This window comes from Glandiceps talaboti, chromosome 8, assembly GCF_964340395.1.
Source record: "Glandiceps talaboti chromosome 8, keGlaTala1.1, whole genome shotgun sequence".
In the NCBI taxonomy this organism is placed as follows: Eukaryota; Metazoa; Hemichordata; class Enteropneusta; family Spengelidae; genus Glandiceps; species Glandiceps talaboti.
Window position 1 is genome coordinate 17,425,093 of NC_135556.1, and position 72,089 is coordinate 17,497,181.

General features: G+C 35.0%; 3 protein-coding genes across 3 annotated transcripts in view; 2 read left to right on the top strand and 1 right to left on the bottom strand.

The window, feature by feature from the left end:
* Window positions 1–779: 779 nt before the first annotated feature.
* Window positions 780–30,182, bottom strand: LOC144439279 (prokineticin receptor 1-like). Its single transcript, XM_078128556.1, has 2 exons — window positions 29,824–30,182; window positions 780–1,515 (listed from the first exon to the last, which is right to left on the bottom strand). The coding sequence occupies exons 1-2, from the start codon at window positions 30,180–30,182 to the stop codon at window positions 780–782; spliced, it is 1,095 nt and encodes a 364-aa protein (XP_077984682.1).
* A 17,564-nt stretch (window positions 30,183–47,746) lies between these two features.
* On the top strand, window positions 47,747–57,966 carry LOC144439280 (prokineticin receptor 1-like). Its single transcript, XM_078128557.1, has 2 exons — window positions 47,747–48,180; window positions 57,282–57,966. Exons 1-2 carry the CDS (start codon window positions 47,747–47,749, stop codon window positions 57,964–57,966), a joined length of 1,119 nt encoding a protein of 372 aa, XP_077984683.1.
* Window positions 57,967–62,635: 4,669 nt separating this feature from the next.
* LOC144439011 (uncharacterized) overlaps window positions 62,636–72,089 on the top strand; it is an 11,135-nt gene continuing 1,681 nt past the window's right edge. The window contains exons 1-2 of the mRNA XM_078128250.1: window positions 62,636–63,342; window positions 64,681–64,784. Of these exons, the coding sequence (XP_077984376.1) occupies window positions 62,877–63,342; window positions 64,681–64,784 (570 nt within the window). The 5' untranslated portion in view covers window positions 62,636–62,876. The remainder of the gene's footprint in view (window positions 63,343–64,680; window positions 64,785–72,089) is intronic.

Genomic DNA, 72,089 nt, shown 5'->3' on the forward strand with positions numbered 1-72,089 from the left:
GAAATCTTTGAAACAATATTTAATAGTCTAAAAACAGTACAAGTGATTAAATTGTAAACGTAGAGAGGTATAGACTTTTCGTTTGTTGTGTATACTTTTCATGTATTAAAAAAAAGACTTTAATTTTGTGTGTACATTTATTTTCTAGTTATGCATGTATTTCCGTCTCATCGATGACCGCGAACCCTCTCTTTGGTACCATTCACAATGTACAATGCCAGGGGTCAGGCTAGGCTAGCTGTAGGGTATTTCTTGACTCCCCATTTACCCTTCTCTCTTTTGTTTTTTTTGGTCCCATTATTTTGTAATCATTTATACATACCTGCACCCTAAATGGCTGTAATTTTGATATATTTGTTTTTCAATGTTTACCTGTCCATGATCTCATGATGAGCACAGTTAATCGTCTACGCACATTTGCCGTTCTGAGGTTGGATTTCTGATGTTTTCCACATGACATGAACCATACAACTCAAGTTCAAATTCAATGGAAATTGCAGTGACCACATACACGCACGTATGCGTGATATAACAAAAGTAGGATGTTTTGGTGAAAAATTAATGTGGCATATCTGGTGAACTCATGATTGGGGACAGGTGACGTATAAGATAAAAATAGTAATGCAAACTGTTTCATAGAAATACAAAAGAAGGTAAAGAAAAATACCACATGAAAAGTATATTATCATAATTATTAACAAACACTCTTTTGTGATGAGTAACATCTCGGCATCAAAAAACATGTTGAAAACCAGGATATTGGATATCTTCACTACGGACTATACGTTTGCTTTAACACTTGTCGCCATCATAGGATATTTCTCCACGATAGTCTTATCTCTTTGTGACACAACCTTAGATGGTAAGGACTGTCGACGACTACTTCGGACCAGTCGGCTTCTCCTGCTCCGTATTTCTCTTGACAATCCTCGCAGTCTGCGAAGGACATTTTTGTTCATAATTATATAGATGGTGGTGTTCACCATGCTATTTCCATTAGCCAGAGCTTCAACTATGTAGAATATATTGAAAGTTTGCCTGTATTCATTGTGGAGAAGGGGAAAGAAATCTCTAAAGATTGCATATGAGTAAAAAGGTACCCAACAAACAGCGAAAAGTATGACGATGGTCACGAGTATACGAATGGATTTCTTTTTAGAATCGCCGTGTTTCTTTTTATATTGTGATTGCCGTGGCGCTCCAGGTACTTTGTGCTTCCAAAGCTTCAAAGAAATACCAGCGTAACAGAACGCCATTATCGCCAATGGTATGATAAATTCAACAACAAGTATAAACATGTCATATACTTTCAGTGCTGTGATCTCACGGTGTGGCCAAAATTCTCCACAGAAGTGGAATGTTTTACCATTCTCGTAGAACGGACGGACTTCAGTGAAAAGGGCCGTAGGTGTTACCACAACTGATGAAATGATCCAGATCAAAACAATTGCTGTAGCTGCCGTAATAGCTCTTGTACGTGGGGCCAACTTAACCATGGTAACAATAACGACGTATCTGAAAATTAAAAAAAAAATTATACACACAAATTAATTATAGACTAGACGTGTGTCAATGTACATGCGACTTATAACATGTGGTATTTATATTTGAAATGACTGGGTGGTTTTATCAAAGAAAAGAATTACGTGTAACCACAAATATCCTCGATACCAACAATATTCAACTTGGTGGGTGTCCTTCAATGTTTTTGTCATCCATTGTTAAAATGAACATTCACGAGCAAGTGGTTGATGTGAGTTTACAAACAGGATATATAGTATGAACATAAAGTAGAACTCATTCGTATTGCAATTGCACGCCGCAAGAGTTCACTTGGTTTTAGTGTTTTGGAAATCATGTAAATCTTTGCTATGAGACAAAGCTTCCCCCCCCCCAAGTGACCACTGCCTTCATGATTATATATAAAGCTAATTCAACACAATAGTGGGACCGTTTTCTCATGCAAAATAGCTTTACAAGTCTGAGATCTGGGCAGGGCTGGGTTTTCAGAAACCATGAACTTGGACATCAATAAAACTTCCTACTGTCGGAGTAAAAGAACGCTGGCAATCAATATCACTGCAAAGTATCTATCTACATGTATTACAGTTCTTCAGCTGTTGAGTACATAGCCGATTTTTACGACAAATATGACCGTTCAAATGTAAAAGTATAGTAAAACTAATGATGACGCATATGCCCTGTGTGATATGTCACCTCGGTACCAAGGTTGAATGAATATGGTCTGTTCTTGCCAGACATACAGGTACAAACTGACGCACGGAATGTAGGGTGTATTCCGAATTCAATATGACCTTGTCAGATGATAGATACAAGTTTATCGAGTACGGAAAATAACGACTTTGAGTAATGACAAGAATTGAAGAAAAGTCCATTGTAGCACGAATGCGTTCATGATTGCAGTAATGTTTTATTGTGTTTGTTTCTTATATATCCATCTGTCCCCAGGGTACCATTTCATTTCCATCTCATGATTGTACCCCTAAGTAGATAGAGTCAGATTTGAAGCTACATGAGGTATCCAATTTTCTCAGGATGTATTGTATTGTATTGTATTGTATTGTATTGTATTGTATTGTATTGTATTGTATTGTATTGTATTGTATTGTATTGTATTGTAAATCTCATGTACACTTCTCATTAAGTTTAACCTAGGAAGTTGTTTTCTCAGATAATAAAGCTTACACTACTTATATAAGTAGCTAGGAGAAGAATCATTACAGCCTCCAAGACACGCAAGTTGTTTTCAACGTATCGATATCCATCATGCCGGGCAAAACATGACCTGCTGAGCGTCTTCGATTTTTAGAGTAAACATGTTACATGTTTTCAATGCTCACTAGCACGAATATGTTGAGTGTATACAAATGATATTTATAGAACGGTACACGCATGAGTACTTTTTATCAAGTTAAATAGGTGACAGGATATTTTATTACCCAGAGTTCAACAAAATTGTAGCAACACGGGCGAAAAGATGACTTTTACGATGTTCTATTATTGTATAGTTTGTTCCAACGCCTTCATATTGTACGATGGCAAATGTTCGTAATCTTCCTCAGAAACAACCAACATGACAATCTTACTTGCTAAGTATTATAGAGACAACTCAATGACCTTTCTCCCAGCAGGCATTCATGTATGCTATTTTTATGTGAAAATACTAATAGCAATTATATTAACAATTTTAATATAAATGATGGGTAGAGTGAACCTGTGTTGTTTGTTTTTATTTATTTACGTGTCCTATGTGAGCTTACCAAGTGAACATTTCGTTCAATACAAATACATGTATCGTATAAATTAAAGAGTTGCCACGTCCAGCCCACTGGGCTTATAAGACACAAATACATGTACCATATAAATTAAGGAGTTGCCACATCCTGCCCACTGGGCTTAGAAGACACAAAGACATGTACCGTATAAATTAAAGAGTTACCACATCCAGCCCACTGGGCTTAGAAGACACAAATACATGTACCGTATAAATTAAAGAGTTACCACATCCTGCCCACTGGGCTTATAAGACACAAATACATGTACCATATAAATTAAGGAGTTGCCACATCCAGCCCACTGGGCTTAGAAGACACAAATACATGTACCGTATAAATTAAAGAGTTACCACATCCAGCCCACTGGGCTTAGAAGACACAAATACATGTACCGTATAAATTAAAGAGTTGCCACATCCAGCCCACTGGGCTTATAAGACACAAAATAACAGTATAAATATACATATTGAAAATAAAAACTGGAGAAAATTAATCACACAGTGTGCTTTTTCTCTCTCCAAAAGCCTTATAAATAAAGTCAGTAGAAAACTTCCAGAACTTAGTCATGAGTAAAGAGTTTATCTTGTATACTTAAATTGTTAAAGTTTGGTACAAGTGCTTGCATTTTATTCAGAAATGTGTCATTGTATAAAAATTACAAAGCCTATCCTCGACCGAGTATTAGAGAACCTGCCAGTTTCTATAAGAGGTAGTATGCCAAGACGAAATTGAGCCAACAGTGAACGTTTTGCACGAGAAATACTGCCAAGTAGATAATCTTCCTTACCATAAACTTTTTTGAAAGTAATGTATGTTCTCAATTTTGGTTTCTGAGCTACTTCTAGTTCCCATTTGACGATTTGTTAGCTAAAAAGTTTCCGAATCTTTCATGTACATCATGTATATCTGCACACTCACGGTTCACAAACTTATTCTGTAAACCTGAGTAAGTTGAGTTAGCTCATGGCTCCAGAAAGGTTTATGAGATTTAAATTTCTTTTGAACAAACTGGGGTATCTGAGTACTTCAACTGTGAATCCATTTCTGTAAAGATACAGTTACAAAATTTTTCTTAAACACTGCACCATATTCATGATTCATTAAATACAGCCTGATGGACGATTTCAGTAACCTTTCTTTCATGATCAGTTGGAGTAATTTCAATTGGATTTACTCTGTTACGCTCATGACTGTTTACTGATTATGGTAATGATTGAGCAAAGATCAGGGTATATAGTATGATCGTATTTCTATAATCAGATGTATACTGAATGCCTTTCGTAAGGGCAAACCCTAGATTTTTGTTCCACACACTGTGACTGTTGAAATGTTAAACTTTGAGCTAAAGCTATCATGCATGAAAAAATACTTCATTGACAAATCAATTGAATCAAATTATATGAAATTTGAAGTTTGCATTCTTTAACTATGTATCAAACTAATTTATTCTCATCAATTAGTATCGAAGTACTAAATTATATGGGCTTTGAAGTGTGGATTCTGAAGATATAGCCTAATTACTAAAAATCACTAAATATGCAAATGCTAAATAATGTTAAAAGCTAAGTGAACAAGCTCGATAGGACATGCATGCTCTTAACATCAATGTATTTAACAAATATTTCTTATATACAGAGAACCATAGGTATGGCATAATTACCGAATGTCGTTATTTATGCAAATTCATTATTCATATCAAAGAACTGTTTACCAAAACGTAATTAGTTCTAGCCATTAACTTAAAGAATATGTGTATCGATTTCATGTGAATTGAGCCAGTCGTTTTTGAGTAAATGATTACACAGACAGACGCACACACACACACACAGACTGACAGACATGCTCAGGCAGACATTCTAAAATATAATTTTCCCATACAGAAAGCAAAAAGAGTTCTTTGCGATTTACAAGAAACATTACGCGCCCGACTGATTACCTCAGTACGTCCTAGAATAGTTCATTACGTGTAAACTAAACATGTTCAATCCTCATAAATATAGGTATACGGTTTTGTACCACAGTTGGAGAATACTAGCTACCTCTAATGTTCATCGCTTGCAATAGCTTGTTTCGTAGTAGCCCACAACTTAGACGTTAGAAAAGATCAAAGTCACTTTCCACGTCTCTGTATTGTAATATATGAGCAATCGTCTCCAATGCTAATCGTCTTTCATGTAATCGGGGAAATTGTATTTTGTTTGTTAAGGTTAAAAGACGTTAGAATTTCTCAAACGCTATCACATTTTAACACCATGAAGTTTCACGAAATTTATCCGAACAAAATTAGATGGTGGTGCAAATTTGAACATACCACATGCGTCGTGATGCGCCTATAAACAATACGCACATTTTTAATCAATCTTTGGGAGATAGATGCTTATTGAGAAGCATAGCCCGAAGTCAAGAAACTCAAATGCTTATTATCATTTATATGACTACAGTATACCAAGTGTAAGATTACGGTACATAAAATTAGACACCGTATTATTTTTAGCATTTGTCATTTGAACATCACATAGGACAATGCTTTATAAGCAATCAATTCTTTCTTTCTTAGAGATTAATGAAATGTGTAGAATTTCTTATTCATTCAATTGGTCAGATTAACTCTTCTGAATATTGACAAGAATTCCTTCAGAAAAATTTGAGATACACTAGTCTGTTTTCAATATAATTGTCAAGAGTTCGCTACTTGCTACAAGGAAAATAAGGTTATGGACAAGTTAGTTAGAAAAGATTATATCGATGTAACTAAATACACAATTATACCTGACACACGAAGGAGAAAGCACTGTTAATTTCCTTACATAATGTGAATCTATTAAATCAAAAGCAGTACTTTATGTTGTTATTGGAAATTTTTGAGGCCGTATCTTGGGCTAAGTAAATGACATACGTGGTGATTGCAGGCAATAACAAGCACCCTGCAATTGTGTCGACAGGTTTGATTGTCGATTTTGGAAATGCAGTTACAGTTTCTGATTTGAGTAATGAGAATACATTCCTGACCTAAAGGCCATTTCCAATTCATTACTTGTAATATCGTTAAATCGAATGGTTTTTAGCTCTACAAATGCAGTTATGGGAATAATTTTTACCCGGTTTAACAATATTAATAATCCATCACTAGCTGAAGATGAAAAGATAACTAAATTGAGTTTTATGCTAGCTATCGCCCAGAAAAATTCATAGTCGTTTAGCAATTCTTAGGGATGGACCCGGGGTCTTGAAAGGAGCCCCTTAATAAATTCTCGACGAGTTCAGGATTTTTCCCTGCTAATTCCCTGGTTGAGATAGCATGCACACCCCCTGAAACGCTTGGTCCAAGATATCGCCCCATAAGGCCATAATGCATTGTCACGTTAACTGCGCATGCGCAACATTGCATCCATCGTTCAACCATATGCGTTCAACATTGCACGTCTAAAACTGAGTATTGGCTTTGGGTCAAAATTGGTCTAACATGGGGTCTGGGGACAGCATTGGCCACACACCCCTACCAGACCTGGCCAGTGGTACCCCCCGGGGGATGGACTACCGGTCAGTTTGGTAAAAGTCTTAATTTTCAATCCCGGGTCAGTGTCTGACACTTCCATTTTCACGAACACAATCCCCAAAATGCAATTAATTTCAAAAGTACAAGGACAGATTTCTTTCATGAATATTCATAATATCGTAGTCCAACATTAGGAGATAAAAAACCTGTAATACTCTCTAAAACGAGTTTCACAAGCTCTGTATGAGCTCTGTGAGTATGTTACACGGTCAAAGTCAATCTGATTAAAATCGATTTTAAATGATGAGGACGTTCCATTAAACCTCCTGTCAGAAACCAATCAATGTATTAAGTTTGGTTTGAGCAGAAAAGGACCCATTAGTACGCTATTGTAAATTCGAAACTTTTAAAACTTAAAGATTGTTTTAAAGGGTATATTTTCCATTTGTATAATGACAATATAATAATCTTGTAAAGTTACACTAAAGTATAATAGTTCGCAAAATAAGGTTTGTGTTAGTACTCCTATATAAGTTGGAGGTAGTTGCTGTAGTCATAGAAACAAAGTAGATACCCTTGGCCAATAATACTTGCCAAAGTATCTTTCGATATGCATTTAATTTAAAGCTAAAGCTAGTTTTTATTGGATGTATGTCATGTTTCTCCACTACCACTTTGGTATCTACAATGTAGATCTTTAGATTGAATGCTGTCGCTCTAGGTAGATTTGTGGACGCGTCGTCACATTAGCATGTAGACAGTAATGTAGGAATTCAGTTGAAAGTCTATGCTATCTTAAATCTATTTTTATAAATTTGCAATCTTTAGGCATTCAAATCCGTTCGTACAAAAACACATAAATAAGTCACATGTTTCGTGGGGAAAGGAAAATGGGGTGAAAACAAGACCTCTGTGATGCATCGATGATGCTGTATATTGCAGTTTGAATATCCAACATTTGCATAGATAACAAACAATGCCCTTTACATACCCCTATTCGGTAATAACACAATAAAAGACACTGCCCTCCCATGAACAATCTAGAATAGACTCCATCATAATCAATGTATTATTCAGAGTAGTCTGTCACTGATATCTATCTATCTATCTATCTATCTATCTATCTATCTATCTATCTATCTATATATCTATCTATGTACCTACATACCTACCTACCTACCTACCTACGCATTTGTCTGTCTGTCTGTCTGTCTGTCTGTCTGTCTGTCTGTCTGTCTGTCTGTCTGTCTGTCTGTCTGTCTGTCTGTCTGTCTGTCTGTCTGTCTGTCTATCTGTCTGTCTGTCTGTCTGTCTGTCTGTCTGTCTGTCTGTCTGTTGTTCCATCCATCCATTAATCAATCAATCAAGCAATCAATCAATCAATCAACCTACCTACCTACCTACCTACCTACTAATATCTTCTCGAGCCATAAATTCCTAAACCAAATATTTCGAAGAGACGCACAAATCAGCTATTTAGAGGAGACAAGTAATTAAAATGTTCCACATCGGTTAACCATATTGAATAAATACATTACCAAGAACTAAACGGTAATTGCCGAAATTGCAGCAATTTCCTCAGCAACAAATTTTTACAGATGTGTGCGTGATGGTTGGCGCCAAGTATTAGTGGACACAGCCTGGTAACGTGGGATTGACTGAAGGTTTTTAATCAACGTACTGATTGTCATTTAGAAGGTGGAATCTGAACTTTCGCAACCGTCGTTATAACGATATACAAATATTCTGCTAGGGCTGTGTATTTTAATAAATGCGATGTCACGGGTGTGTTCTTGATTAAACATTGTAGTATGTGTCAGACACATCACATTACTTTTAGTCTATTTGTAACGGAGGAACATTTACATAATATTCCTATCTTTGTGTTATCAAACAACCGTTTTAAATGTAAGTCGAGATCTTACCATAATTCTCATACAGACATCATTCAAAGCGTTTATCTAACAATGGGTTTATTTTTATCTTATTGATATGAGCGTTTGAAGGTTTGATGAACATTTGTAGAGGAAATAATTATAATATTCATTTGATTTTAAGTTTTCCCAATTTCACAGTATTGTTGCATTTATACCCACAGACACTGACAATTAGTCAGAAAGTGTGAGTAAATATTGGTAAATGTTGGTTAATAAGACATGTAGACTGTAGTTTTTGTTTACTGACGTCTATTTCAACGACCAGCAATGTATTTTTTCACAATGCTGTTGAGTTGTATTCACCTGTTGACTACGCTCGTCATAGGCTACGTGCTAACCAGTACCCCCTATGACGTCATATAATCCCGTGGTCTAGGTGGGACCGGAAATACCCGAAAACTCTCGAAGTAAATCCGAAGGGAACTGACTGAAAAAAGGTCATTTTAAGGTGTTTGCAGAAGCTTTTTAAAAGTTTTAAAACCAGAATGCGTTTCAGAAACATGTCATCTAGCAAATTAGCGATAGTGAATGTGGGCATTTTGAATCACCTTTAAACTGAACACTCCTTTGAACAGAGGTTGCTGAATAAAACCCTAAAGTAATCCCGAACACTGTTGACCAGAGTTTCAGACACTCACGTTTACGTACAAAAATACTTTAACATATTGAAGATTTGACGTAACAAATTACTGTAAAACAGAGCACATCAAAAGATGCTCAATAGATGGAACAATCCCACAATGCTTATATGTTAGGCAATTTTGACCAGAGGTTTAGTTGTCTAAAACAAACTGTACTAAAACATTAATGTCTAGGGGTGAATGGTACACTGCACAATAAATGTACAATTCGAACTCATGTATCATGCACATGTGTTTACTAGTATTGAACACATAACAGGCGGCAGACTTATTAAGCCGAAAAAAAGCAATTGTGTACGGCACAGTAAGACAGGAAAATTAATCCAGCAAAAGCAGTATCCTATATCTATATTATCGATCTATATTTCCGAGGAGCGTGTAACATAAACAGTGAGCAATTCGTCAACTACAAATTGTACGGTCATACCCTGGGGATATGTTGACTATAACTGTCTAAAGGAAATCAGTTAGCCGAAAGAAAAAAGTGGAACTGTAATCGATTATAATTATATATATATATCGCACAGGGGAGGCATATTCCAGATACTTAGTAAATAGCTTTGCTGATCTTTACAAGAGATACTATTCAAGAATTGAGTAATGTAGAATTTGTCAAACGTTCTTACGTAAATTACTTTCAGTCTTATGTAAACTCTATTTGATTTAACATGAAATGAAACGAACGAGTGGTAAATCTTGCAGAGATCATTTGAAACAATATTTCACTGAAAATTAGTTATATGGTTACCGTCAGGAGACTGTCCTAATTACAATCCTTATGAAATTAAATTTGGTGGATTTTATTTCGGTAGGGCTGAAATTTAAAGATATCTCTAAAACATAATTTTCTGCCCGTTCAGGTATTGCGTACCCTTTCAACTATATTGACACATAATTTTGCTTCTGTCGTTACATATGAGATTTCTTTGTATTTATGAGATATCCATCGAAATCAGTAGAAGATGCAATATCGTTGATTTAATATTAACAGTTATGAGCCTTTGTGGAAGGATTGTGTATGAGACAAGACCAATTTACTATTAGTCTGGCTACATTCGCGGTTATCACGGCTACCAAAATTGGTGAAATTGTAAAATTAATTGGCATTAGGCAAAATTATTTTTTTTCCATCAGCCTAGGTTGCTCAAAGTGGAGGAATAGAATACATCACCAGATTTTGTCACGACATTATTGTAAACATAAAATGAAAGATACGTGCATTTTAGAAATAACGTTGGGCTCTCTTAAATGCCAGGTCGAACCTTGCGCTATATATATTATTTAATCGTTAACATGGCAACCAAAATATAAATAAAGCATTAACTCGAAAAAAAATATTATGCTATATATAACAGGTTTTTGTTTGAGTGACACATCCAAATGCATTTATTGTTGCTATGGTAACAAAAATGTGACACATAAAATTCACTGTCTTTGCCAAACTCTGTCGTAGTGGCGAAGAGTGTGCAGCCCTGTGTTTTCCGAAATGCAGGTTACCATGGTTACCATTTCCAGGAACTGCTGATCATTAGAGGACGTACATGATCTAATTTTCTTCATCAGCTACACCAAGCTGATCACACAATCGACAGACTAACAATGCAATCAAAATGTGCATAACAGAAGCACACTCTATAAGTCATAGCAACAGAGCTTTCAAGATGCATGATGTTTCTTAAAGAAAGGGATAAAGTGCTAGGGAAACACTCAGTATTTGCCATCTGTAAATCATGACAGTTTCCAACAATTTGAAAGATTAGAATTAATCTTTGATAATGAATCCTACTTTAGGACGTGTACGTGGATGTCTAAAATAGGTATTTGGAACTTAGACCAGGAAAATGCCACGTTTACACGATTGAATGTATGAAATAACTTACGTTTTTGTACATAGGTATGTCTACATAGTTACCTAGAACACTCACGGGATAGTAATCTACTTTGACCTCCTACACAAAGACAAAGATAACACGTATAAAAATTGCTTTGTTAGGGTTAACTTGTATTTTTGTGGCTGACTACCTGAGTGCGAGTAACACGAGAACGGTTGTAATCTACTATGTTAAGGGGGTTAGGGTTAGTTAGCGCTAAAATATATATGCCTCAGAGACATAGACATTTTAGCACCAATATATCGCATCGCAATGCACCAATCTTGTAAGCAAATTAAAATAAGTCAAAGATGACATTTAAATTTGTGTCAATCACGTGCTACTCAGTTACCATTACACGTGGACGCCGCCGTTTAACTTTGTAAGTTTTCGCTAATAGCAAGGACATCGCTTTATATCGCTTGCAGATGCGATGTCACATTGAAGTCAATACTTTTTTCTGTGCATTCTTAAATGTGTAACTTACCTTGATATTTTACATGTGCTATCGCTTACATTACAGCTGGTAGATGCTTAAGATGTGAAATAGCAAGTGACAAGCTTTCTTTTTTTTCGACGTGTATTTACATCAAGCATAGTAATGATTCGGAATATTCCAGGGATATTCCAGAAATACTGTATTTGTATTGTGCGTAGTAGTATTGACTGATAATAAAGATAACAGTGTTCTAAGAAAGGCGAAGCATTACATTTTAAATTGTATTATTGATATCTCTGCTGTTGCACCAGTGGTTTTTGCTAAGGTGGGGAACCCCGGTAACAGAAAGGGGAAATATGATAAATCTGGAAAATGTTTCCAATACATTATATTAGGAATTTGATGGGGAACGCTGGTAAAGTGACAGTGGAACTCAGCCAGATTGTATCTGCTTACCATCCTTGACAAAAAACACTGTGTACAGTGTTAAAACATCAACTTCGAAACACCTATTTAACTACATACCAAATCTAGACAACATTATAATTTTTTATTCAAACATTTTGTGACGTTATTAACAGTTCTTTTCCCAGAAGCAAGTCAAAGCTAGTATTTGAACTATCAAGATCAGTGAGCCTGATGACAAGGTTTCATGTTGAGATAGACACCAAAAATATAACACACAAACATCATTTACACTGTCTGGGCTCTTCATTTTGTCAATGATGTAACAGTAGCAGCATGCACAGTACTACTACTACTACTACTACTACTACTACTACTACTACTACTACTACTACTATTACAATAGACACATGGTAGACTTGGTAAAATTATTCATGCTGTAGGACAGTCTCTGCTAGTGTCGTTACACCCTCCTGTCTATGAACTGTATTGCGCTACTACCAATTTATTGAAACACATACTGACGCCGTATAATTATATATCCAATCATGCGACAAACTCGTACTCCTGTTGTATGTCAAATGTACCTCGATTTAATGGAATGAACACAACAGTACGTAAAATGAAGAATCAATTTCAATATTCAAGCATTTTTTGCCTCAAGTATCGACTTGGTTCTTGCCCCAAGGATATGTATTCTATAGCCGTTTTATATACGATGGAAAACATATTAATTCCTTTTCCTCAGTATTTTAATCTTTAATTTTCCAAGAGGAGAGAGTTGCAAATACACTCAGATATTGATATGGACTCATATTAAAGTAGAGACCTTCTGTTGGAGTGATATATAACTTTACGTCTTTCCAGAATAATTCCTTAAGAGAACATAACTATTATACTATAGGAATACACAAAGAAATTGCGAAGACGCTATCAAATATTTATCAAAATGAAACTAATATTCCTTGCATAGTATATAAATGTAAATGTAACTAGGTTACCTTGTGTATACTTAAAAGAGGCACATTTTGTTCCGCATGCCCAATTGTTGTTGTCCCAACTTAATGCAAAAACAACAAAGTTAGAATTCTCACCCGTATCATCTAATGATGAGATGATACTTATTACCTTACACGAAAAAATAGTCGCATTGATATTTTTGATAAAAATAACTGTACATGTGGAAACTGTATAACTGAACAGACATACGCAATGCCACAGCATGACGATACTTGTATATAATCCAGTTCTATGAAGTTTGACGCAGAAAATAACGATACATAGACCCACACATTTACTTAGATAAATTAGGTAACACACTCGAAGCACATTGCTCTATATGAATGGAAAGGTTTGTACTTCAAACAAAATGAATGTAACTTGTAGGTTTTGATTATTTCTCATCCTATGTATTGCCTCAACATATTCTAGATTCACACTGACATATTGACTGTATAGCTTGAAGTATGGTAAATGAAGCAATTATAGTACAGTAAAATCGCATAACCCTGTGTTTGATTCAAGGTGTGCTAATACAAGATATTTCAAAAAATCCAAATTAGCTATAAGTTACAGTTAACAGTTACACAGTAATATTTAGGCACGTTGAAATGATTGACTGCCAATAGGGAATATATAATAAGATTTTATTGTCCATTGAATTTATTTGCTATCATATACCCTTACTCTATCTTGTATTGTGATCTCATTGTCGTCACAAAATCTATGCTGAATCAAATGGCAATGTCTTGATGTAATTGTTGCGCTTGTTATTCAATCGTCTTTACAAAGATAGTTTGCAAAATGGTCATCGTAAAGATGATTGTTCTTAAGGCAGATAACCTAAACTATGGTATCAGATGTAATTAGATTTGCCTATATATGTCAACACATTCGTCATCACTTTAACGGTTAACATCACAACGGTACTAATAATTTATGGAAGGTCAATTACATTTTGCACACAGCTTATATTATATAATTCGTTTTTAAAAAAAGATATCTCATACTCGTTAGTTAGCTGTAGGGTATCGTGTGACTCATTTTGATGTTTGTAAAGTTTTGCAAGAATCCATGAGCAAGCACATTATGCTGGGATGGAATCGTATTGCTGTTCTTGAATTCTTGCTTCATCAAAAGAAACGTTTAATGATGCAAACAGAGCCTATGGCTGCTATCGACAACGCTCCGTTATATATAAAGATTTGATGACGCGCATCTTGCGCCGATGAAGAAAACATGTTAGAATAACCCACGCGTCAATCAAATCCAGTTGTAGTTGTCTAAAGCCGTATGACGTCAGTGGAAGGAGATCAAATGCCAGTATTCACACGCAGTGTGCTCGTCTTGTAAGTAACCTGGGGCACTATTCATCTATCCATTACAATGAAGTGCCTTATTCATAGAGAAGGAATACAGACCACTGCTTGATGAATTTGTGATCGACTTTATTAATGTAAAATGGCGATTCAATATTCAGCTCAGATATGAAACATAGACAGCCTTTAAACATTGATATACGATAGTAAAACATGTGTTGCTGATAGACTTAACATTTTATCAATGTGACTGTCTGAGTCTTCCTATGCCACTGAAATATCAAAGTAACAACATTTCAATACTATAGGTTTAAGTCTAGTCTGAGGATAACTCTTTGTCTAATAGGCGCTATGCTGATGAAAGGAAACAGACTCAATTTCAAACACATTACATCTACTTTGTGATTTCAATATCAACAATGTTTATCTTAAAAAGATACGAAGTGATTACCATAAATAATCCCTAACATAACATAACACACTCAAAATGTTATCTTAACCAAATTGTTAACTTAATTGTTAATAAGTTGCTCTCTGTGATTATATCTCTAATCAACGTTATTAACGTACACCTCAGTTCATCCCTGATATTGACCATTTGCTGCGCAATGAATTGAGAGGAAACAGCTTTGAACGCCGAGCTGAATAATGTAATGCATCTTCCTAGTATATAATCATGCATGTTTGAAATAAATCTCGGGATTAAGTTGGATGATGCCTAAGCCAGAACAGGCGCCTATGCAGTAATGGCATTAATATTTATAATACGTTAATAGGGCCTGGGAGCACCAAAGCAGCACAGTTTCCAACGACATGATGAAAAATCACAAAGCCGTGTTCACATAACCGGACCATTTAATTGTATTTTACAGAATGTGCACATGGCTAGACATATGAGTTTCCTTTATCACCCTTTCAGCAGTTGGATTGCAAATAAAGTAAGTGATTGTTTTTATCTAAACCAGCTCTTGACGTGCTTTCTGGCTAGGAACAACGTCAGTGAGTATTAAGAACTGAGATCACAGAGACTAAATGTCAGGCAACTAATGGTAATAAAAATATATTCGAAATATAAACATACGGGGAGCCATTCGTAATGAATTACATTGTCTTTGAACACGGTATGTGAATTGAAACCGATTGTTAAATATCACAACTTTCTTCAAATTAAAAAACAAACAAACTAAAACTGTATAGTTAATGTTATGTTGTGAGTGTCTAATGGCTTTTCAACAAATCGAAACACTAATACTCGGATTATAAACTTTGGCTATTCAATAAAAAATTAAATTAAAAAAAAAACAGAAAAAAAAAACTTTGGCTATTCATTTTCCTACGTCCAAGAAAAAGTAAACATATTGCAAGTATCGCAGTGCGGTTTAAAAAAGTTTAAAAAAGAAAGTTCCAGCGATCAACTTGTGCATCATATTGATACAGTACACCATGTCAACTCAAAGAAATGCAAAAAATTGTGCGCATCACTACTGATAACCACAATTTATTACAAATTTCAAATTCAGCGCCGGTGAAGACAACCTCATATCAGCACTATTTGTTATATTATTGGTAACTACTTTCAACAGATATCTTGAACATTTTATCACCTATGTACTCAACTACACTCAAAAAATGGGTTGACTTTACATGCTATGTTTTGAGTTGTGTTAACACTGAATGTGTGAGCCAAGGTTAAGGTGTTATCTAAGCAAACTGCTACTTCAATTTGTTGATGTCTACTCTACGGCCATATCACAATCAAGCGCACTAGAGGTGAAATATGAAACTTGAAATAAACATAAATAAGTTTGATGTTTGTTAAGCTGTATATATTAACTTTATAATTCCAAAATATGAGAGCACAATAAAGTCCAGAACAATTTTTATTATGCAAAATGCATAGTGTACGTACTCTTACATGATATTGTCATTGGTGGTTGTTGATATGGATAATGATTTTCTTGGCGTAATTTTGGTTTAGACTAGTTGAAAAAGTGGTGGGTTTGCAAGATTTACTCATATACAATTACACATTCTCTATAAAGAACACATTGCATGTTTTTTTGTGCACTGTAAGTCAAAGTCAAAATGGTCATTAAGTCAACAATTGTTTCTGAACAACACAATACTTTATTTGAATTATAATTTGCACTAAAACATTAAGGATCATTCAGCAGAATAATAAAAGATAATTACATGTTGTATGATTTAGTTCGGAGATTTAGTACCTTATACCATCAAGTAACGCAATATGCATTGGCAATAATTGTGATGGAGAGGGGGGTTGGGGGTAAGTACACTACAGACTTGGAATGGGTTTGAATATGATGAACTGTTCACTTAGTACACTGAAAATCTCAAGTCTTACTCTTATTTTTTCAAAGTCTTTATATAAAATCTAAATATCAGAAACAGAAACACACATAGGTGCAAAATGACCAAATGATCAATTTTCTTCTACCACTACAATCTTTAAAACTCAATATTTAATTTCAATGAGGGAACACTTTTCACAGGCTTCAGTAACTCAGTGTCTTTAACTTATTTAAGTCAAATAATAACAGTACTGTAAAGTACTATTTTAAGTTGAAATAATATGTAACAGAACATAATGTCATGTAATGTATATTGCTAGATGGGTATGGGGTACGTACACTACAGTGTCATAATGACAGTTCACATTCAATTGTTACTTAATGTCAAAAATTATAACACTAATTCTCATTACAAGGTGTGAACTTCTGTGCAAAACATCAGTTTTTCATTTATATGACTAATAGACAACTGCATTTTAAACACGATGGCAGCAGTATTGTGAGGGGTATGTACTCTACACTGGGGTATGTACACTACAATTTGGCATAATAATGTTTCCAGTGGGACGTTTTTGAACTTAAGTGTCCACTTTACTTCCATAGACTGTGACAAAGAGGCCCTACATGATCATAATTGTATCATCCCAGTATGTACAATATATTGGTAGTAGAGTAGTTACACTACATAAATTTTCGGAAATTTTCCTTTTCCATTTCAGTGCATCCTGCTATTAGTATATCATTCCAATTGGTATGAATTTTATTCTTAATTTATTAATAGGGATAATTTCCAATCTCATCATGACCTAAAGTGCTGAAGATTGTCAGATTTATTTAGTATAGTGTCACTTCTTATAAGGTTGCTGTAATTTTGCAAAATTCCGTAACAAGGAGTCATTTCGATAACCATGCAGATTTTCAACATCAGCATTTCTTCAGCATGTCAAGCACACACTTAAATAAACTTTAAAATAAATTTAAAGTGTACAGAACATACAATATGGTGTATTGGTCATGCAGTGTATGATTGATGAGTAGTTGGAATTAGTGAAAATTAAAATGACCCTTGAAAAAATGGTGAAAATCACACGTTTAAAATATGTATTTCATATATTTTTTATCCGATTCACTTCATTGTTTTTTATCTTGCCGGTTAACATGGGATTATGCAACTTAAGTCATTGTTTTGGAAATGTTAAATTTCACATTTTTACTATGTGACCGTAAGGGTGTTGGTGTTGGTGTTGGTTGTGTACGCTTGATTGTGATATAGCCGTCTACGTCAATGCATCTGAACAGGTTCCTTAATGTATCAACTATGTTGTAGTACCTAATCGTTCAAACTTGGATTAAGATTAACTGATATATATATATATATATATATATATATATATATATATATATATATATATATATATATATATATATATATATATATATATATATATAGACTAAATTCAAAGTCTATCTATCGTGGGATATCATCACCCAAGCGGCACCCAATCTCATGTTTAACTGAGAAACTATGTATACTCAATGCTGTTAAGTGCAGGCTACTGAACCAAAAATCTGAATTAGTCTCGCAAATGTCGCCATGAAAACATGTTTTCCCTCGCCAATTAGAGAAAGAAACCTCCATTTAGTCCGACCATCTTGTTACACAATGTATGCACAAAGAATTACATGTACATATTGACCTTAACGATCTCAATTTTATCAGTCGCCTGATGATCGCTGAGGAAGCGTGAAACTCTGAGTAACGACTTATGGCATCCTTATTCTTTGGATTTAGTCTATAATCCTCTGCTACTAATACTGCATGGAGCACATATATGGCAACACGATTCTGCAGTGTTTCGATCGAAGATGAAAACACAATACGGGATTATACTTGTTGATACGCACTACATAATCCAACGAAACGAAAAAAAGATCTTCCGGATAAGTCTGATGAAAAATGGTGATTGCACTTTTATGTCCAAAATTTGGGTTTACCATCATTCGAAGAATTCGACATAACTCTGAAAATTTGATATAAACCAAAACGTGTTCTAGTTATATGATTTATCGTTATGGTATCTACATTGTCAAATTATTTCATTAACGGACCTACCATTTTTGACACTGTATATTTTGTTATTTGAATGAGGAACATTGTTAGATTTATTTCTCACATATTCATAAATAAGACTGGTAAATACAGAAATTTATTAATAATATTGTTTAGATTATGTAATATATAGTATGTTCTATAATTCAATACATCGCAGTATATAATGCATATAAAAAGTTGTATTCAGAATGTATTCGAGTATGAAAAGAGAAGTTAGAGGTTATAAAAAAAATGGAATCATTATTGCTGATCTCATGCCAGATAAGTAAAAAGTAGACGATGTGAGGCATTGACAGTGTATTTAGGTTGGTTTACGTGTAAGAATATTACTAAGGTTTAACTAACAAACGGTGAAAATATAACCTTAAACACCATCAGATGTATTTTGGGGTTTATTATTGCAAAACAATAATTTTCATAATTTTTTTTTAAATGTTGCATTTTTACAAGCAAAAAGTTTGAAAAAAAGGAAGAAAGAATAACAATCCAAAATATATGAGAAGGTGTTCCTTGTTGAATCCCTTTTAGACACAGACTCGTCCTTTATCAACAATAATATATAATTAAACTCATAGTTGCATTAATTATTCATTTAAATTCAACAAGAACATGAGTATAGATTTGTTTTTCAGACAAATATTTCGTGGAATAGCTTTTCTGAGAAAAGAACTAATAAGATATTAATACTCCTGATTACTTGCAGCAGACCGGAACAAATCTGGACCACACCCCGGTTATATCGTTGTCAAAGTACAATGACAGGTTTTGTATTTTGATGGCTGTAGTCCGTGTGTGGAAATATTTTGTATTTGATTAAGATAAATAACCATTCCTGGCATTCACATTTGATTTCTAATATTCGGATACTGAATAGTTAGCTAACGCAAGGTAAATAGCTACATGAACGAAACAAGCTCTTGTCTGTGTCACTATTCTCAATGAGCTATCCTGTCGGCACAAGTAGCTCGGCTGTAATATCCCAGTACGTAGCCGCGTGTTACGATGGCCCCTTCAGTATAAAATGGGTATGAGCTCACTTTTTGAAAATAACTACCATGTTCAATGTGTTTAGAAAAGATGTAAGGGTGTGGAATATAAGCATACACGTAAGCATTTTCTGCTATGGCAATAATATTTACTTTCAGGGCAGCACTTGGAGAATAGCTCCGATCTTTTGTTTTGAGTAGGTCGGTTTTGTCAGTGAAATTGTTGCTGCTAGACAGATTTTGCACCGTTTTCTTTCATTTGTATATGTCGCTGCTTGGGTTGTGATGGACAACTTGATGCTGTATGGTTGATTCTTTCTTCTTCATATTCCAGATGTGGGTTGTTGTTTTTTTAGATAGCTCCGTTTTTAAAATATTTTTGTGATTGTTGATGTGTTGATGCTAAGCTGTTGCTTAGACGTATTATCTGTGAGGCCTAAGGTGTAGATATTATTTTCGAAAACGCTCTAACTAGAATAAGGTAAGATAATCACGAGCAATTATTACCAGTAAAGAGAGATTAATTGCACAGAAAATAGAGAAAATTCCGAAACTTTAGTACATCCTCAGGTCTGCAAATAGAACTTCGTACAGTGTTTGTATGTCTAGTGTACTAAGGGCATTTGACGATTTCAGTACAATTTTTCATCAATAGTGTGTAAAAATTGAAAAGTCTTCAATTATATATTTTTGAATATTATATACAGTACTTTTGACTTCTTTTGATATAAATCATGCACGTTAGGATAGGTAAACTATCTTATTTGATACTAGGTGGGTTAACATGAGACTCTTGACGCCACTAGTGTGGTACTGGCCAGCCCCCGGCTTTCACGGTTCTTGGGTTGTCAGGCTCTACACATAAAGGCAATTTCAAATCGAAATCATTAATGCCTATCATATTTGATTGCTTTCAGAAATGATAATATTGTTTCTGAAAGCTATTTATGAATAACATTCGAAGGTATACTAATAATATGTGGTATGGAATCATTCATGAGAAAACATGAATAATGCAGCTGTCTAGAAAGTGCTTTTTTATCAACCAAATGTATGCATGGATGGTGTAAATGGCAAATGAGTAAGAAAAAGCCATCCTTGAATAGCTAACTTTCACATTTAATATTTAAAATTATATTTGGTTAAAAGTATTTGTAGCCAACGGTGATGGCACTTCCCGATAAAATAGTGAATTTATTTTTTTCATAAACCAGATATATTTATCCATAGCTGTGGTTCATATATTGCAACCAGTTGTTATCTCTGATCCATTAATAGTGAAATCCCTTTAATGATTGATGTAAAAATGGAATTAATGAAATAAACCAAATGACATCATCAATTTAGTGAGATGCAAACCTTTAAAGAGTACACTTAATTCATCCGCTGTTCAGTTTTAAGAGTGATGTGTAATACAAAACTAAAGTTTTAGACAATCTCTTAACCCCACGCTTACAAATATCTACAATAGTAACCGCTCAACAGTTTGCTATTTGGGTTACAAATTATTTCAATACCAATAATTAGGGCAATAGTATCGACATCAGAAACAAATCTTACTTACATAATTACTGAAAGTGTACCGATTACCCAATGATAACGTTTGTCAAACTTTGTTATGTGCTGTGTTACTGTAGACACGTGTGTCAACTACGTATTCCACTGTACTTGTGAGTTACATAATTATATAAATATCACCCATGTTTGCAAATTCTCTTACTTAGAACAATAAGCCGGTTATTACTGAATTCCTATGGAAAATGTGAAATTGAATGTGTTGTTGTTGTACACTGTCAGACTATATTTGGAATATAAATATGTTGGTTTGTAATAATTTTGTTACATATGCATCCAGTACGATTTTAAATAAAAATTCATTTGAATAATTTCATTTGGAACATCTTTCTCCTGTGACAATTTGAAGCATCAGGCATGAAATTTGTGCGATGAATTCACCACATTTGTAATCATTCATCTATTCTCCCAAAGGACATACAAATATTGAATTCGAAGTGGTAGGATTCCGTCGTGTATTATATTAATTTCTTGTCGCCAGTGCGTCATCGTTGAAGGTCAGCTGACACACTGAGGTCTCAAGCAGCGATTTATTGATAAATTGATTGTTTGTGTCTTGAAAGACTGGATGGGATAAAATGAGTATTTTCTTAGTTCCAAAAAAGCACATTCAGTTCCCCAGGTAATACATATAAAAATCGGACATCATTGTTCATTGCCTACTGGGTATGTTCATTAATTTGTAATTTGCTTTAGGCAAACAATTAATTGCGGCGACATTAGAAATCAATATACTGATGATGAGATGGACAGCCAAAGTCACCGAACATTTTAAATATCTCCAAGACAACCATCAATGTACGGCTCAGTATTTTCTGTATACACCCATCAATATATTGTATGTATGTATGTATGTATGTATGTATGTATGTATGTATGTATGTATGTATGTATGTATGTATGTACGTTCGTTCGTTCGCGTGAGTGCGTATGTACAGGATACGTGCTTCTTTGTATTAGCTGTCGGTGCCTATGTTTGATGTCTGCTTTTTCCTCTCAACAGACAGTTTCTCAATAAAAAAAACCGATTTCCTTTTCACGGGAAATATCAACTATTTCATTCAATGCAGGGGATGTGGAGAGCAATGTGTGGGCCGGACTATTCACGAAATGAGGAAACAATCAAAAATATCTAATTTGACAGAAGAAGAGCCAGCCAGATCTGGCAATCGAAATAGGAATATATATTTCGCCGACTACTATTACTATGTACATCCAAGCAGAACAACAACGATACTGAAGGATCACTCTACTATGATCTGAACCTTAGGAATGAATTTGTTCTGTATATAGTGCTTTTTAGGGTTAAACTTTATTTCATTTTATGGGTGTTTTTTCACTTAACTTTAGCGACTTATTATCCATTTTTTTCTTTTGACTGCCAATATACATTTTTACACAATTCGAATTTTTTTTATAAATGTTTTCTTATCCAGAAGTCCTCTTAGTATTCGTTATGTAATATGATCCGAAACCTAGTTCTAAATCACGTGGGTTCGTTTCATGCAAGGTCTCTATGATTTAAAAGGAGCCCTTCAGATGCGCAAGTTTGATAAAGTGCCTTATAGGTTTGAAATTAGTTAGGGTATCAAGTATTTGTGCCTGTGTGATACATGCAGTAATACAAATTCATGAGTAATGACGAACCATATGTTCACTAAATAGGCTTGTTTATAAGGCCATTCCCATGAAGCAACAGTATTTTCTGACGGTATCAAGTGAGTCCAACAGGCAGACATAGCGTGAACAGCATGCACTAAGTGAACGTGAACGGGTGATTCTAGACCCGTGTAAAAGTTACTAGTCTCATTTAAAACCACTAGGATAACCAACATTTAAGTAAGAAGGGAATGATACGTTGAAAATTGACCATATAGGACTGATAAATGGGCATTGCACTGAGTACTAGTAGTACGGGGAGCAATGTACAACCGACATTTGTAATAATTGCCGAAATTTGTAATAAACCGAAATTTGTAATAAAATTGCCGACATTTGTAATAAATTGCCGATATTTGTAATAAACTGACATTTGTAATAAATTCTGTGAACGACAATTGTAATAAAAATAGCCGATATTTGTAATACATTTCAGAAAAAAATGTGTAATAAACCTGCCGAAATTTGTAATAAAAAAAGGTTAAGCGGGTTCGTCTCTGACTTTCAAAGAAATGGAGTTACTCATTCTAAACTTAGAAGGGATTTAAAATATCGTCATTACAGGCTTCCTAGAATTAATTTACAACAATTATGTCAGCCACTTGGCTCTTTGAGTCTTTGTCAATCAATCAATCAATCAATCGATCGATCGATCGATCGATCGATCGATCGACCGACCGACCGACCAACCAACCAACCAACCAACCAACCAACCAACCAACCAACCAACCAACCAACCAACCAACCAACCAACCAACCAACCAACCAACCAACCAACCAACCAACCAACCAACCAACCAACCAACCAACCAACCAACCAATCAATCAATCAATCAATCAATCAATCAATCAATCAATCAATCAATCAATCAATCAATCAATCAATCATGCGATCAGTCAATAATAAGTCTACTTATCTACCTATCTACTTACCTACTAGTACCTACATAATAAACCCAGCTGTACTCATGTACCAACCCATCAGTTCAAATCATAATTCCATCACTTGATGAACACGTCGTGCTTTATTGAACGAATGTAAATTTTGATCATTGGCGGACGTGTTTGTCAAAAGATAACTTGTTGGTTAGTTGGCTGGTTGGCTGGTCGGTTGGTTGACTGACTGACTGACTGACTGACTGGCTGGCTGACTGACTGACTGACTGACTGACTGACTGACTGACTGACGGAGGATGGAAAGACGGGCGTATGGAGGGTAGCTAAAAAGTAATTTCAATCTGTTTTCTAGCCTGATTTTATCTAGTTCTTAAATCTTACTTCCTCTAGTGTACAAGTACAAGTGTATGAGTTGTTTGTGATTGTGAAGGCTTCTGAGTGATGAGTGAATATACGAACTAGCATCATCAATCCATCACTTGATCAACACTTCGTGCTTGTATGATCGAATGTATATATTTTAATCATTGCGGACAAAGTGTTGGTTGGTTGGTTAGCTGGTCGGTTGACTACCAACAAACTGATTTCTACAGAAATCTTAGAAACGGCGATTTCACAACCCATTTTAGGGTGCATTTGGGGGCAAAAATTGAAAGCTTCATAATGGCTTGAGAAGTAATTGGTATGAGTAATTTTTAAAAACAAGTTAGTTAGTATATCAATAAGTCTACAGCGACATATTCTTGTCCGTGAGTGTGAAGAGATTAATATGCATAAAGGCGAATATTTCAGACATCATACATTATGGACACTTGGTGTTATGGATACTGTATATCGCTATATCACCAAAGTCTAGCGACACACACACCAGTTTCCAGTTTCGATTACTGTTGGTCCGTGAACTAATTGTACTTATGTATAAAAAGAAACATAATCGCTTGCCAATATTTGCTTGATGGTTTTATTAACACGAGCCTGTGATAGGCCAACCAACGATAAACTCTGATATGTAAAGGAAGAATTTTGGATTTGAATCATAGAAGTAAATACATAACAATATAGTTCTGTATCCATTTTTGGTGCTAAATAACGGCGCAAAACTTCCCTGGCTTAACTTGTAGAATAGGTTCTTACACAGGGAATTTAAATAAAGTTTCTTAGATCCAGGTGTTTAATTTGTTGAAATCTAGGATTGGTGAAGATGAGGCATTGATTGTAAATTTTATTATCAGTTTTACTTCAAATGTCGTTACAAATCTCGGTAATTGTATTACAATTGTCGGCAATGTTATTACAAATGTCGTTAGTTTATTACAAATGTCGTCAATTTTATTACAAATGTTGTTAGTTTATTACAAATGTCGGCAATTTTATTAGAAATGTTGTCAGTTTATTACAAATGTCGGCAATTTTATTACAAATGTCATAGTTTATTACAAATGTCGGCAATTTTATTACAATTATCGTTAGCTTATTACAAATGTCGGCAATTTTATTACAAATGTCGTTAGTTTATTACAAATGTCAGCAATTTTATTACAAATGTCATAGTTATTACAAATGTCGGCAATTTTATTACAATTATCGCTAGTTTATTACAAATGTCGGCAATTTTGTTACAAATGTCGTTCGTTTATTACAAATGTCCGCAATTTTATTACAAATTTCGTCAGTTTATTACAAATGTCGGTAATTTTATTACAAGTCTCTGTAAATATACAAAAAAGTTGTAATGTTATATATAGTGGCCACAACAACATTTGGCTGTGCTATTATAAAACATTCTACAAGTTCAAAATTGAAATACACAAAATAATGATTTAATTGAAATGGAGATAAGATTTCATTATTTTAGAGAAAGGGATTGGGGAGACGTTATTTTCCCCTTTTTCTGTCTTTCATCTAAATCAGAACTCATGAACTCATTCCCGGCCTCTACTGGTCAACTATCCCTGAAATCCCTTCCCTATCAGATTTAAAATGATGAACTACTCCCTATGGTGCACAGCTCACTAAACCATGCACATCCTTGAAAACGCCACTAAAATTGAATATATTGATGAAGAAAAGAAAATCACTGTAATGATATGAAAGGGGGCTGCTGTACTCAAACAGCTTATGGTATAAGTCAAATCGATACACATCAATGGCGACAAATCTCACAAATTCCATGTAAATGTCTTGCGAACACATATTTTCTAATATATTCTGTCGAATTGCTCAGTATCCCGACAACTTGCAAAATATAACAAAACTCCGCTAAGAATTACACAGAGTATATTCATTCATTCATTAATTCATTCATCCATCCATCCATCCAACCATCCATGAATTAATTTGTTCGTATTCATTCATTCATTCATTCATTCATTCATTCATTCATTCATTCATTCATTCATTCATTCATCCATTCATTCATTCATTCATTCATGCATTCATTCATTCATCCATCAATTAATTAATTAGTTCCTTCAAATGAATGGCATCCACCCATCAATTAACTAATTAATTAATTTGTTCGTTCATTCATTCATTCATTCATTCATTCATTCATTCATTCATTCATTCATTCACTCATTTCTTTGTTCGTTAATTCGTTCGTTTGTTTGTTCAATCATTCTTGCACTTCCTCATCACATATATATATGCGGATTGATTGAAATAATAATAACTTGTTTAATTGTTCAATTAATTATTATATTAATCAATTCAATTAATGCTTGTTAAATCTACTTTAGTTTGACGTGATGTTTTTGCAATATTGTATTTCTTTATTTAGATAACCCATGTTTTAGTGTGAAAGGAAGGACCCTCCTTAATGTAATTTTTTATTACAAATTTCGGCAATTTTATTACATTTTTTTTCTGAAATTTATTACAAATATTGGCAATTTTTATTACATTTGTCGTTCATAGAAATTATTACAAATTTCGGCAACTATTACAAATGTCAGTTTTATTACAAATTTCGAAAAACGAGATTTTTATTACAAATATCGGCGTTATTACAAATTTCGGCAATTATTACAAATGTCGGTTGTACAGAGCAATGAACGCAGTCCCGGAGTTCCGGATTCATGCGCCCGGAGAACACTGTGCTAAACGGTCGTACTTGTACAGTGTTCAGCCCAGGTGCAGTTCCTTGTGAAATCAAGCGTAAACGACACTTCAGTAGTTACAAGTTATGAATGAAATTTATTACGTTTATCTCGAGTAAAGTCTCATGAATCGGCCAATCTCGGCTTGTTGTACCCTACTTGTATGGCTGTTGCACAAACTTGCCACAAACTCGTATCTGATGATACACAGCAATGTGTGATTGTGAAATTTCAGCAACAAGAACCCAAATTGTCCAGGTCAGCTTGTAGTATCTTGCCAAGGCATTGTATATCACGTGGTATGCATCAGGCAGGCAATCTGGCTGATTGTAGTGTTGATGTACAAAGCCACTGTAATAAATCCTGCTTTTGCTAGCAATAATATATTTGTAAGGATTCATTATTCATTGGAATCAGTACATGTATGATGTTAATTGGGATTCATTATTCATTGGAATCAGTACATGTATGATGTTAATTGGTATTCGTTTTAATCCACTGTATCCGATATCATCAACCATACATGTGTTGTTATATTCATTCAAAGAGACCTATCAATTTAAGATAGAAATTTGAACTTTACCTATCAAGTCAGGCAGAAAAAATAACTAACTAGATATTGCGCATTTCATTTTGAAGGTGCTATAAATTTGATGGCATTGAGGTTAAATGAATGGCATTCTTATTTATTTCTGGCATTAGATGTTATGATAACAAAGGCTAAGGTCATCTTTATGAAATATAAGTTTGGTTGTTTTGATGTCAATAAAGTGTTTGTTAAGGAAAGGAGAAAAGGAAATCACTGGGATATTAATATTGACATTTTGTTTAGTTTACGGAAAATGACTTGCCTGATTCTGTGTGTGAACCACGAACTATTTATACATAACACTAGTGTACCATACTAACAGCACAGGAAAACATGTCGAATAGATATCTGTATTTTGGTATTATTACTCGTGGACATTTCTGCCTCGACAACCACCACTCTTTCGTGCGATTGACTGAATTAACTGATTCCATTGTTTTCGCGAACAAAGAAAATCTGACGCTGCAGAAACATTATTCGAAACCTTGATGCATTCGTTCTATTCAGGCACATATCTTGGCCTTACTTACTTCAATGGTGGAACAGATAAGAAAGGCCTCTTGAGAGAACATCACAGATTTTGTCTTTGATTCTGAACGTTTTCTTTTTGTAATTTCATAATAGGCAAATCTAAGACCTATGCGTCTTTGTTCGTCTTTCAAGAGCTCGTTTTCCTAATGGACAGAATGAATGAGAGTGATAGAAGATTTCAAACAATTGTGCTCTTATACGCTTATTAGCTTAGCTTTAACAAGCTAAGCTTAGAAGAAGAAAAATTGTATGCTTTTTTGACAAGTGGTCATTATATGAGTTGAGTATATGTTTCTGACAAATGAAGAAATTTCATATTCATAACAACAAAATAATTTGTACCTATGAAAATGAGAAAGAACCCATGTACTTGATATATCATACACGTGATTTGTATTTATTTGGAAAACACGTTTAGTTACAATTTATCGGTATGATACAACTTGTTCAAGCAACCCATATAAGCTTATGGAATCAAGACAGTCATAAGTAATCATGCTTGATTGGCTTGGTTTTTGTATGGATTCGCTATCTAAAGTACAATGATATTCATTCACAGACTAGCTAGCAGTGTATAAGAAATGTGGAGAAAAGGAACAGCTTTTTCAACACTGTACTTTTTTATATTCTGGGTTTAGATGGTAGCTACTCACTGTATTACTGTCGATGTCGTATAGCAAGCACGTGATAATAATTTATAAAACCAATGGTACATAATAACTTTACTGTTGACCTATAAAACGTAACGTGTTGTGATTATGGTTTTTATTTTATTTTTCGACATTTGTTCGACGGCTAATAGCTACGTGTAGGTACCTACTGGTGTTAATGATACTTTAGAAATAAAATGCAGTGATGAGCTATCCATCCAAGAAAAATGCTTTAATAAAACTATTAGAATTTGTGACTTTGTCCATTTACCTTGATTGAACTTGTAGGTATTATTTCAGGAAGGTCTGTGTGGGTGAGCGCGCCCGCGCGTCTCTGTGTTTGTATTTGCAAAATGTTACAATATTTCTTTCACGTAGGCATTTATCTAACTTTGCAATTTACGTTTAAAGCAAGACTCCGATATTATAGTACTTAATTTTTTTCTTCAGGTAAACATATATAGTTCTCTGTTCGGTTTCAGATGATATGCTCGAGGATGAGGGGATAAGTGACTCCGCCCTATAATAGTAATCGCGGCATGAATCGTTACTGTTTCATAAAGACTTTTAACAAATGCCAAGATAAACAATGAACCAACTGTGTCGTGATAGGTGCACATACTCCTCCTGAGGCAGGAAATTCGTGGCAACGAACATTTAATTACAGATTTCGACTGTTTGGTTATGACCCGTCGGTTAGATATTGCATTTCACAGCAAACTCATTGACAGAAGGTGTGTTTATAGAGCATATCCTCTGATTTGGTAAAGTGAATAATGTGATGCGTACTGTTAGTATCACCTCTAATGTGATAATTTCGATGATGTAACACGTGCTTACATTTCTCAAGTTGACCAGCTAGCTATGGAATTGGAAAGTTAGTGTGCTAGTTGTATCGTCACTATCGACAATAAGAAAAGTGTTGTTCGAGTCGATTATATGGGAAGAAGTTTATATCTAAAATATTCAAAAAACATGATAATGAAATGGTATATTATTGCAAATCTTACCTGTCTATGGCTATCACAAGAAGAGAGTTGGTTGAAACATACAGAGACATCCTATTTATGTAGGCAGCAGCAATGCAGATGTTTTCACTGAAGGGCCAGCCTCGCATCATATAGGAGGTCAGATAAAACGGTGCTGATAGGAGGGCTACCAGTAGATCAGAAAGTGCTAGGTTGGCGATAAGTAAATTCGGCACAGTCCTCATTTTGCGATATCTGAGTAAGATGAAGACTAGTAGAACGTTGCCTATTCCACATACAACTATCATCAAAGAGTACACTAGACAAAGAATCACTTGAGCTGCCGGATGAACTGGCGAATTAGTGACGAAATTATCACCATCGGAATATTCGGGGTACATGCTATCGTTGCAATATGTCACATTCAGGCAGCCAACGTTGGATGGGATGTATACTTCGTTCATAGTCGCCATTGAATAAGATAGTTCAGATCTTTGTCTTAAGAAAATCTAAGACTATTTGTGTAACGATAGTTTTTCCCCCTCCGAAGACGTACTGGCTTATAGCAACGACAGCGATCTAAGTAATCTCACGCCAGGCCTTCCTTCTTCGTTATTGCCAATTGATGATTCCGAACGGACGCTGTTGCCTTTTCACAAGATACCAGTTATAGCCTATAAGATAACACGGGGAAAGCGGCTTAACATGATTGAATGAGATACATAGAGAGAGAGCAAGCTACAAACCACTCGCTCGTGCATGTGCATAACACAGTAAAGAATTCCTTCCACTCACATACATTCGAGTTTTCTCCGATACAACACCATCAGAATGTGCTTCGTAGAATAAAATATTAGTGTTGTTTAACAATGACCGTCGTTTCGAAATACTCTGTGACAACCTGGTTAGCTTGATCATGGATTGGTCGAATTCATAACTAATAGCGCGTGCATAAGTGCGCCCTCTAATAAAGATTTGCGATTTCCGGGTAAATATAGTAATGCGTATCCATACATCGTAAGTATATTTGTGATATGATAGCGGATGTACATCGAATGTCAGAGGAAATGTATGATAAATTAGATTAATGACTTTCCGCGGGTATTTCACAATCACATAAGTATAAGCATATATTATTAAATAAAACCTCTATAAATATCTGGATGATGAAAACTGTTGTTAGCTTGATAGCGCAACGATATGTATAAACGGGTCACTTTAACCTTGCATGTTGATGCAAATTTGGAACCTGAGAATTAATTGTTGAATTATTAACACCCGCTTCATTTCAGTTCATTTCGGAATGTTTCATCAGTTACGTGTATATTGTTAAAACGTGCCAATATCATCAAAATCGATTATTCAAAGGCCTAAAAAAATAATTGTTTGGTTCTGGTTACCCGACCCCACATAGTTTTTCACTGCAGACCCTAAACTTTTTTTTTACGTATTCGGGGAAAAAAATAAATAAAATGGCAACAATTGTGAAGTCTCACGAGAAACAGTGGATGCGGAAACTGACAACTTAAAAAGACAATAGTAACTGTTCTTCCAATCTGTAATGGATGTATATATGAAAGGAAGAAATAAGTAACACAGAGACCCCTTTGAAAACAATGGAAAACCTGAACTAGACACACACATATGAAAAAAAATAATATTAAATAAATAAAATGTCCACCCACCCCACCTATAATCGGAACCACACAATATTTTTCCTTAGGCCTAAGAGGGAAAATTTCGTCCATATATAGTCCTTAAAACATTTGCAACCTAATTCGAAAGTATTAGTGTCACTACAGTTTTGTGTCTGAATCTTGTTTCATCCGACAGTGGTGTTCATGTGTGTGCACAGTGAGAAATACATTTTGCTTTTTAATTTGTAACAAAAAGACCAGTGTGAGACTTAAAACACTGTGTTATTTAATTGAAACTCTATAGACATATTTATGTTTTCTTTGATACTATTAGGCATGTCAATTGTGTTTTTTTTAATAGGGTACATAAATCGACTATTTATAGATCAAAAAAACAAAACAGTAAAAACATCATTAATAATATATGTTGATGACGCGTGAGTGATTTGGACGAAAGCTACGTACTCGCTTAAAAAAATGAGTAACTTTACTACTAGCATATATCTATATAAATTGGAGCCAGGTATGAAGTCATATTGTATTAAACAACCATGTTACAGAAAATTCAAACGCTGACGGAATACTGCCAACCATCCTTCACTAGTTTAATCGATGCGTGACTATTGATGTCCAAGTGAAATCCTATCTATCCAGAGATGATATGAATCGTTTTTTGACGTAATTTCAAATCATGAATACGTCTTTAGGCAATCATCATTTAGAAAATGACGTATTAGGATTTGACTTTGACGTCGTTAATCTCCTGTGTCATTTAAACATCTCAAATTAACTTCACTTCTGAGCATAGTTTGTAAGACATTTTGTCTTCAAATCCCAATACTTATATGAATGGGACATTTGCCAATTAAGAATGAAAGGTTTACGATACATTCATCCTTTTCTGACCATCTGTTTGCGTTAGCTTGAAAGTTACAATTGATAAACTAACGTGTCTTTGCAAATGTTGACTTATGATATTTGAAATCATACGTCAGAGCTTCCTAAGTAGATAACAGTCTAAACATATGTGTTCCACATGTGTTCCAATGAATGTATCATTCAACAGTGCTTACTGTTCATAGCCAATTTTCTTCCAAAATACAGATATTTGTTACAAGGCAAAATGCAATGCAGTTTCCATTAAAAAACTCCCGCAACTTATTTTCTTTCATGCTGTGCACACATTCTGAGATGAAAGTACAATGCTCATAATACATTTCTTTTATCAATTGAATGTCAATGTCAAAATCGTCTCTGTCTAAACACAAATTTACCTGTATATTTAACGTCGTCCGCGATATAACATAGTAGCATATCTGCGAATGTAAACTTCACTCTTAAATATCAATACAAAATAAAGTAAAAAGCGCATTTGTAAACATTGCAAATCACGTTTCAAATTTAACAGAATGAACTTGCTATATATATGAATTATAAAACGGTTGTGTTTTTCGAAAGATATATAGTATTGTAACAAATAGATGGGGAGAGCTCTAATGTAACCCCCTCCAATGTTACTCTCTCTCCACTCCGTACACGGGATCGACTTGGACGTTTATGGAATTAGCTCAAACTACACACAATAATGTTCATGGTGAACCTGGATCATTTAGAAGTGGCCACGGAGCAGATCGAAGCTCCTTGTCTAGGCCTAGCTGTTGCCTTCAGCTCCAACTTCCAAAGAATGAATCCATAATTTTATTATTTCATTAAATTCTTATAAACACAAAATATACAATACTCAAATGATTGGGTGATAAAATAATCAGCACCATACATGATTAAAACGGAAGTGTTGTCGTCGCCTTAATTCAATGCAAATGACATTGACAAATTTGAAAACTAGCTAAACAATGTGACCACGTCATTGTTCTTCCAACTGTCTGTAATTAGTCATTATTTGACACTGTTGATCTTTTAATAACTTAATGTTGTCATCTTAGAAGTATAATATTCGCGAAATGCAAACATTTGTTATTATCAAATACATTCTTGGAATAATTGCATATCTTATTAGCTTTTTATCATTTAGGCCAAAAACAAATTGTAAGTTCTGATCAGGATATCACATGATTTTCACGATTTTATTATTATTTTCTGGAAAATGTAAAAATAGGTTTAGGGTCGGGGGTGAAAAAGTAGGTGGGGGTCGGTTAACCGGAACCAAACAACTTTTTTTATTTGGCCTTATAGGGAGTGGTGATGGATGGGGAGGGGGGGGGGGTTGATTAATTCAGTCTATCTGAAATTTGAAACATTTTTTAGTAACCTACTAATAATAAAATTGCGTACAGAACGATTCTATTGGTCTACGCCGGACACCGCCTGTGCCAATCTGTATATAATAACTTACTCTGTTACATTATTGAATACGATTTTATACTATTGTTAACTACGTATGTCGGCATTATTTACTAAATTGATATTCTGTGATTGTAAGCCAGACCTAAATTCAAAAGCACAGTCACGTGTAGTACAGACATAACTAATGCATTGCATTGAATGGTAGAATCAGAGCAAGTCTTGTGATTTGTTTAATTGTCTGAATTTTTGAAAATGCGCCCTCATACTGACAATGTTAACACAGAAATGAGAATATTAAATGTTGCTTATGTAACAAATCGAAGATAAATTATGAATCCCGATGACCAAAAATAATGCTGTATGTAGTGAATTAATGTACATAATATACAGAAATGAAAACATTAAATTGTGTAATGCATCTTACACGTATACAGACGCACCCAAACTCCGCCAGTTTTTGTCATAAAATGCAGTAGTAGTGTCTCATTCATTTAGAACTTAAAACTGACAACCGAACATATCTTTGTTTAGGTCTAAACAAATTGTTTGGTTTCGGTTACCCGAACCCACCTAGTTTTTCACTACCGACCCTAAACGTTTTGTTTTATATATTCGAGAGAGAAATATATAGTGGATGCGGAAACTGACATCAACTTGAAAAGACAATATAAAACTGTTCTTCCAATCTGTAATGGCTGTACCTCTGATGGAAGGAAACCAATAACTGAGAGACCATATGGAAAACAACGGAAAACGTAACTACTTGAACTAGACACTCACACGAAAAAATAATAAAAATAAAATAAATATCTTTTTAAGCATACCTATTCTAAAATTGAGCGTAATCGGAACTCGTACCCTTTTTAGGCCTTAAACGTTAAGCTTTTTAAACTCTTTGAACAGGACACATCAAAAGATGCGTCAGTTAGAGGCGACAAAACAAACAGTCCAGGCGAAACCACACCAACTTACGTCTGTATCGACTGTGTCTTCTACTTTAGAGTAAATTGTTGCAGAAAACACCCAAAAGCTAAGCTCTTATGACCAGAATTGAGGTGTTCGAAACACACTGAATCCTGGTCATAAGAACTTAGCATTTGGGGATTTTCTGCAAGAATCTACTCTAAAACAGAACGCATCAAAGGGCCATCAACATAGATTGACAGTACAGGCAGTCTTCACCAACACCCGCACAACTCTGACTCTCAGACGCCCCAGCGGTGGCAGTCCCTGGATCATGGATGGGTGGGTACCCATTCTTGTTAGCGAAATGTCATATGTACCCCTTTTCCAGTAATATTTCAATGAAAAAGACCCCCCTCCTTTTGTTTTAGTGAATCTGGGAGAAAATCACTGCAAAAACCCTGTTCTTTCCGAAATCCGGGAGGTTTTTCCTTCAAGGACACATAATCCATACACTGCACATAGTCGATCCTGGATTACGGGACCTTTCTTCCCGGGCCTTCGAATTCGTCGGGGAAGTTTCTTCCGAGAGAGAGTAGAAAAGGGGCATCCTACCCGTATTCTTGGAGGGTGATCTGAAAAAGTACCCCCTTTTTACGATTCCGAGACGAGATGCGAAACATCCATTGGACCGCGACCGGGAAATCAGGTCGTAAATTTTGATATTGCGATTCTGAAGGGTCACTGTCATGGTAGTCCTGTTTGCAGACGGTGCACGCCTTTTGCTCAAGGAAGGGACTACTATCATGGCAGAGTACCATCTAATTTGGATTAAGAATCATTGAAGTTTGAGCTTATCATACACCACTTTTTAAAATTTGATGTAGACACTGGACGTAGGTAGTGTACGAAAAGACACAGCCAGAGAGAGGTTAAAAAAGGACACACGAGAAACATCAGTGGAAAGCGGGATGGTCACCGAAAACACTGTCGCTTAGACGTCTACTGACTGCTCGACCGCTCTCTTCCACTTTGAAAGCGGCATCTTCTGATGTTCATAAATGCTTCGCATTTGAGAGTTAATGTCAACAAATTACTCTGTTCAACAGACCAGAAGTTAGTGTGTCCTAGACACCACACGAAATTGTAACAGACGTGTGTAAAGCAGGATGCTTTGAAGAAGTCGCCTCCGACAATGCATCTTTTGATGTGTTCTGTTTAGAGTAATAAATTGTAGCATAAAACGTCAAATGCTACGCTCTTATGACCAGGATTGTGTGTGTCTCAAACAAGGTTTGTGTGTCTCTCAAACACCCAAATGCTAAGGTTTTATGACAAAGAGTGTAAATGGGAAACAAGCTGAATTTATATGTTTTTGCTCGTAACTTTGCCGTATAATCAAAAGGTACTCGCAGCATAATTCTGTGTAGTCAAGCGGCTACATTTTCGCGCTTTCTTCTGATATTACAAACGATCGAAGGTCGCTTTACACCAACGGTGGGTGCAGTCGAGGGTGTTTAGCACTCACCAAGTACTCTCATTCCTCGGATTTTGTTCGGACACGAGGTCTTATTACACGACTCTGTTCTACGACGCATACTTTTGATAACCATCACAACAGAGCAAAGCTTGCATGCTAGTGATGATTTGATTTAAATAGATTTTTTTAATAGTATACAGAGGTTTAATAAAAATATTTTTTGTGTTCCTTTTCTTTCCCTGGCTTATCTTTTCTTCAGGCTGAATATTCAATCTGGAGGTCATTTTGTCTACCCAATGCCCTTTATCTAAATGAAAACATTTCTCATCTGATAATTACCAAGCATCGGTTACGGTGATAGTTTCCATCCCGTCTTACAACTTTAGGTTAATCAGGCCTAAACAAAAAAGTTTAGTTCCAGTTACGCGACCCCACCTAGCTTTTCACTGCCGACCCTAAATTTGTTTTACGTATTCGTGAAAAAATACATGAAATGGCAACAATTGTGAAGTCTAACGAGAAATAGTGAATGGGGAAACTGCCACCAACTTAAAATGACAATAGAAAACTGTTCTTCCAATCTGTAATGACTACATCTGATAGGAAGAAATAAACTACACAGAGACCATTTGGAAAACGATGGAAAACCTGAACTAGACATTCACACAGAAAAAAAATATATAATACAATAAAATAAACTATCCACCTATTCTAAAATTGAGCGTAATCGGAACCACACAATTTTTTTCTAAGGCCTCACATCAAACAATAGATCAATCGCATACTCCACCTTACACCTAATCAGTATGCGAAAATTTTGACTGAGTTCGTGCACTTTAGGGTCTATGGTGTGGCGCACGCACGTGCACACACACACATACACATACACATACACATACACATACAGTTATCCAAGTTGTTTTCGGCAAGGATGCAACAACAAAAAATAAGTAACCGAGCGTATTTAACAACCTCTGATCTATTTTGTGTGTTTATTTTCCCACACTTTTTTATATTTTGCTGATAAAATTGTATCATTTGAAAAACCTTTGCAAGAGCTGGGAGTGGCAGTCAAATGTCATAAATGTAAAATATGGTGTATAAAACACGGATCTAAATATTTGCTACTAAGCAGCCATCGGAATCAATACATTGTATTATGTGTGTGATAATCAATCATTTAGTTGCACCTGTTTCATGTAAAGGCAGGGGTTCCCGTAGTAGAATTCAAAGCCATTTTATTCATTTTAAAGCATTGAATGAGTCTCCAGCAATATCACAGATATAATTGAAGAAGTTCATTACTCCAATTACAAACAATAGTAACAATGTCGTGTTTTCAAGATCTTTTAAAAAGGAAAATGATATAATAAAGGCCGTTTGCTAACTTGGTCAGAGACTGGAACTCCATTCCAGAAGAACTGAAATGTTGAAATAACGTGGAAAAATTTAAGGGGAAGTTTAAGACAACCCCATTGGCTACCGACATTTCAAAATATATGTCGGTAATGGTATAAGTGCAGTGAGAACAAATCAATTTAATGTAATAATAATATATTTAATAATAACATAATTTTTTATAGCCATTATTCATTTTAAATACACTAGTAAAATGTTGCGATGTCGCTTAAAATTTACAATTTACACAAGACAAACATTCATACTGGTGACATAAGACAAGAGTACTACTGTTAAGTCTGTTAAAACTATGCAATAGTTAAAAGATTATCACGACAGTGACCGAACTGTTGCTAAAACGTAGACTTGAATTTTACAGATCTAGAGCAACGGTCAGAAAAAATCAACTGAAAAGGGTCATTTGCGGGATGCGTACTGTCAATAACAATAATAGAGGCTCTGCGGACAAAATCAAGAAAAGAATTGTTGTCTACGTTGGAAAGGAGAGAACGTACTCGCCATATTAAGAAGAATAGACAACGACACATACTTACATGAGACTTGAAGAGCTTCGGTAATGTGTACACCTAACTTAAGATGGAGAGGAGATTTACCCTTTTTCGTTCAACTTGAAAGAATCACAGTCGAATAACAATAGCAGCGGCTTGTAACAGACTTTTAAAGATGGGGTGTTTCACAACAACCTACGTCACCAAATGTATTTATGGAGTAATGTTAGCCATTTCAAACATTACAAGGCTACTTGACGTAGCCATCAGGAAGTGAACGCCCAAAGGACTCACACTTCTTCCCTTCTTTGCTCAATTAATGATCATTTAGTTGTGTTTTTTGCCGTGCAATGAAAACAAACATCACATGGGTCCACGACACTGGTAAAACTACAACTATATATGGACGAGAGCCATAAACAAGTCACGAATTTTTAAATGAAGCCACGTGTACGTACACGCAAAAGACAATATGTAATCTCGGCCGTCACGGCAATGTTGTTGAATTTAAACTTAACCTTCTAGTGTGTACAATTTACTTGCTTACTTGCAACCACAAAACTCCCTAACATTGGTGGATAGCACTATATAATTATTCACAAACTATGCACTGTGTATCTACATGTATCTTCGTCGAAAGCTAATGATAAGAAAACAAATGTTTAACATCCTCGATGATTTGAACATATTAGTTATATCAGTGGATGCCCCACCATCTTCACACAACCATAGAGTTTGAATTACGATAATTTCTCTCAAAAATTGACACAAACCAGTCGAGTACAAGTATTAACCATTTCTTTAACAACACAACACAACACAACACAACACAACACAACAAATGGAATTATCAAGAAAGACATATACAAGACATATATGACCAATATACACTTTTATGCTTTATTTACCCGCTTTACCATATTTTCACATCAAATGTAGATGTAAACCGAATGCCTTCCGTAAGGGCAAACCTTTAGATTGTTGTTCGGTCATGTTTTTTCTGCGCTATCAGCGATGACATTGTACAACCATAAGTTACTTCATCAATAAAGCGTAGCTTTGAAAGCATACACTCCTAGAACTTCGACAGACAAATCATACATATTTGCTTCTGCAACAGTTGAGTTTGGCTGTGTGGACTACAATAATGTAAATAAGTCAGGATCGTGTCAGAGGATCGATACAAATTTCATATTGTTAAAGAGAACTCTAAAATCTGTAACATTTAGGCTATTCGCCCAGCGGCTTAGGAGGTTTACGGTGCTCATGGTGTATTTTGTTCAACCCCTCGTACCATACGCCCAGCTGCTGGGCGAATAGTACTGAAATGTCATTATTCACCCACAATAGTGGCAAAAATGCTGCTAGTCGTGAGGTGAATAGTGACAAAAATGCTGTATTCACCCAGTCGCTGGGAGAATAGCTGTTGACAATCTGTAATCATTGGATTAGTTTTCAACAGTACCCTACTAATTTTAGCATGGTAACTAACAAATGCGTTCCACACTATAGAATGCAGTACAAAAATATTGTCAATTTTCATTGAGAATGAAATATATAGTGAAGAGATCGTATTAATTTATCTTGGCGAATATGCCAGGAAGATTGCAAGATTTTTCCACGCATTGCAACATGGTGATAAATACCAAAACAAATACATTATGCAAATAACTGATTAAAACTAAAGGCTACATCAAATATAGTTTCAGGACAACTGCGCTTTAGTATCACGAATGTATGTATACATTATATAGGATTTGAAGCGTGCATTCTGTAGATACAGTCTAATTACTGAAAATCGTTCAATATGTGTCATTATTATTGTTGTGATGTTTACCAAGATCTAATCAGTTCTTCATATTCCGATAAGGAAGATGTGTAGCAAATTTCGTTAGAATTGGTGCAGTGGTTTTATCTTGTCCACAGACACATGGACACACACACACATACACACACACAGAATGGAAGGTAACCAATGCCTATGTGTATGAATGTAGGCGTTATAACCAGGACACATATTAGGCCTAGGTGATTTAAGTAACAACGCATCATAGCAACCAATGTTTGACTGTTAATGTTAATTAGACCTATACTATATTTAGCAACGCCTCTGACGTTATGCAAATAAAAGACTTGTACAAACTGAATGAATACAGCAAAAGTGTAACTTTATCGAGAATGCGAAGCAATGGAAGAATAACTCTAATTCTACCCAGAACCAATGGAAGTAATATTCAAATATATGTGCAATAATTGTACATTGAATGTATTCAAAAAAAAACAATCAGAGGTAGAGTTAACCATAAATCTAAATTCATTTGAACCAATAGTTTGTGAGACAATGCGTTTGAGAAAGTATCTTTATGATAAGACATGCAAATACATGTCACTGAAAAAGATTATCGCACATTGTGTTACCAACTTAGTGAACATCTGCAATGAATCAGCTCATATACTTACATCCTTCTTTAAATATGATATGGTAAAGCAGCTAAAATTTGAATTATTATGCAAGTTAGGGGGCGGGGGTAGTTTGGACGACATTCTGCTCACAAACTTATCAGTTCTAATTATAATCTTTTTAAAATATATCTACCAAACTTCAATGCATTTAAACCCAAGGCTCTTGAGAAAGGAGGACACAAACACACATACACACAGACAGACAGAGAGCATCAGTATATAAGCATTTTAAAGGTAAGCTAATCAGTACTTTTTAACGAATGCGAATAGTAAGATAAGAATAATGTGCAAAACTGGATGTATGAAACACCAATTGTAGACTACTATATTCCATTTCGGTAGGCCATTCATACTAAGAGGAATTTGTGTAGGTACAAATATAACAAATTAGCTTTAAAAGATTCAGATTGAATAAATATAGTTCACATATGACATGCTCATCATAGTGTGTTCCACCTATCATTTATCATATCGGGTTGACATTACACAACTGTCGGAGTTATGTTAACTCAAGTTATCAAACTGCTAATGCTCGATGATGTTTCTGTATATGGGGACGTGGCATTCACAGACTGTAGTGATTAATTTTTTTCTCAGTCATTTATAAATCACTTTCTCGTCGTAAAATAAGTAACGTTTAACAGATTATTTTACTTTTTTGAAGTTTATAGGGGTTACAAAAAAGTTTGGCTATGTTATGTTGTTTCACATTGATTTTTCAGGTTGAAAAACATAATACAGTAAAGATTAGATGAGATGAGATCGTAATATAATAGAAATTAAGATAACATAAGGTAAGATATGATAAGATGTGATAATTGATCCTCGAGGGGAAATTGACGTGCCCACACTAAAAACACCGTATGAATAAAAACCACGTGTCACACACCCAAAATACATCATATATGTAACAAAAAGAATCGATCAAAAATAGTCATTAAAAATACACACCAGTAAAATTACCGAGAATTGTAAGATACGCTAAGATAAAGTTGTTTTAACAATAAAACAGTTCTCGTTCATCCTCCACATGGCCACTTTAACTTCTTGTTTTGGACAAAAATATTTGAGAAATTCAAGGACGAACCTCTTAAATCCACCACACGTTCGATAGCTTGTTTATAAGGCAAGGTGTTTCACATAGTTCAGTAGAGTCAAACTGAATGACACCCTTCTTTCTTACATCATGTCAAATTTGACCAAACCCTGAGCTGACTCGAACCCCAACCGTAGTGGTAAGAGGCAAGTGGTTCTACCACTGTTGGTGGACAGATGGACAGATTATGTTTCACACTTTGATAAGGACAATCAACACTTGCACCTATAATATAGAAAGATGTAAGGTTATCCATGATCAGTGTAATATTGCTATTACGAATAACCTTTAGGACACAGATCACGATTTATTTTCTACTCGGGTGCCATTGTCCGGATCCTAGCAATTACCTTTGTGTAAATATGTTGTTCTGTCCATCATTATCGTACTTTTGTATGGTAATAACTTACTTTCTTTCACAATTAGACGAGAAAGGTCTACTTATATAATTGTAGATAAATAGTTAATTGAGTCAGAAGTCACGTTCGCAGCGTTGTCAGGTTTCTAACAGTCGGCGTTAGTCCTTGCTATTCTACTTTATTGTGGCTTTGTGATATCTCTGTAGGCGAATAGAGACCAGGTTCTGCAGATCGAAATTAAATGATTAGACAGGTTACTTTACAGTACCATCACAGGGCACAGGATGAATAAATAATTTTGTTCTCGCGACCGGATTTCTAATATTATTTTCTTTCTCTCTCTATATATTTCAAATAAAAGTTTTTAATATTGCCATCATAACTATTGTTTCCTCTCACTATTTTTGCTTATTTCCTACCGTTATCACTGTCTTATCAGAGTTTACCAGATTTGTAAATTGCTAATCGTAGAACAAAATCAGGGACTATTTGCCCACTTAACACATTACACAGCGAGTGTAAACATCTACCGATTCGACCAACAGAAGTACATGTATAACGGTAGGAAATAGGCACAAACAGTGAGAGGGAACAATATTTTTATGGCTATATTTAAATTTTATTTGCAATGTTATAGAGAAAATAAAATAATATTAGAAATCCGGAAAATCCGGAGAACAAAATTATTTATTCGTCCTGTTCCCTGTGGTGCCATAGTTATTTATACCTTGTGATTGTAATTTTGTTGTTTTCTGAGGTACGCTGGACTGATTAACCTCTGCCAAATTTTAAGAAAACATTCACTGTATTTTGGTAATATTGTAAGTGTGATTTGGAAAACGTAGCCATTATTTTAATAACCACATTGTGAGATTTATGCCTCAGCATATTTGCATTTTCAGTGACCATATCGAAAATGGATATTTGTTTCCGATTTCTAATTATCAAATAAACTTAGCTAATAGATATTTTAACTATTTAAAATAATGTAAAATAAGGCTCAACTTTGCGTTTGTAAGTCAAAAAGTTGCAAAATTCGTTATTACTTGTAAATATATGGTATATTTGTATTTCGCTCTACCCTTGTGTTTCTAATACTAATTCTTTCAATAGTTACTTACTAATTCATAATATGCAATGCTTCACTTCGCGTAAAGCTTATTACATTCTATGGAATCCTGAAGGAAAGTAATCATACGGTGACATTTGTACCGTTAAGTTATTTAGTACTAGTATAACGATGCTTAAGCGTAGAAATGGAAAAAAGTCTAGTAGCTGAATTCTTAAACTATAAGGTTATGCTTTTTAACGCAAATGGTTGAAATCAGGGTTAGTACCACATGAGTAGATTTAACTGATCTGGATAATCAAATATGGTAAAATAAAAAAACCATGATGATAATTATTCTCAAGTTCGTAGATTCCTCTCATTGCAGTCTAAAATGGTTGCCATACAATTACTACAAGCCTTGAAGTTTATAACGCACCACCTGTGGTTCAAATCACTGCCAATGCGTAGTACATACATATATACTTGTATGTTCAATGCAATTCCTTATTGCCTTACTGCTCTTAATCTGAATATATCTGCATATTACAGTAACATTGCAAAGAGCAAACTCTTGCAGTGAAGTGTCCACATTGTTTACCTTGCAAAAGTAATTTTTATACTGGGCATGTTTCCCATAAAATCCAGCCATATGTCAATCTAATAGGTTAATTCTCAGCTAACTGATTTACATTTTATGTAAATAACTGAGCCACCTGGTAGTAATATGTGACAAATTCACTATCAACTAATTTACATACAAAGTATAAAACTCACTGATTTGCATACACGGAAATATATTTTGGTTGGGATTTAATCCTAAGTCACTGTCCAGCTCAACAAAATTTTACTAAACATGTCATCTCTTTGAGACTTTACTGTACACACTAACTTGCAATCTGTGTACCTTGTGGTTTTATATAAACATTATGCATAATATTCGAGTTTAAGGTCAGTTTGAATCACCAACGCATAAAGTTAACGTCTGAAGGACTTGAAGTGAAATATCACAGTGACTCTTCTATATGATTATGAGTTTCAATTCGACCTACGTACATATAACTAACACGATCGATGCATACACGTATACACACACTCATTTTGAAAACTAGTAATGCATTCATATAGCCCTCTCTCGGTGGCATCTTGTGTAATAACACCAAGAGATTTCTTTTGTTTGACAATACATGTTTCTGGACACATCATTAAAGGATACCAAAGGTAACTATTCGTGCATCACAATTAGTATACCTGAGTGGTAGTAATTTCTTGAATAACCAGGTTTTCATTAGATAACGATTCCGTGCCGTAGTTGATACATGTAATATATAACATACCACAATGCCGTTTCCATAGAAAAGGCCTTGTCAATATCTGCAATCGAGGATTTGTGATTACCATGGATTTCTTGAAAGGGACGTTATTATTACACCAGGGAAAAAGTACAACACTGCGTAGTTAGTTTGTTTGTTACCTTCTATGATTTAATACATCACTGTTGGTCTTCGTAGCGGGTAATAACATCGGTACAAATCGACAGTAGATGTCAGTGTACTAGTTTAACATGCTCGTTCAAAACAACGATTTTGTTCAACATGCTGTACAAACAACAACTGATTATCATAAAAACATATATGCTATCAAACAAATAACACAGGGGTCGCTCATATTTGTGAACACGTCACTTCCTTCATGTAATGACACTCCAAATTAGTACCGTAGTCTTTTACACGATTTGCGGTAATGTATCCAAGGTAGCGAACATACAAACACTAAATTTCCATGGAACAAACAGAACAATGAGTCATTTCTAATTCGTGATAATTTCTAACATTTGAATTATGCTATTGTCATTTACTGTTGCCATGTCGAGTAAAACTAAAATTAAAAGTTCAAAAAAGTACTTTCAGGTGAGGGGTGGGCAAAAAACGAGGGGCAAAAGCCCGGGGGGGGGGGCAAAAGGATGGGGTAACGGGCCTACTTCCATTTGTTGTACCAGTAAATGTTTTTTTTATAGATTGTGTTTAGTTTGTATCAATTATTGTATCGTTGTAATCATTTTACCTCCCGTAAGGGTACGGGAGGTATTAAAAGGGGGTGTCTGTCTGTGTGTCTGTCAGGCGTCCGTCTGTGTGTGTGTGTGTGTGTGTGTGTGTGTGTGTGTGTGTTTGTCTGTCTGTCTGTGTCACCATTTTCTTAAAAACGGCTGGCTCAATTACAATGAAATTTAGTACCTATAATGTTTGGGGTAATGGCTAGACCTAACTAGTTTTTGAGCGAGATCTGTTCATGTTAATTAGGGAAATTTGCTTATCAATGAAATCAACTAATTAAGCAATATCTTAAGAATGCATACTTCAATTTCAATATAATTTAGTATATTGTTAAACTTAACAACATACATTTGTCCTATGCAAATTCATGGCTGCTTGCGTCCTTAATATAGTACCACAACCTCTACATATTAAAACCATACTAGGCAGGACACGTTATTCGAATTCAAAGCCAAAATATTCATCATTAACATTTTTGTTCCCTAGCTGTTTGCAAAACTCCAATTAATAAAAAATACATATGTCTGGGAGTTATGGTGAACGATAACCCGCTCTTGCCCACAAACTATTGAAGTGCTATCTTGACTTCTGTTCTTGACCTGTATCATCAAGATCAAATAGCCCAAACGTTGTCAAAGCGTACATTTATATCTGTAACATGCATGGGTCGATTTCAACTAATCCACTGGCACATATACCAGTAGTCCGCAGATGTATGTAATTTTGATTCGCTAATAAGTACAACGTTGGGAACTCTGTATTCGACGACTATTTATATTTTGTCTCAATTTTGTAACAACCAGGAGATAACATTTGTATGAAAGTAGGCGGATCCTGATAGACGTATCACCCTGACAACTTCAACAATTCATACTAATGATGCTCTCTTGTTCAGATTTCCATATACTCTCTAGCTCTTTTGATGACTTGTGAAGCCTCACCGAGGACTCAGTGACATCCGCCATGCTATAATACATCACGTCATAAACAAACAGACCACTCGTTCCACTATCATGTTGTCTCGGGACCAGACTTTTGTCGTTACGGCTAGCCAACGAGGAGGGTATATTGACATGCATGTTACTTCCGCTATCACTCAGGACTTACACAAATCATGGGAATGAGGCCTTTATATTATCTTTCACTGAATTCCCCAAGGGTATATGCATGCATTACTCAGCAACCACAGGTACACAGAGAGTTGTATTTGTTTCCGCACATTTGTTCCATTGTATACTACCACAAACAGCTGATAGATGATGTTTATTACCTCAGCCAACTATAGTGATCTGATGTATCACTCAGTCATCCCAACTTCCTTGTGTTGTTCCAGGAGTCCAAATTAACTTCTTTGGGTTGTTCCTGGATTTGACTTATGTGAAAACATGGAGAGGTTCTCTTTTATTCATCCACACACCTAAATCAACGACATTATAATAATTAATAATACAGATCCTTCCCAAAAGGACACCAACATTTGTGTACTGTACTTGATATTTATTTTCTTGTGAATCCACATGCTCCCAGTCTAGACCCATCTTTGAAAATAGTTTTAATTTCTCAAGAACACTTGAGGATCAAGCAGAACTTTGAATTTGGGTAGATGTGGTCAATGCAAAAATACCACTTCACTCTTTGGAAATGCTTCGACGGTATTCCAGACTCTTGACCAATTCTGCCAATTCCTTTAACATTACACCTAAACATTATTGAGCAACAATTTGGATATTGTATGAAAATCGTACACCTCCACATTTTATTGTATAAAGCAAACTGCTACAAGTATCCCGTTTAAATTTTGATCTCTCTTAAGAGATATGTGGCATCTTAACCGCCATTCCTATAAAAATAAATAATTCTCGACTTTTGGAAATATGAACACAATATTTTGCCTAACAAACTTTGTATCTACACTCTGTACAAAGCACAACATATGTTCTAGTCGACCACAATAGGTCAACATTAAGGAGCGACATCATGGAGTGATGTGAAAGTGACAGTGTTAATTCAAGTGAAGGGAAATCTGAGGCGGCCTTTCTCGATCTTACTGTCGATAATGAAGTCTATTTTTGAAGCTCCCCTCAACAAAGGGGATCTATTTCATCATCGTTGCTGATATTTTCCTTACTTTAAAAGTCGTGTAAAACAGTTACCGGGTATCAGTATTTAGTAATTAGTTGCGCGAATGTGGAGATTCCACAAACCGTACACACAATTTCTGTACTGTTTGTGTAAGACTTATCATTGAGTAAGTGGTGGAAATTGGCAATCTATTCATGGTCACGCAGACGAAATTTCGTTTGCTTAACTTCCTCTGCCTTACCTTTGGAACAAGGCATGATGGGAAGTTATAATTGCAGGACGATTCACTTGCGACTAATTACGTCTATTTTGGTGGATATAAGGTAGGATAAATTACCAAACGTCGGCAACAAACAATAGCACGAACAATACGAGCGTTACTTGGTTTGGATAAATATGTGCTGATGGGGCCTGGAAGTGACGCAAATCACCAATAGCAATACTCACTGTAGATCGTCAGCTTCCAATCGCTAATTTGGTGTCAAGAGTATGTTGTGTTTCTTTTATTACTCCTCAAAGACAAACCTAGCACCAATCACCTCAACAAATCATATCATACCATAATTATATCGATAATGGGGAAATTTAGCTGACATTAACACTGCGAAATCAAGACGTACAGTACAACCACCATGAACACGTCCGCGAATGCCGGCACTTCCAGAAATCTGAATCAATATGGATACTACAATTCGTACTACTATGAGACGTACAGTTGGGATCTGGATTTTCCTACAACAGCGACGATACCGGAGGTACATATAGCGTCGAAAGTAATCCTTGGCACGGTTTATTCATTGATGATACCCATATGTGGCATCGGTAACGCCATGCTAATGTACGTTCTGTTACGACATCGTAAGATGAGAACGGTACCTAACCTATTGATTGCAAACCTTGCGGCATCTGATTTCCTTGTTGCCGTTGTATGTGCGCCCTTCAACTTGAGCTACTACGTCAGTCAGAATTGGCGATTCGGCGAAAACATGTGTATAGCAGTTGCTTATATCAAGCTAGTCTCATTATACGTATCCACCAATTCGTTACTGGTTATAGCCATTGACAGGTTAGTAAACAAAATTTGTTAAAGAAATGTGACTCTAGCCTCTAGTCTGATGGCAACCTGATAATTTTATACCTAATATAACGGTAAGTGTTTGTAAGATACTAACGTTCAATTGCTACTACCTAAAGATCCATATACTAAAACAGAAAGTCAAAGGATAATGACAGTACGCTCATCGATGTTCATTCAAAACCCCATTGTCAGTAGCTATAACTGTTTGTTTGTTTGTTTGTTTGTTTGTTTGTTTGTTTGTATATAAAAACACTGAAATGAAGGATGCATCAACGAGCGCTAAAAAGACTTTATATTAACCATATTGCCAAAATACCAAAAACTGTTCTCAAATACAGATAATCAAAGTTTTATCAGCGTGGTAAGGCGAAAAATAGGATAGGCAGGTCGGGAATTTATTTTCATTTTTGACAAGTATTTGCTTCGACCCAAAAACAAACACAATGTCAATCAGAATAAATACCCTTCTGTGATAGTTTGATGAAATATGTGCAGTTATCACTGGGGAATTAAGAAAACAGACGTGAAGATCAAGAAGATATCGTTTTGTTCTAAAAAAAAAATGTTTGAAAAAAAATTTAGAATCGGAGGCTTAAACTAGGGTTGGTCGGGCTATCGGAAACATATTTTTTTATTTGGCCAAATTGAAATAATCAGGTAAACTTGTATGTTCATCAGTTTTGCAATATTTTAGTAAGGTGGTAATGTCACACAGATAAGTACATAAATCTTTGGAGGGACGAGCGAATAGATAAGACAGAAAAAAAAGGATGGTGTGAATTTCCAAAACTCAATATACAGTTCTGAATCAGATTTCCAAATATGACACAAGGTACAAATATTAGTGCAAAACAACAAAAAATATAGAAAGACAAGCTAATAGATCAGATAAAAATTTAAAAAGGAATCGTTAGAATTTCCGAAAACGTAATACAAGGATCTAATCTTATTTCCACGTATAATCCTGGGAATTCCCCAGCCTTTAAATCAACGACGTGTTTGAATCATTGGACATGTATCAGACCATTATGATAAAATAGGTTCGTAATGATGGATTTGAAAGGAAATGTGTTATCTTTGAAGTTCAATCTCATACTCATATCGTGCTGCTGTATGTGATGACAGTGACCAGTATTTCAATCTGATCTATATTAATTTATCTGCCCTTATATGGTTATGCTTCTCACTCAGCATGCTACACATTGATAAGAAAGACTAATACCCGTGTTCAAAGAAAGGTTTCTCTACATCCGCAATGATCGTTGAGAGAACACGGGATGTCTGTGACCTCTGGGCGATGCATTCCAATTTGATACATTAAGACGAGTTTTCTGTTTTGATATAATCGGTGACTTCCGATTCGATACAGGTTTGGACGGTTTGCATAGAGTAATTCAAGTGCTTCAATATTGCAGAAGTGTACGATGAGACCACGTCAAGTGGTTTGATGATGAAATGTGAGCATTACAAATTGTGTTCGTTAGTGAGTTGATCACGAATGTGCGCTCCTGTTACTGCAAGAATATGTACGTTCTCAGAGATTCAGAGAGTTCTTCAGCATTAGATATTAAAGAAAACATAATTCTTTAGGAGTCCTTGCAACAGGCATTATTATCGCATGTCCATTGGATATGTACAGATTATAAATAAATGACAGTAAAGTAATGAAAATCATAAGCCCTGAAACAACAAAAGGTCGCCAGTCTCGACAAAAATCTCATTAACATTGCTACATACATTCTATCGTCTAGCTAGACAAAAATCTTACCATCAGTGTTTCGTTAATCGTCTGGCGTGACAAACATCTTTACCAATATTGTTACACTTTCTTTGCATGAGCTACCATTATCTTACGAGATCATCGCCAAATTTACTAGTATGTGTCCCTGGTAAACCTAAGGTTGGCTCGTTCTTTTATATTTTGAGAGTTAATGACTAAAATGTAACAATTGTAATTCAGTTCTTGTCGTGCCAGGCGATAACATGTGGATATAAATATTAGTTAGATTTTTGTCGAGCCAGACGAGAAGATTTACAACATTAGCTTTAGTAACGTTAACGATATTTTTTGCTAAGCCAGGTGACGTTTTGTTTCAGGGTTTATGATTTACGTTGTAAAAGAAACGAAGCCTTCTGTGACGACTGAAGATAATGTATACATACAATGGCGTCTTGTAATGCCTTACATGTTACTGTATAATCAAGTGACAAACAGGGAATTGCAATCTAAATAATATAGCAGGAGTTATCCAGATGTGTGTACGTGGAAAGCTGATTAGTTAGGTAGGAAACGTCCGTTTCTAATCAAGAACATATGTCTAAATATACAAACAATCCATGTGTATCAGATGTTTTAAACATTTAGACGAAAGGGTTTCATCATAAATCTTTTAAAAAAATGATGTTTAATATTTATGACCATACCTTTAAATTTGATAACATCCACATCAAACAGATTTTCTCAGAATGTTGCCGGATGGCATTCAGAATGATATAAAGGACACTGCATGACAGGCTCTGTAAACAAATTATCAATGGATTTATATACGCTAGACATCTCTACCCCCTACCTTTCCCGCTATATCACCTTTCTATATTTGTCTATATAACGTCGTGCTATGTACGTGTTCAAAATAGTGATGTGTATCGTTATCTCGATTTTTGAAACATGTAAATCTTCCATCTGTAAACATCTGGGTGCAAAGACATGCTGGTATGTAGATATAGATTCGCATCCACTGCCATTTAGCGATGTTAGCGAACACCTAATTTCTTTTATTTTTCATGTGTTCATTTTTATCAAACTGTCTCTTAAGCCCTTAAACGATGACATGACCTTACCCTTCAAGGTCAGTTGTCAAAAACAATTATTTTGCATATTGCAGAAATTCTGTAGTATTTATGTGTGTCCAATTTATTTCAAATCTTGCACAAATGTGATACAGAATAACTGGCATACACATATGTATAATTTCGGACTGGATGTATATGAATTGTTATCGAACGTTTGGTTATGCGAATATGTCTATACCATTGAAGTATATCAGAAGGAAGTTTGCTTGCTTAATAATAATTAAAAGTTATTGACAGTTCTTACATAGCGAGAAAAATCAATCGTTAGTAAAATAATTTAGATCTTATTACACCAGTATTGTATATATATATATATATATATATATATATATATATATATATATATATATATATATATATATATATATATATATATATAGTTTTGTATATATATTACGCTCTGCCACTGCGGTATAGAGCACTGTCTTAGCAGATTGATACTCACCGAGTTATATATATATATATATATATATATATATATATATATATATATATATATATATATATATATATATATATATATATATATATATATATATATATATATATATATATATATGTATTGACGTTTCAAATTACAATTCTTCAGCAATGATATCAAGGCACGACATATAGTAGGTTACCACATGACTATATATCTAAATGTTATGAAATAGAGCGACAATTCTGTCTTTTAATCGTTCTATTCCATAACATTCAGATACATAGTCAGGTAGTAACCTACTATATGTATATATATATATATATATATATATATATATATATATATATATATATATATATATATATATATATATATATATATATATATATATATATATACATGTATATAAGTTGCCTTCAATTTTTGTTACCCCCAAATGCCACCAAGACCAATTTTCGAGCGATATTCGGAACAAGACTATAAAATATCTTCAATCTGTTGTCTTAACTTAAATCATAAGAGACGTTAAGTTCATGTTTGAATCATTAATATTTCAAACTAAAATGAACCAAGAAAGAGACATTTCAGGCGATGTTGTAGAAACCATATTAATGATTTACGGATAAATGTTAAACATTGGAGCATGGAACTACAAAGAAATGAGATAAGCCCGTTTGTTTGTTGCTCCCAAGGGCTCTGTTTTGCATCTTAATCAACGAGCTGGCTGATTATATACTTTTCTATGTGTTACGAATTGCCATATACATTTAATACACTGAAGATATTACATTGTCAGTGAACCAAATTGTTAGTTTTCAGTGTGAAATCGATATAATGGAAAAACTATACATAAGCCCTATTACCATGGCCTGCACTCAATTACCCAAATCGATAAAAATGATATTGATCGTGATACAAATCCAGAGCGCAGGACTCTTTCTCTTCTTAAAAGAAGACGTGAAAAATGTCAATGGAAATAGAAGCCAGCTTGAAATTCTCTTTTTCCGTTTAAGGCAAATTACCAAACGGTGAATGACTAATGATGGTATCGAAAATTGGCCTCGTTATTGTAGTTTAACTAGTGGACAGCATGTTGAAGTCAACCATTCGACATTATCATAATTCCATCGATTCTACATCCGACGTGCAATACTTCCACATTTAAATGTAATTAAAGTCGTAACGGTGAAAGTGTAAAACTTTTAAAAGTCTTAAAAGTCTGTGATTAAAAGGATAAGACGTCTCCCAACGTCTAGCCTTCAGCTGTCTATTTAACATATCGAAATAACAATCTATCACCGAAGAATTGTATTATATTGTTGATTCAGAAACAACTACAACTACTACACCTAAGCCAGACTCTACAGTCAGTTAGATACATGTGAAGATTCAACCGCCTGCCGTTGGCACCAAGCAAATGTACAGTTACCATCAGTAATAGAACATGATTTTATCTCTTTGGAAAAAGCCCCGTGTGCGTTTCTGATGGCCTGCATTGGTTGCTCACGTATATATATATATATATATATATATATATATATATATATATATATATATATATATATATATATATATATATATATATATATATATATATATATATATATATATATATATATATATATATATATATATGTATATATATATATATATATATATATATATATATATATATATATATATATATATATATATATATATATATACATACATACATAGTAATGAGAATGTCTTAAGTCGTCACTAGAACCATACTTCATGGCTTATTAAAGTGAAATATTGTGTAACTGTTTGAATAATATGTACGGCCTGTTATGAGTTGTATATTAATTTTGTACAAGATTGTCCAGAAAATGTTATCGTTGATGTAATGTTACAGTACGTTGAAACAGACGTTTACATCAGAGAGAATTTTGATCTGTTTTTAAATCCGAGATAATAGTTCATAAGTTGTCTATAGTTATGTTTGTACATATGGTTTTACATACATCTTTGTGTTAAAGTTACATTTTACTTTGTTTGGGTGTAAACAATTTAATTAGTTAAATTCTGAACCCCATTTACTACAAAACACATAGACTTCATGAAGATGAAACACAAGACACCATACGTTTTTTCTTTACCTGTTGAGATATCATGATGGAACGTTTGAATGTCACATAGTCACAGACAAGGAAAAACTAGAGTGTTCGTGAGTATGTTGTGGTGTCCTTTAATCTGATAATACGTTTTTTTCGGTTCTAAGCACTGGGTCACAAAATTGCGTGTTTTAATCGATTTTAGACGCAATGTAACAGTTGTGTTGTTTATAGGTTCGAAGTGTTACCTCGATGTGACACATTATCACGTGTAGCATTAAAATTATATTTTGAATCTTATAGGATATTCTGTACACCCACTTCAGAATATGTCACAGACCCACTCCGCTAGAGCGTAAGGTTGTTCAGACATGACAACTTTACCAATCCCTTTACAATTAGAAAAGACTCGTTCCTCTAACGATGCATTGTAAAAGAAGTACCGACATATATTAATAGCCTGTAATTCAATGGTAACATCATACAGCCTTTTTTTAGAGTGTACTTTATCAATACTAAATGCATGAACAATTGCAATCTTAAACTTTGTTCAAGGAAACTCCAACTCGATCATTCGCAGTTAATCTCGAGACAAAACAAATCAGCAGTAGCCATTCACCCATTTGAAATAGAGTTAAAACGACATTATTTATTAAAAATTCAGTAATTTTAGAATCCAATATGGCGGCCGGACACGGTGTATGGGAAAAATAAAAGACTATTGATGTCCTTGAAAACAAGATGGTGAACCCCAAATTTATTTTATTATTTCTAAAGGACCACGAACAGGTTTCCACATGGCAAAGTTTGGAGAGAATTGAAAAACTTTGATTTGCAAAATGGTTGCCAAATATGGTCAAACAGAAAGCCAAATGTAAATTTCTGTCTATGTGGTAAACATTTAAAGGATACAGAAAATATGTTCCGAATCATAGTATCAAATCCATCGTTTCCCTCGCTCATTGTAGATATATTTATGAACATTTCAAAGCCAAACAATATCTTGTAAGTTTGGTAAATGTTAGTATCTTCTCTTCGGTTGCACATTAGAGTTCTTAATCTTTTAAACCCATTGTCTACTGCAATGTAAAGACGGGTTTGTCTAAGCATACATATTCTAAGGTATTCCAATGATACCGATCTTTATACCGACTGTGAAGCATTTGTTTTATGATATAGATATTTGCCCATTGAGCTAGATCTCTAGGCATCTCCATACTTAATAGCTTTACAAAATCTCGATGATGACATAAATACATTGTATTGAAATCAGGTCGATGGAGATAACGTGTTATGGTATAGTCAGTTACTTGTTTAAATTGGCGCAATGGGAGTTTATACGTATTGTTTATTTATGTAAATTTATTTATTGGAGGTGGGGGTTACATTTTGCTGCATATTACCTTCAAGAGTGGTTGAAATAATAACGCTCCCGAATACTTATCCGTAGTTTGTTATTCAAAGAAATAAATAAAATCGTGATAACTCGATTGCAGTATAATTTTACCCTTTCCAATAGTATAGGATAATAAAATAGAACGTGCTTCTCATGTCAACAGAATGACATCATACTGTCTGCAAGTCCAGTAGAAATGAATTAATAGATTAACACCGAACAAACAAACCCAAACTATAACAACTATCAATAATCTACAACATGTTCGATGATTGCAGCATCATTAGTACGGCTTCTAGACGGAATTACTTTAAAGACCGGATGTTACTATGGTTATGATTGAACGAAACAGAAGATTATAAGTACAAAGGTACTAACAGATACCTTTCCCGGGTTCGCCACAAATGAGGACATCTCGATGTAGTTATCAAGGGAGGGTGATGTGATATAATCCCTTGGGGATGTGTAATCGCTATGCACTTCATCCATATTTGATATTAAGACACCCGGCCAATTTCTGCGACCTTAAACGTTATAACTCGAATCGCATTGGTTCGCTTGGGAACTTTTAATTGTTTTAGGTTGCTGCTACTGCACTAGTCAGTTGTCTTGCATGACATACATCGATTGTCTATATTTAAGAAATACATTTCGGAGTTCAAGTGTCAAATGAAATGTCAGTTGAACATGATAGGAACTGTGACTTCTTCAACTTGAACATTTCTGATACATGTAACGACTACTAAGGCTAAATAAAAAAATTGTTTCGTTCCAGTTACCCTATCCCACCTAGTTTTTCACGCCGATCCTAAACTTTTTTTTTTTTTACATATTTGAGAAAAAAAGAAAATCTTGAAAATTGTGAAGTCTCGCAAGAAATAGTGGATGCGCGAACAGACATCAACTGAAAAAGACAATATAAAATTGTTCTTCCAATCTGTAATGGCTGTACATCTGATTAGAAGAAGCCAATAACACCGAGACCATATAGAAATCAACAGGAAATATAACTACCTGAACTTGACACTCACATATGAAAAAAACAACAACAAAAAAACAACAACATTTACCTACCCCTATTTTAAAATGAAATGTAATCGAAAGAATGGTCATTTATTTGCTAGAAAAAAGAAACCTCTTATCAAAATACTTAGGAATGCTAATATGTGTCTTAATATTTATTGAGGCAGGAATATTACTACCTTCCCTAGGCATATATGGTGGTTATGTAGTTTCATGACGTATGTAGCGAACCGAGCAAATTTCAGCAGGTACAAATGATGAAACATACACTCAAACATGTCGGCATAATATGTAAGGAGTCTTTGACTTTTAACATGCTCCCTTTCCATGAATTCAAATATGCCTCGAGATATTTGAAATATCTGTTTTCTTACTGCACATTGTAAATTCGTGGTCATGTCGATTGGCATTTTTCTGTAAAAATGTAATACCATTAGTGGAATCTTGAAAATGTATGCGATTTTAATATCATAATAGGTTCGGAATTATATTGCACACCATTGCAATACTACTATACATGACGTATAAAGTGTGGAACATTTCCTGGAAGGAGAAGACCTAGATAGCGCTATTTTTGAATAACTCGCAATATGTTTTACAAAGGTTATTGACCTTTTATTTGGTCTTTACCGGCAAATATTGAAAAACAGTTGACTAGGTTCATTACTTTGAGTTAAAAAAAAAATACTTCTGGGTTGGTTATACGCACACAGGCTTTAATTTTAAAAAGAAAGGTGTCGGAGCCTATGACTCGGATTATTTTGGATTGCTTCCTGTGTAATATGATGAAACACAGAACTTTCGAACTGCAATTTGATATAATTAATGATTTTTTGATACATGTCTAGCACCTAACTGTTCATGAATTCCTTACATACCTCTACTGACACGCTAGTTTCACGTTGCTAATACACCCAGAGGTATACCTTACATGTGTCGTGAATACAAATTTGAAGAATGATACGGACGTAAGATTTAAAAAAAACAGGATTGGATACATCCTTTTTAAAGAATGTCTTTGACGTCTGTGAAGTTCATCGTTTTAAATGAACTCAAAGACTCTGTAAGCTACTGTCTGACAAAGAACAATACTGCTGCCTCGTTTGCTTGACGATATGATTGTTATGTATGCAAGTACTAAACATTGCATATACATAGAGGCCTCCTGAATCATTGCAGTTGCAGTAGGGCTTGGCACAATATTAAAGTTTGTCCATTGCGAACGTTTGCCTATCGTTATATTGTGTAATATGAATTTTCTTGTGGCATATAACTTCATAAAATTACATCGTAGTGACTATTTTTATTCTTTCAGATATATCGTTATTGTCAATCCTCTACGTCCTCGCATGAGAGCTGTCGCTGCGATGGTAGCTGTCGTTATAATCTGGATCTTGTCTGCTATTGTTGTCACACCAACTGCCATGTACACCAAAACCATAGCCTTTTGGGATAATGGTGTCATGTCTTATTACTGCGGTGAGTTCTGGGAGCAAACTAGAATGGTTGCTTTGAAATCTTACAATGTATTTTTACTGGTCGGCGAATACATTTTCCCATTGGTAGTAATGGCCTATTGCTACATCAACATTTCGCGAAAGTTGTGGAAACACAGTTCAGCGACACCCACTGTCATTCGCCAACCCAACAATGTGCCTAATCTCAACACCGCGACCAAGAAGAAGACCATAAGGTTATTGGTCATCTTGGTGGTGATATTTTCCTTCTGCTGGTTGCCGTACTATGGTTATACCATATACCGAGATTTCTACTCGCTGTTGCATTACGACTTTGTGCACAGCATTAATATATTCTACGTCGTCGAGGCTATTGCCATGAGCAACAGTATGGTCAACACGATCACATACATCCTTGTCAATCAAAGTGTTCGAAGGAAAATCAGGCAAATCCCAGGTGATGTCAAACGGCTACGAAATAAAAGAAACCGACAAAGAGTTGGACCGATCCAGTTCGTCGAGCAGGCTGAAAATCAGGCCTAACCATCAACACGTGAAAATGTCGTCATCACTGCGAATGAGAACATTACCTGCGGTGACATACGCAGCCTTTTACCTGATATTTCCACTACATTCATCATTCCTATAATACACGCGAAATGTGAAATCCTAGGAAGTCGAGAGCACAGGTTTTTAAAGATACTGATAAATAATAAAATCGCGAAAATTGTGAAGCCTCGCCAGAAATAGTGGGTTATGTTAACGTTTTGCAAATAGTAACCAAACGCTAACTTTCGTAAGGCCTAAAAAATTATTTGAGGCCGGTTACACGACCCCGCCCAGTTTTTCACTGCCGATTCTTACACATATTCGAGAAAAAAATAAAATCGCGAAAATTGTGAAGTCTCGCCAGAAATAATGGATGCGGACACTGACATCAACTAAAAAAGAAAATAAAACTGTTCTTTCAATCTGTAATGGCTGTACATCTGATGATAAGAAACCAATAACACAGAGTCCATTTGGAAAACAACGGAAAACATAACTACGTGAACTAGACACTCACACATGAAAGTAAATGAATGAATAAATGAATAAATAAATAAATAAAAATAAATAAATCTACCTACTCGACCTATTCTAAAATTGAGCGTAATCGCGGAACAACAAAATTTTTTATTAGGCCTAATTATTCGAGCACGAATGCAGCTTCTTACTTCACAGCTTATCAATACAATAGAACTGACTAACACGTATAACTAACTGTTGTTATATACGTAATCGAACTATTGTTCAGTGATATATATAGAGATATAGCACCTGTAAGAAATACCTATTCCCGAAGGCTCGCTCACATTAACAGATGTTCGAATGTTTTGCGAGTCGTGATAGAGGCTACTTTATCTCAAAGTGTATGTTTCATCGTCAAAATAACAATCAAGTTGTTAAATCATAAACATGCGATATTCACAATAATTGTTGATTTTATGGTTGTATCATTTCTGAATCACAATACTTACAATATTCACAAGAATTGTTGATTTTATGGTTGTATCATTTCTGAATCATAATACTTACAATATTCACAACAATTGTTGATTTTATGTTTGTATCATTTCTGAATAATAATACTTACAATATTCACAACAATTGTTGATTTTATGGGTGTATCATTTCTGAATCATATAATACTTACAATATTCACAGTAATTGTTGATTCTATGGTTGTATCATTTCTGACTCGTACGATATCTTGCATCATCTTAGTAAGAGCCTCATATTACGTTATTATCGCAACGGATTGTGATGTTGAGATGACATTCACGTATCATGTAACAGTGTTCGTTTATCTCACACCTCTGTTCGGTTTATTAACTCCCAGGCTTTCTCACTTGTAACATATGGTCATAAAATACGTGATATATTCTAGTCCGTTGCTATCATTGTACGATGCATTCCCTGTCTATCTTATACGCACACATCTTTATGTAGTTCGAGCTCTTATCAATTCTTTCCAAATTATTAATCATAATATTAAGGGAACCCATTAAAACTAAATAGCCACTGTATGTTGTTTTAAAACACCACTTACAAATTTCATGACAGTACGGAGCTGCTGGAGTGTACGCCATATGCATGTATATCAACTACTGCAGGTGAGACTCCAACATGTCATCAAAGCATAATGAATAATTACTCTGTTTATGGTGTGTGTGAAGTCCATGTTATTGTTAGTCGCGAATTGAAATGTGTCTATATTTTAGTAAAACGCCAAGGTCACCCCAGGTATGATGTAGCAACAGTGTTAGTTCTTTTAACACGACAGGATTATTGAAATATTAGCTGATAAACATGACTTTATCATGACTTTATACATACATACATACATACATACATACATACATACATACATACATACATACATGCATGCATGCATGCATGCATGCATGCATGTATGTATGTATGTATGTATGTATGTATGTATGTATGTTTTCATTTTCATAAGAATTTATTATCATATGTGTACATTTACATGTCGATATTGTTTTACTTTGCGATTTCCTTAAATGGATTGAAGGCGAGGTTGAGCTTATCTCAGCTTCATTTTTTTATGCTCAGGAGGCCCAGAAAGTAATTCTAATTCTGTATCGTGAACTATCTGGAGTTATAATAATTGGCAAATCTGGCTTATATCATATAAGAGATCTGTTGTACACTTGGTTTAGGAATTCTGGGAAACGAAAATAGAGAGGTGCTTCATACCTCTTGGAGTAATAGCCCGAGGCAGCATTGTTTGGCCTGTTTACTTTAAAATGTTTGTTCACAGTAGCCCGGGCCCCGTGCCCAACTGACCCCTTTTAAGCAAGATTTGCCAACTTTAACTATCTTCGATATGTCGCACGGTGTAGAATAAGTGAAGTGGTTTTTCTGGTTACCCTAGAAAGTGCAGCCAAGAAATCTACCCCAACTTTTTTCTTTCTCCTTAACTAAGAAAAGATGGAAATTTACATAGTAAATGAAGTGTTAGAGTCGTGCACGTGTTGTTCACATACTTGTGTGAAAATTACATTCAAAATGAAATATTAATGTGTTTGATATATTCATGCGTCGATCATATACATGTACTCTTAATGGTTTTCTATCTCTTTTGTATGGATGTTGATTTCAAACACCAGTCTTGTACGAACTAAGTTTTGTAAATATTTTGGGAATATTATCAAAATTCAAGCAATAAAAAAATGCCCTTTCACCATTTTACGGAATTTTCAATTTTGATTTCTGTATGATTTAGTATGATCTTTGTTATGAAGGAAGTGTTCAGCCCCGAAGGATGTGGCTGTTACAATGGGTCCCCTCCGTCCGTCCGTAACACATCATTTGCTTGACATGCAACATCAAATTTCACTCAAACCTGGTACAAAGATCGATGACATATCATATGGCACATACGCACTTTGTTGTACGACATATACAGTTTTAACTGCTGAGAGGCCATATCTGTATTTATTTATTTATTTATTTATTTATTTATTTATTTATTTATTTATTTATTTATTTATTTATGTATTTATTTATTTATTTATTTATTTATTTATTTATTTATTGTATAACTCACTACCTTTAATACATAGTCCATTCAAATGTCTAACCCCATATTATCAGGTGCAGGCTTTCTATTGAGACATAATCTCTGACCTTGACCTTTACTTCCACGTTAAATTATCAAAATCAAGCTAATTTCATTGCATATTGCAGACACTGTGATGTTTAAGTGTGGCCATTTGGGCTCATTATCTAAAAGTACATCATACCTTCTTTTAGTGGTCAGAAAGCAGTGTAGATTCGTTTCTAAAAGTACTAGACAAGCTTACGATGGAAAATCTGTGGCGTGATGCTAAATATTAACTGTAAAGGTTAAAAGTAATTTCTTGCTCTCATCTTGCGAACATTATAGGATAATTTCAATTCAATTACTTCAATGTTCTGCATCACATGACTCTAAAGCCGTCATGTTAATGTCTGTTGACGAGGTAAACTGCACGTCATACATTCACCTAGTAGTTCTATATAGGTAGGCTTACAAGCGGGTTTGTACCCTCTAGAAAATATCACTTAAGTCTATATGTATGATGCAAAAATGATATTTTAGTATTAATTTTCAAGTAGAAGGGTTGAAAAGAACAACGTGAAATAACACAGGCCAAGTCCGTTTTTTTAACTTAATAATTAGCAATTTTTAAAAATCAATTAGGAAAACAATTGTGTTTTTCCGATAATGCCCGATTCAAAATAGGGTGGGAAGGTATGATGTTGGGTCAGGTTACAGGAATCAAGCAAATGTTTTAGTTTGGCCTTATTGTGTAGAGGAAATTATTAGTACCCAGTCTAAGCACAGGGTATCATTATGTCGCATCTTGCAGTACACATGTCTGTCACTTCCGCATATATTAAAACATAACCACACGTGAATAAATAGCTTGATTACTTAATATGTTTACAAATGTAACCGTGTTAAACAAGTTCGTTTACAAATCCCTTCCTATACGTACCATAACAACTCCCCCCCTTTTTTTGCAGAGTATTTCTTAGATTTTTTTTGCCATTAATGAGTTACAAACACGGACTTTTTTCAGGTTGATTATGTATCCGAAATAAACAACGGTTTCTAATCCATATTGCCGCTTTAATGTTGCAGATGACAAACTTCATTTGACAGGTGAAATGGTCGCATGAGTCAAACTGCTTGGGAAAGACCATAGTGTGTCTACACTTTTGGCGTCGTATTATGTATCCTAAATAAGCAACGGTTTCTAATCCATGTCGCCGCTTTAATATTGCAGATGACAAGCTTCATTTGACAGGTGAAATGGTCGCATGAGTCAAACTGCCTGGGAAAGACCATAGGGTATCTACACTGTTTTTAGCGTCGTATGGCTTCACTGATATCACCCGTGTCATTGGCTTTTAGTACACAATCACAAATGGTCAAGGAACACAACGTCCAATTGGTCGTGTTTATCGAGATTCTGAAATGATTCACCATGGGGTGAATGTCCCTTTAATAAATCTTATCGTCTTTACAAGCCTTTCTTTCAAGAACGTTGCTCTCTATTGTGTCACGGTTTAACATATCAATCAATTTTGGGTCATTGGGCTGTTGGACATGTATTGTCAAGACACACCCAGTTTTGTCATTCATTGTAGTTGAGGGACACCAGCGTGCATAGGAATGGATAGTCTCGTTTGGTTTGTGGTGTCATGACCTCGATCCTGACATTGTAAAACACCCTTGTTTGTTGTGAAGTCACTTCCATCTCCGTTCATCGGTGACAGAAAAGATAACATTGATTCTCCTTAGGTACACTGTGTTTGAGATTTGATGGTCTGAGATTGTCTATTGTACAGGTGACTCTGCGACAACCTTATATCTGTGGTCGTTTCTTTCAAGTACAATGTCAGGCAGAAAAACGACTACAAAACAACCTGGATATACGTGTATAATCAGACCAGGTTATTCCGATAGTGACAATGTCCGCAGTGTGCCTGACTTTTACAGTCATGGTTTGCCTTTGAAATCCCGCATGATTCAAAATTACGGAAACACAAAATCAATGCAAGAACGGTCACACTTTGAAGACGGCGAATCAAATAACATAGACGACAGCGATGAGAGACTCATTTTACCCTTGAATTTAGCCGAACCACCGAATGCTTATTTTGGATACCGAAGAATGTGTCAACTTGACTTCGATGACCTACGTTTTCTGTACACCACAAGTCTAAACAAACCTGTGATGATTGAAAACCGTGTTATTCCCGCAGTAGTTGTTCGGGTGTGGTCTCGTTCAAGTGGTAAATATATACGTTTGTTGGACGGTACAGCAGAATTGTATGGAAGAAGTGTCTTTGGATTATCAGGTATGTTAAAACATTAAGTCCCGAAATCCTCTGACAAAATACAGCATGGTCACTCAGAACTGAAACGAGACTCTCATTCGTGTGAGGACATTTCCATTCTTTTGAACACTTGTAATGTAGTAATGTCATCGTTAAAACCCTTACTAATATTGCTCATAGAAGAGCTAAATATGGAAAGGCAATCAAATGTGAAAACTTAAGATAAAAGTGTTAAAACTATGTACAAACCTTATGTTTAAGATAGGGGAATATGCCTAGTACCATTAAAGACTTTTTAAGTTCTATGCAATGTAAGTGTACGAGTATGAGTAAACAAAATGATATGAACTATTAAATGCCATAAGTTAATGGTGCACTTACGTAGTGCCTAAGTAAATGTCAAAATCAATTAAAGAATTGTAAAATGTATCTACTTAATCGAAAGTCTTGGCTTATTTTATTGTTAAGCAAAGGCCTATTATCAATGGTAATATATTAATGAACATGTCCCTGATAAAATAACTTAAATAAATAAAATCATATCAAATGAGACATAGACTTCTTGTGCTTCAACAGCAATGTTACCAACATGCTCATTTTATCGTCACGTTAAGATTATGGTATTTAGGACAAAGACAATAAAACATGATAATACGATTATATTGTGGCGCCAGACGATTAGAGTATTCTACATATTACTAAATAAAAGAAATGTTAATGCCGTCTTATCCGATCGCTGAAATCACCTCTAACCTTAACTAATATCATTTGTACCGTACTTACTAACATTCAGAATCGAATACTTGAATTTTGAGTAGAGTACAGTAGGATTTACTTTATTGGTTTACAGTAATGATGTACAATAAATGGTCTGTTTTACGTTTAGTATGTATGTATGTATGTATGTATGTATGTATGTATGTATGTATGTATGTATGTAAGTCCGTATGTATGTATGTATGTATGTATGTATATATGTATGTATGTATGTATGTATGTATGTGTGTGTGTATGTGTGTGTGTGTGCGTGCGTGCGTGCGTGCGTGCGTGCGTGCGTGCGTGTGTGTGTGAGTGTGTATGTATGTATGTATGTATGTATGTATGTATGTATGTATGTATGCATGCATGCATGTATGTATGTGTGTGTGAAAGAGAGAGATTGTTTGTTTGTTTGTTTGAGTGTATTTATGTATCTCAAATTATCTCGTAGTATTATAAATAACAAAGTTGAAACTTTAAAGTTCTTTTTTCTGCATATTATGATTTGACACGTCTGACAAGGATCACTACATACACTCAGAATAAGTTCATTTCTGTTTAATATGTGATACTTATGTCGTTAACCAATTTCATTTTCAGGACACTTCAAGATGTTATTTGTTGATCCAACAGTGATAATGTTACAAAGTACTTCGCATTCTCAGAGATTTCTGATGATAAAGGATGGCAAAATAATGGGAAAAGTAAGTTAGTCCATTAGATATATTAAAGTGCACTGAACATAACGAGTTTTCAGACTCTGACCAAAAAATATATAGATACGTATACTATATGTCTTGCAATCTGATTCTCGGTTCATGTGGTGAGCTTGCATTACGCAGCAGGGTTAGACCCTAACTCGTATGCTTCAACAAATTAACGTCTCATCAGTTTGGCGATGCCATTTCAGTGACGGAACGTGTTCCAATTACTGCCTATGAAAAGTGTCTGCTGTGTTCCCAAGACTTGTTTATTTACGAATGCAAGATGTACTATCGTTGATCTTCAGTTAATCATGGCATTGCCATGACTCTACATGTTTAGTATTTTAAAAGATAGTGTGTCTGGGAAACAATTTGTCCTCAAGGCGCCCTATTGTTTCGAATTGAAGGACCTAAGCGTCCTTCATGTAATTTACATATAGTAATGTTTAGACAATAGACATTCCAAGTTTTCCTGTAAAGTGATTTGTAAAATTTGAGATACTCGACTACACAATGGGATGAGTACAACAACAACTATTTATATCGATATTTCATTGAATATCGTCCCTGGTTTAATTTATTATCGTACTCGTCAATGTCATACATGTATCTACTTCTTAATGCATTTTTACAAAAAAACATGTTTTAATATTTAAACAAATATCAGTGGTCCTGAAAGCATCATTTTGCTCTTTTCTGAATATTTAATTTCTGATTTGAATTCACTCTCACAACATTACCACGTCACAGTAAGATGTATGGAAACAAACTATGCATCCATAGGACATTTTTCCATTAGGTAGACGTAGTAAAGAAGACCTTCGAGGTTTTTTTTTTATCTCATACCGTCGAACAAGCTAGAATATTACGTGACGTGTATAGGAGTATAATGATAAAGGTCAAAACCACCATATTACCATGGTTTCTATCAGAAAAAAAGGCACAGTTGCAATTATGAACAACGAAAATGCAAATGATATACCTATACAGAATTGTTATCTAGACGCCTTAGGCATTATGTGAGGTTTTTTTTACTTGTGATTGTATCCAATTACATCAGATAGGCACAATGTCACTTATATGTCAGTTATTTCAGAAGCTAGTCTCTAGATAAACATGTTAACGAGTCAATATGTCTTGTACCTTCAGCCATTGTGCTTTTACTAGCCTTGACGAATAATTTCAGTCATCAGTTTAATGTGTACGATTGCTAAAGAAGATTCGTGCATTGCCCCTGGTCTACATTTGTATACATTTGTATGAGTTTGACGTGACCTCGAGAGTAGGATTAGCATTTGCATATAATGAAATTATTACCTCGTGTGTGTATGTGTGTATGTATGTATGTATGTATGTATGTATGTATGTATGTATGTATGTATGTATGTATGTATGTATGTATGTATGTATGTATGTATGTATGTATGTATGTATGTATGTATGTGTGTGTGTGTGTGCGTGCGTGCGTGCGCGAGCGCGTGTGTGCGCGTGTGTGTGTTTGTGTGTGCGTGTGTGTGTGTGTGTGTGTGTGTGTGTGTGTGTGTGTGTGTGTGTAACATTTTGCCATATTAAAGACTGCAGACATGTAGGCCTAGGTTAGAGTATTATAACGCATTGGATAACAATAAATCTTTTGTCAACAATTGGCACGTATCAGAACATTCATTGAGATGAAAATAAATAGATTAACAAACGTGTCTTTGTCAAACCAAAGTGGGAGCTTCAGAGATTTTATGAATAACGTCGTTTACGTACCCATCCATTTATTGAATGCACTTTACTGTAATCGTTAGAAGTCAAGTGAACACTATCACTGCTTTCCTGTACATCGGGGCTGTATTCACTGAAAAACTACTCTTCCGTGAACATTGGATTACGATACTGCTGATTTCATCTTCTAACGACTTGACAATATTCCCTTTACAGCACATGTCGTGATTTGATCAGTGACTGATGTAATTGACACGAAATTTTCTCTCTCCCTGATGTAATCTTTACCGACGGGTATGGATTTTTTAAAGAACATATATTATACGGCAGACGTCCCTAACGTAAGCCGTTCTACAGAGGTACTCAAAACCGCTAAAACCATATTCGGGCCATAAATATTACATACCGATTACGATTAGCATGCAACAATGCATATTTGGGCAAGGTATGCCTACCGTAAAGGTTTTATATTATGCCTTGTGAAATACCAAAGTACAAAATGTATGACGAATTGGTTACAAGCACCTGAATACAGGTCAACTATCCCCCGACCGTATAGGCAACACTGTCTTGTTATTTGAGTCAAGACTCGACGAAAACATTTAGTGTAAAAAGTATAATACGTTCGAAATACATAAATTAAGACATCTTTGGAGACAGTATGGGTGAGAAAATGAGGCTACTGAAAAGAAAGTACTTCTGCAAATCACAGTTGACCTCAATTTGAGCAAAGTGTATTGGGGCTTGATACGGATAATTATTGCATGGATATAGATCCTCACAATATCTCCATCGCAATACATAGGGACGATTTGTTTCACTCGTAATGGGCTATTATATATATATATATATTTGTGTGTGTGTGTGTGTGTGTGTGTGTGTGTGTGTGTGTGTGTGTGTGTATGTGGGGGGGGGGGGTCAATAACGTTAACGTTAACGTTACCAATGTAGTTTTATACCTAAAACATTACATGTAGGCCCATGCTGTAACATTATTTCAGTATGCCTTTAGGAAGCAGAGGGCAGGTTTAACACTTTCTTATATTATTTTGCAATATAGCCAGACTGTGCGTAAACTGGTGAGATAAATACACTTCTGTGTTATACATCACAGACCACTGTATACGATATATATATTCACGTGTGATTGCTCTGTTGCTGTCTTCCCACATTCACAGTGTCTCGTTCTCACTTCTTATCGAATGTTGTATTTGGACGATATCCATAACGATATCCCACAATATCTTAAAGTTTCTACCCCTCTCTGGTTACATGTCTTATTGAATCCGATGTCTTCCCAGCCGTCTTTGATTCCCAATCAGCCTGGCTTTGTGTCAGGCTTCCTCACGTCTCCCATTTGAGTGCCTTCCAATTTGTGTGTTTCTGTGTATGCGTATTTGTACCCATCTCGATTGATTTACATATCACCTCCATCTGTTTTGTACTTTGCAAATCTTTACATGTAAGAGACATCGCGTACAGTTAAAGACAGTCGCCATGGATTCCAACTGTACAGACGATGGAATTTGGGATTGAATGGGTACATGTTGTACTAAATCTATGAAAACCACAAAACGTCAAGCAGAGTAAATATTTACGATTTCATGTGTATTCAAGTGGCATATTTGCAGCTCTCTTTTCAACTTTGCACTAATAAAAGCCCCTAAGACGCATGACAGCTGTTATTGTGTTATCCCTTTTCGACGACAACTATATGGAAAATGCGTTCTGACGTCACAGTAGTGGACAGTTAACGGGCATCCTGACGAAGATGACATTTTCTTTAGGAAATACGTTTTATTGCTGGTATATAGAAAGCACTTTCTTCTAAATTGCTTATCTGTGTGTGTGCAAGTTCATACTGTTATGGAAATGACAAGATGACGGCAATGGCGCCATATGGCAATAACATGTAGTGATAATGGTCACAATGATGTTGGTTTATATGATATAGCGCTTTCCATTCTGTGCTCAAAGAGCTTTACAATAATGACTACCCTTTGCACGGATATATAGCGACACAACGGCCCGTAACTCTCTGGGAAGCATACATTCCATTGCAGCCTATATATAAGCGCATAGGATTCAAGCATTCACAATGCCACCTATATCCTACCAGGTTCCCTATTTACAGCTGGGTTGACTGAGGCACAATCGTAGATCAAATCATCACCAGGGACTTTAGCCATCAGAAACAAACGGCATCATCAACGGGGCTCGAACCTAACTCAAAGGGCTTGGCAAAGTCTTCACGGTATGACAATTAAACAGTATGGGAATGACATGGCAGGGTACTATCAACACTGTGGCTATATGAGAGAAAAATGGATAATTTTGGCAAAATCTTAAGAAATACAATAGTAAATGACATACATTAACTACACAGTTTTATAGAGACGATTCTTAGCATACTTGCTTCTTGTAGGTGATTCCCAATGTATTTATGGACAGATCAATCGATCCGCAGATAGATACATTAGACAGACAGACAGACAGGCATACATACAGATCTAGACAGACAGACATCTAGACAGACATCTAGACAGACAGACATCTAGACAAACAGACCGGTCGGTCAATGTGTGTGTGTGTGTGTGTGTGTGTGTGTGTGTGTGTGTGTGTGTGTGTGTGTGTGTGTGTGTGTGTGTGTACGTGTGTGTGTGTGTGTGTGTGAGAGAGAGAGAGAGAGAGAGAGAGAGAGAGAGAGAGAGAGAGAGTAAGTGAGTGTGTGTGTGAGTGAGTGAGTAGATCGATGCATTGGTTGAGTGAGTTATTGGGTGTTGTGATTGATTGATTGATTGACTGATTTATTATAGTCGTTTGTTTGTTTGAGTGATCGATTGATGATTGTATGATCGATTTATTTGATGACTGATATAATTATTGTGTTCGTCTTAGAGGAGTAATTTTTCAGCTACGAAGGTACAAGAACGCTGAACTTGATTTTCATTCTGATAACAAATTAGGCTTCAAACGCAGGCGAAATTGTTTCACGTTCACGACATCACAGTCACGCACAAAGTCTCAGATTAATTGTTCGGTTTCACACGAACCAGCTCTTAAATCACGGAGATTACTCGGATTTATTAGATCTAGCCAAGCATTTCGTAGTAACAAAATAAATTGTCCATGAAATCTCGTTGAGTTGTTTATAAAAAAATCTCAGATTGAGCTGATAATTCATTGCATACTGAATGTAGCGTTTTTTTTAACTTACGAGTCATTAAACTCACTAATTTGCAACACATCAAGGTCAAGAGTCTAACGCGGCACTTGACGAAGGTGCATACGTCATTCAAAGACTTAAATGTTAAGGCCACGGATAACAAGATTAAAGGAGTCGCGATGGACCATTACAAGTGAAGTGGGTACTAGGTACGTTAATTGAGATTGATACTATACAACAATATAGTGTGGAGAGTCGTTAACTTCCACACGTATAGGTGTCTTTACGATTCTTTATCTTTACACTTGACGCCATCACTTCTATCCATAATATCGAGAAGGAAAACCACCTTTGAATTATGGTTACTGACAAGACGTGCGTGTGCTGCAGAGGTCACACATACATTGAACTTTAAAAAAAAAAACACCCCAAAAACGTGATTTTCTTTTGCTATTCATGAAAATGTAGAAGAATCGTAAGTTTTGCGATCTCGCGATCGATCAATGGCACTGCCCGTGGCCAGTTAGGAATACGTGGAACCACTTTCGGAGTCGGAGTAAAAGAAAAATATAATATTTCAGTCAGATGTCTGACTGTATAGCATGGTTAAAATTGATTTTTTCCCTCTATAACCCTGTGTATTTGTATGTGAGAAGAGACAGCATAAACTGGGTAGAAGACACAAATTGAAAACAGCCTATTCTGCACGCTTTGCAATGTTGGAACCAACTTTGCTGCAAGGTAGATATCTTTGAATAGACATGTATTATTAGTCGAAATGCATGTCGCATGTTAAAAGAATATGCCATTTTGACCTCCCTGTGTGTACTTCGACGTTACTTCCACACGTTTAAACCCTCCAGCAAATTGGTTACACTCGTGACAAGCCTGTAGTCGGGAAAGGGATGTATTTTAAAACATGGGGGGGGGGGGGGGGGGCGTCACCGTGCACAGTTGATCGTTATGTATAACTTGAATCATGGTAATTATAGGTAATTTTCTATTGATTAAAGCGTAGAACTATTTCTGTTTAAAAAAAAAAAAAATTAATATCTATATTTCTCGCTGTTTGTTGTCTCTATGAATGTAAAGCCATATATTGTGTTCACCTTAAAACATTCGATATCATTTATTTAATCAATCAAACCAGCAAAAAATTATCAAACGCTGATTAAAAAAGAATGTATTCGGTTATATGGTTTTATTTCGATTCACATCATCATTGCTCGATTTTAGTACTTTTTCAACAATTCAAAAAAATTAGCTCTCGCAATTGCAATTCAAAGGTATCTCCACAAAATTAAAATCCTATATGCTAATCACTAGTGCATGTAATTCCGTAGAAGATTGATCGAAAGGCCACAATCGTTTCAAATGTATCGTGTATCAGTGACTGTATTCCGCTGTGAAAATGATTCTCTGAACCATGGGCAAAACATTTTCACGTGTAACACATAGCTTTCTAACTCCGAAAATGAAATAATTTGTTTTAACCAGACAGAGTATCCGGTGGATTCTCTCTAAAAAAAATAGTATCGATTTGTGTAAACAACGCCACCAAGCGATTTACAGCAAATGAGTTGATAACGGTTTTCGCCATTTATAGCATATACCCATGAGTTGTTTAACACTATTTGTGTGCTTTAATTAGTTACAATTGCCATGATTCACCAAGAGTCGAATCATACATTTCACTGGCAAGGCAGAGGAGAATTTACAAATTCACACAAATTTGAAACACAGATTGCATAAAGCAATATTTGATGCATATCATAGTCATTATAATAAAATCAGACTAAATATTTTCAAAATAAAGTCTTTCGTCATAGAAAAGCTATTCCATAATGACAGCTTACATTATGTTACCCTATGCTTATTCTACAATGCTAATATATGGGACATCTGGGCCATATCTTATACATGAAAGCTAAATTACCTTGTTTGTGAAGTTTTATTACAATCTTACATTTCCTTATCAGAAAGGTGCAGATGTAAACATTTTCTTTTTACAACTACATGTATGAACATGCAACCAAGATCAAAGTTGTGTGGAAAGTACAGTGTACACAACAACATTATAATTGATTCTGCTGTCTTTAATTTCCTTAGTGACTCTGTCGCCTGGTGGAAGTGTCACTAAACATGTTGTCTTGTATAACAGCAACTATTTCTAATATTGTGTCTGGCAAATTTTATTAATTAATTAATCACTTTTGGGTGACACTGTTGCAGTTAGACTCATGAATTTTTACTAACTTATAAATGAGCACACAAACTCTCACTGATGAGCAGTGTTGTCAACGGGAAGGAAATAGAGTTGGATCAATAATAATAATAATAATGTTACGTAGACTGTATATGAACTATGACCTTGGTTGTAATTTTAGTGACATGTAATTGAGCATCTAGCTAATCCGGTTTCTGTCCCC

Bases quoted from the DNA above. Each gene is read 5' to 3' on its own strand.
- LOC144439279 (XM_078128556.1), bottom strand. From the start codon at position 30,182: ATGTACCCCGAATATTCCGATGGTGATAATTTCGTCACTAATTCGCCA. The intron at 1,516-29,823 runs GTAAGATTTGCA...TTTAATTTTCAG, and splicing joins CTTGTGATAGCCATAGACAG to ATACGTCGTTATTGTTACCA.
- LOC144439280 (XM_078128557.1), top strand. From the start codon at position 47,747: ATGAACACGTCCGCGAATGCCGGCACTTCCAGAAATCTGAATCAATAT. The intron at 48,181-57,281 runs GTTAGTAAACAA...TTATTCTTTCAG, and splicing joins CTGGTTATAGCCATTGACAG to ATATATCGTTATTGTCAATC.